At 42.0% G+C, this 72089-nt stretch overlaps 4 protein-coding genes across 6 annotated transcripts in view; 2 read left to right on the forward strand and 2 right to left on the reverse strand.

Moving 5' to 3' along the window:
- LOC308080383 (uncharacterized protein) overlaps positions 1–11186 on the forward strand; it is a 14393-nt gene extending 3207 nt beyond the window's left edge. The window contains exons 3-7 of the mRNA XM_080422221.1: positions 701–796; positions 1160–1246; positions 3450–3584; positions 7376–7537; positions 9204–11186. Coding sequence (XP_080278347.1) covers positions 730–796; positions 1160–1246; positions 3450–3584; positions 7376–7537; positions 9204–9814 — 1062 coding nt within the window. The 5' untranslated portion in view covers positions 701–729 and the 3' untranslated portion in view covers positions 9815–11186. The remainder of the gene's footprint in view (positions 1–700; positions 797–1159; positions 1247–3449; positions 3585–7375; positions 7538–9203) is intronic.
- Positions 11187–24002: 12816 nt separating this feature from the next.
- LOC308080380 (uncharacterized protein) lies at positions 24003–51713 on the reverse strand. 2 transcript variants are annotated; one of them, XM_080422207.1, is made up of 7 exons: positions 51594–51713; positions 49957–50079; positions 49048–49179; positions 48189–48308; positions 46878–46994; positions 40943–41041; positions 24003–24626 (listed from the first exon to the last, which is right to left on the reverse strand). In XM_080422207.1, the coding sequence occupies exons 1-7, from the start codon at positions 51631–51633 to the stop codon at positions 24517–24519; spliced, it is 741 nt and encodes a 246-aa protein (XP_080278333.1). In that variant the 5' UTR covers positions 51634–51713; the 3' UTR covers positions 24003–24516. The 2 variants fall into 2 exon arrangements, with proteins under 2 accessions (XP_080278333.1, XP_080278332.1); XM_080422206.1 differs by lacking the exon at positions 24003–24626 and adding an exon at positions 28530–29816.
- Positions 51714–64579: 12866 nt separating this feature from the next.
- On the reverse strand, positions 64580–67013 carry LOC308080388 (uncharacterized protein). 2 transcript variants are annotated; one of them, XM_080422230.1, is made up of 7 exons: positions 66860–67013; positions 66689–66730; positions 66537–66590; positions 66305–66334; positions 66038–66073; positions 65813–65917; positions 64580–65272 (listed from the first exon to the last, which is right to left on the reverse strand). In XM_080422230.1, the coding sequence occupies exons 3-7, from the start codon at positions 66553–66555 to the stop codon at positions 65175–65177; spliced, it is 288 nt and encodes a 95-aa protein (XP_080278356.1). In that variant the 5' UTR covers positions 66556–66590; positions 66689–66730; positions 66860–67013; the 3' UTR covers positions 64580–65174. The 2 variants fall into 2 exon arrangements, with proteins under 2 accessions (XP_080278356.1, XP_080278355.1); XM_080422229.1 differs by having other exon boundaries at positions 66689–67013.
- Positions 67014–70986: 3973 nt separating this feature from the next.
- LOC308080387 (uncharacterized protein) overlaps positions 70987–72089 on the forward strand; it is a 4516-nt gene continuing 3413 nt past the window's right edge. Inside the window, exons 1-2 of the mRNA XM_080422227.1 lie at positions 70987–71059; positions 71567–71681. Of these exons, the coding sequence (XP_080278353.1) occupies positions 71579–71681 (103 nt within the window). The 5' untranslated portion in view covers positions 70987–71059; positions 71567–71578. The remainder of the gene's footprint in view (positions 71060–71566; positions 71682–72089) is intronic.

Below are 72089 nucleotides of genomic sequence, written 5' to 3' on the forward strand. Positions count from 1 at the left end.
CAAAATGTCTTTACTTAAAGCCAAATCACGTGACACCTAGGCCTGCCACAATTATTACATAATTGCCTAATTACAATTATTTGAGATAATCGCAATTATTTTGCATAATAGTCATAATTGTTTCCATGTTGAGAAAGGTTCATGCATTTTGAAACATTTTCCAAACTAGTGGTAATAGCAGATCTACAAGCTCACAATGCGTCACCATGCGACGCGTTGTGAGCTTGTAGGCTATTTCCACAATTATGTAACACATTTTTTAAATAAATATTAAATATGGCACATTTTGGCCATATTACATTTTTTTAATTTTGATTATTGGTGTTGGTCATTGTCAGTCATTTCTTTGTAGTTTTTGTCATATCTGCCTCGTGCAACTTTTTGGCCTAAAAGCCACACAATTAAATTGTTAATCGCAATTATTATATGACAATTAATCGTCAAGTAAAATGTTATAATCTGGACAGCCCTGGTGACACAGTGAGGTCAGTCCAGTTTAAAGGAATACTACACCAAATTAGAGGTTTGCACTGGCACGCCATTTAATATTTTTACACTCTGATCCCTTGAAACTTTAGCTTGTATTTACGGGCTCTATGCAGTTTTTGAAAAAACACTTCTCTGTTCCCTGTTTTACATTCAACCTTCATCTACATACAACCCGTCGCATCAAAGTCCTTGTTCTATTCCTTCATTCCAGACCAGTCTGTGAACTCCAGCCTGCAGGAGATGAATTCTCCAGAGTCAGACAGGACTGTTCATATTAAACCGGAACCTGAAGATCATCTGGACATCGGTAAGTTTTATATTCTCGGTTCTCGCTCACTTTCCTTCCTTTTTTTAGTTTTTGTTCTTGATCTGTTATTCATCTACTTCTCACTATAGCAGTATCATGGCCAGAATATCATGATAATGAGGTCATATCTGGTGAAATAAATATCAAATGTGCTTTGCTCCAAGCAGAATGTACAAGACCTACTACAGTATATATGGTGTTGCATTGTTTATTGTGCTTTTTGTCTTGCCCCCTGGAAGACCGGAGGTCAGGGGTGAGACTTGGGGAGCGCATTGGGTCTGTGGCGAGAACCAATCAAACCTTGATTCAAGTTTTTCCTCTGTTCCTCTGTTTTACATTCCTTCATCCACAACTCTATTCCAGACCAGTATGTGGGGTCCAGCCTGGGTTCTTCAGCACCGTTCAGGACTGATTCTGTTAAACCAGAAACTGAGAACTACCAGGACCTCAGTAAGTTTCATGTGCTCTTTCTGTCGTATCTATGTTCTCTCATCTTATCAACTTCTAACTATAGAAGTGTTACGGACAAAATATCCTGATAATATCATGGTTCTATGGTTATAAAAAATATAACTCCCAAAACTAATATTTATTGTTTATTGTGCATTAAGTATATTTTTGCCACTTTCAAAAGCAATAATTTCATGCAAATGCAGAACAAAAGGAAAAGTAGCATAACATAACAGGGATTCATTCACAATAGCAGATAATACTAGCTCACAGTGTGACACTTTGTGCTGTGCTGCAAGCTTGTACATCTGCCATTTTTTAAGTGTTTAAGTGTTTGAAAAAGTTTGACATTTAGAATTTTTGAACACAAATCTTCTCTCTGGGGGTCCCTGGCACAAAACATTTTCAGATAAGTAGCGGCCAAATGTATATCAATTCGGGGGTCCTTGGCACAAACGAGCATGAAATCTACTGCTCTAAACTGTCGTTGCGTAGTTTAGGTTTAGGTAGCATTTTAGGTTGGTGCGCACACAACTGGTGTAAAACTGTTCCGGTCCCCTTTTATTTTTATTTTTACGTTATTCATTCAGGGGAGTTTTGCTGAGAGCCTTTTGTTCCGGCTGGAGCGGTGCAGGATTTGCACCATTAACTCATTCAGTGCCACAAGACGTCAAAGACGTCATGAGGCCTGACACCCCGTGTGCCACAAGACGTCAAAGACGTCATGAAAAAAAAAAATCTTTTTTATTTTTTATTTATTATTATTTATTTTTTTGAAAAACATGCTCAGAACCCAAGATAAGATGATTTGAAGATTTGCTGCTCCATTCACTTCTTGTTTAACGTTTTACTGAAAAAGGCTGTATCTCGGCTCCTAAGCCCTTTTTTTTTACAATTAATTTTGGTTGTGGCACTCAGAACCAAAATTCCATAAATAAGCATGGCACTGTTAATGCTGCTATTTTTCACAGAAACGGTGTGTTTTTTAGTTTTTTTTAAAAAGCACCTGCCCACCACAGAGTCTGGGGGTTCGAATGCATCCCGGTGCATCCAGGCTTTGTCGAGCATCTATAAGAACACAATTGGCCCGTGTTCGGGGTAGGGAACCTAGGCGGGGAGGGTGATGCTTGTCACTATACATACTCCTATGGGCTCGGGCGGGACCTGTCAACGGGATGGGAAGTCTTTGCATTGGTACTGCAATAGTGTTACTTTTCTCTAAATTGTTTCCATCCAGTTCAAGCCCCTATATTGAATTTAAATGCCACCAGACTTAGTTGTAGGTGGAGATCTCTGATTCATCTGGCGACAAAAGACTAGCCCAGCCCTAGGGCTGTCACAGTGAGGGAATTGCACCTGCAGTACAGTATGGTGGCCCAACAGCGCAATATATCGCCATGTTAACCCACCAATGCATCCACGGTAATGCCCCCCCTTACCTCAAGGAACTGCTCGAGCCACAGACCTCCACACGCAGCCTCCGCTCTGGAAACACTAACCGCCTCCAAGTTCCCCCCACCAAGTTCCGCACCATGGGCGACCGAGCCTTCTGCTCAGCTGCCCCTCTACAGTGGAACTCACTCCCGGACCCGCTAAGGGTTCCACAGTCTGTCGATGCTTTTAAGAGAGGACTAAAGACTTTCCTTTTTAAATAAAGCATTTGGTTAGCTTTTTAGGTTTTAACCCCTAGGTTTTCTTAGCCCCTTGCTTGTTTTTAAATTGTTTTTTCTAAGGCCCTCCTTTTTTAGATTGTTTTATGCAAATGTTTGTATTCTGGACTGTAGCACTTTGAGGTTTGTTCAAATATAAAGTGCAATACAAATAAAATGTATTTATTGCTGTGGCCAACACCACTCTTTTGTTTTTATTACTTCAATTATCCTGAATTATGCCATATAGAGAATCAATAAACAATACGTACACTACATAAATAAACGTTAATGTTAGGCTAGTGTTGCTTTTTAAATGAGAAAAGAAAATCCCGGCTGAAAATGCTATGGCGCTCTAAAAGTGCTTCCAAACACCTGAGTTGTCAGCTCTCAGCAAGCACATGGAAATGCCACATTGTGAACGCACGAGCGCCAAATAAACGCTCAGCACCTCGCCAATCGGGAGTCTTATATTTTACATTCAACTTTCATCTACAACCGATGTCAAATCAATGTCTGTATTATTAAAGTCTTATTATATTCCTTCATTCCAGACCGGTATGTGGAGTCCAGCCTGCAGGTGAAGATGCGTTTTCCAGCCTCATCAGGCAGGACCGTTGGTCCAGAGCGGCCAGGACGGGGGAAGAGAAAGAGACGGACACCACAGCATTTACAGGACTTTGTGTTGGGTGAGTGTGTTACTGGGGACAATGGGGGAAAACAAATGACGGGGGGGAAATAATAAAATAGTAATAATAATAATAATAATGATGATAAGCAGACAAAATTGAAACTGGAATACTAAAATTGAAGCAGAGTTTGGTGGGGTTCTCTCATTGGATAAAACTGGGGAGACCCCTGCTACTGACAAACATTCTACAGTCATGATTATTATCAGAATAAAGAATAATGAAGGGCTTTAACTTTATAACCAAAAATGTATCACAAACACATCTTTTATGACCGCGGCCAGGCAAGGAGGCCTACTGTAGTAACAAGGGCAAGACCACCAGGTTTATGAACAGCTTCTACCCGGCTACCATTAGACTGTTGAACAAGGCTTGACCACTACCTGTCACCAGGCTGGCCTTGGACTTGCACTGGTTTTACCTGTGAGAGTTAATTGCTCTGATTGAATATGGCAATAGATTAATGACACTACAGAAGGCAGAAATATTTACTTTTGGGCAGAAACTTTGTCTGTCCATATTTATTTATTTAACACATAAGCCGCCAATCGCGCATTAATGCGATCTAATAAATAGCGCGCTTGTCCGCCAAGATCGCATTAATGCGATCTAGTGATTAATTGTGGTTTAATCTGTGATCGCACTATTCTGTTTATTTTTCATCATAGGTTTCGAGTTCCACTTACTTCACCCACACCGGGATCCGGTTTCATGACGCAGATTCCGTTTCCGGTTCTAATTTTTTCCCCCCGGTCATTTTCGGCCAGAATAGGGAAAAGCTAGTTTTTTCACACGGTATAAAAAATGAACCGAGAGCTCCAATTTTCTTCGTCGTCGTGTATCACATCGTACTTTAGTCCGATCGGCAATCTGCGAAAACGTCACATCCGGTATGACGTATTTGACTGTTTGACTCTGTTTGGGGGGGCGAGCGAGTCAGCGAGGTGATCAAGGTGTCTATTTGCTGCTCTCTGCTGGCAGATTTGTCGTATGTGTTTAAAACCGCTTTCAGACAATTTATTTGAATGAAAAATTACAAAATAAATAAATAAAAAAAACAAATCGCTGGCACTGGGGTGAGTACATTATGAATAAACTCTGGCAGGCAATTAAAATAATACTTCATCGCGATGCGACACACCACATTGTGAGCTTGTAGATTGGCTATTTTCACAATTTATTTGCGGAACCAAGTCGAACTAAATGTAATGCCTACAATTTCAAGTGCAAGTCAGGGTGGGGGGTCCCCAGTTCAAATATAATTATTTTGGGGGGGTCGCGTCCTGAAAAGTTTGAGAACCCTTGACATAGGTTCTAATCAAGCCCCCAGGACCGCAGAGGATTATTGAAGCCATAGAATCTGGTATTACAAGACTTTCGCATTTAGAACGCTACTGCACATGCTTCTATCGTTTGAAACACTACTGCGCTCTGCTCTATTGGCTCCAAAGTTGGAGCCAATCAAGGAAGTAGGGGTACTTCCGGGTGCTTCATTCGACACGCTGGTTAAGACCTAGCCGGTTGAGTGTCTAAACCAGGGGTGGGCAACTTTGAGGATGGAGAGGGCCACTATATTTCCACACTCACTCCAGAGGGCCACATTGCATATACTGTCAGGCAGACATTTTTTTTTGCTATTTTCCAATTGGAATCCTGAAAAGTAGCATTTCTATTTAGTTTCAAATGCATTTAGTTATACTTATGTTAACTTTATGAACTTGAATACAAATACATTGGACATAAAAAAGACAATAGAATTGTAATACTAGTCATTAAGCTACTAATATAGACTGAAGTAATTAAAGCGGGTCATGTTTGCATATTTGCAATGGGAACAGCTGAAATTAATAATATATCAGTATTCCGATATTAACCTGCGGGCCGCATTAAGTGACGGTGGGGGCCGCATGTGGCCCCCCGGCCTGCCAGTTGCCCATGTATGTTCTAAATCGGAATTTGGCGGAAATACCGCCCAAAGAAATGACGTTGACGCTTTACAAATCTGTTTACATTCTCCGTGAATGACAAGTGTTTTGATTGGTCGAAAAATTTAGTTTCCGGGGGAAATACGTACAGCGTAAGTCCCGCCCCTAAAGACACTCTGCATTAGGTCTTGACCAGGCTTTTCTCTCCGCAGATGAGTAAAGTCTGACAATTCATGTGTGGTGAGCAACTTTCATTGAAATGAATAGGTGGGGGCGGGTCCGTCCGTTCCCTAGATAAAATATCTATATAATAATATAATATAGTTATAATATTATTATAACTCTATGGCTCTAATGCTGGGGACTCTCTGGTCACTCTCTCACTGACTATCAATAAAAAGCCTCCAAAAAATAGCAGCAGGTGTATAAAATCCCAGTTTCATATGAATGTTTAAAGTGCCATGATTAAATAAATGAAAAAACTGTTGTAAAATCACACCCAATTGCAGCAGGTATAAAATTACAGTTTTGTGTGTATGGTTATGTTATGCAATGATTATCAACAATTTTCATCAGTCCCTCTACCGTATCCAATTGGTCCAAAATGTTGAAGAGGGACCATATTACCCTCATCCTGGCCTCCCGGGCGGTTTAGAATACATTTTAAAACTCTCCTATTTGTTAATGAAGCTCTTAAATGGGCTGGCCCACTGTTACATCGCTGACCTTTTAACCTTTCACCCCACCACCAGACCCCTCAAGTCAGCTGACTTGGGGATGCTAGCCGTCCCGAGACCTAGACAGAAGTTCAGAGGTGGCCGCACCTTTTGCTGTTGCAGCCTTTAAGCTGAAACAGTATTCCCTTCTCCATTAGATCTGCTGACTCTGTTCTACTCACAAGCATGTGAATCCCCCTGATGTGTTGCATTAGCTCTATCTATGGCAGAGTCCTGCAACGGGCCAGGTACTCGCGTTTGACGGGTGAAAACGGGAGAAAAATATACTTTTATAAGTTCACAGGTACGGCGGTACTGAACTAAACGCGGGCGGGTAACATTTTATTGTGAAAATCAGAGGGCACTTTTTCTGTCACTTGTGTAACTAAACACAGCATCCTGTTAAACCTTCAAATTAAAACCATCTGACAATGTAAACAACGACACATGCGTACTGCGTGTATGCAGGTTCTCGCGCGTGGCTATATATGGAAAGCTCGCTCCTCCGTTCTTCACTTGACGTGCAGATTAGCGTTATTGTTGAAGGCATCTTGTGTTAAAAGCATTTCAACACACTTTTAAATTGAGTGACTGTCTGTAGGCTATTTACATTTTACTGCATATAATCACGGGTAAACGGGCGGACAACAGGTCCATTATTTGACGGGCGGGTCTGGTTTGTATTTTGATATAATCACGGGTGACGGGTCGGTCTACGGATCTGATTATTGACGGGCGGGGTGGCGCGGGTTGTCAAAATTGGACCCGTGCAGGACTCTGATCTATGGTCTCTGTTTGATACGTTGTCTGATGATGATGCTTTAGGTTTTACAACTGACTGTATGTTGTTTTATTATTGATTGTTCTTGTTATTGACTGTTCTTGTTATTGACTGTTCCTGTTGCAGATCTACAAGCTCACAGCGCGTCACTTTGTGCTGCGCTAAGAGCTTGTATATCTCCTATTTTTGAACATTTTTTAAAAATCTTGAAACTGTGAGAACTGCTGATTTAGAAGGCATTTGTAGAATCAGCCTCAGGTCTTAATGCGTTAAATGTGCTATACAAATAAACTTGATTTGATTTGTTCCCTCTGTTTTACATTCAACCATTGGTTTTACAACCCAACCCGTGATATTTTTCTATTCCAGATGAGGCTGTGGTTGAAGCTGTGGTGGACTCTGTGGCGGACTCTGTGGAGGACTCTGTGGAGGACTCTGTGGCGGAGTCTGTGGAGGACTCTGTGGCGGAGTCTGTGGTGGAGTCTGTGGAGTCCAGTCTGAAGGTGAAGATGGACCCTGAAGAGGACCGTGGTAAGTGTCTGTCTGTCTACCTCTGTCTGTGATTTTATTCTTTTTTGTTGTAGGGCTATCACTTTATAAATGTTTCAGTAGAGGGAGTGTTGGGTGGGAGGAGTAGGACGAAGACTCTATGTCCTCCCGGACATAGTTAGCTGTATCAAAATGAGTATAGCTAACATTATATGACAATCATATTTGTAAACATGATATTAAAGTTTTTCATATTTAGTTTTACATCTGAGTCATTTGGATATTAAAGTTTTTCATTTTTTGTTTTACATATTCATGTCAGTATCACCAAGATACATATTTTTCACAATTATGTTAACATCGTAATCCGGCTTTGTGAAATACCCTTTTGACCATCTCACTTTGTGTTAGAGAATCCCAAGTGAGCTATCCTACATCCTATAACTCATGTCTTCTATGCCAATTGTTCTATGCCAAAATGTGATTGTTCCCATAACACTTCAATCAATGTTATACATTTTGCTGTATATAGTCATTTCAGGACTAGTTAAGTAATCTGCATTTTAGTTTGACATATTTGAGAGGGATTTTAAATGATATGGACCGTTAATTAGGGAACCCAATTTAATCTACCCAAGTTGAAAATATACATGTTGAATAAAACACTGGCTAGTATTCCAACAGCCTGAAAGCAGGATGTGGACATTTATTCCGACATTAGAAGCTTCTAGCCTTAATAGAGACTGATGCTGTGTTGAGCAGCTCCACAAATCAAAATTGGTCCCTGCATTAATAGGAAATTAATATTTTGGGCCTAGGTGATGTGTTGAGCCTAAGCTGTAATCCTGGGCGCTACTCTCCCTCTGCCAGCCTGGGGAGAGCCCCAAACTGAGCTCAAGCTTCCTTCAACGCATGAGGAGCCAGATTCGTTTTTGAATCAGCTACGTAATGGTTTCAGAGCCAAGCCTTTTGTTCAAAAGCTAAAATGAAACCCACCTGAAGTTTTCATATTGTCGCTGTCGGGACGGAAACTTGTTCGTGACTAAATACCCTACTTTGTCATACTACAAAGTAGTATGACTTAAATAGATTTGGTTTTATATTTAATTGGATACCTGAAAAGTAATAAATGATAATATATTTGGATGCTGCTTATTTTCCATTAATATGACTATAACACAATTCACTGCATTTCAGTTCATTATTCAAGTTTGAGTCATAGTGATTAACTGCACAAAATCACACATTGTAATTAAAATGGTAATTGTTTGATAGCACTAATATTTATGAGTTGTATAATTTTTTAGCGAATTCGTCCAAAACAGATTATATTGTTTAAACCGCTAACCGTCCCATGCCTAATACTTTGGAGGACGCCCCCCCCGGTGGCTGGGTTGTGGGTTTAACTCAAGGCCGGGGGCCTGACGGAGCTACCACCGGACCGTTAAGCCATTTATTTTAGTGCCTAAGCTAAGCTCACGTTTCAGGAGGGCTCGCTCGTTTAGTACCATGGTGACGTCAAAGCATCCCGCTCGCTCCGTCTCACGCCGAGCGAGCCAAAAAACAAGCAATTCTTTCTCGATAATTATTTTTTGTGCATAACAGACTCTCAGTTTGATAAATTAAGCAGTTTGAGATGCCTGTTAATTCAATGTAATTCAATGTTTTTAATGATCCATTTCTTTATCTCCCCCTTTCTCCACCCAAGATGTTTCTCCTGCCAAAACACCAGAGAAGAAGCCAACCTACTGTGAGCCGTGTGGGAAAGACTTCTTAACAAACACAAGACTCCTATTACACCAGAGAATACATACAGGGGAGAAACCCTTCCAGTGTAACGAGTGTGAGAGTACTTTCAGGACATCTGGTACCCTCACTGTTCACAAGAGACTCCATACAGGAGAGAAACCCTACCACTGTATCGTGTGTGGGAAAACGTTCAGCAGAAGCGGTGATCTCACAGTTCACCTGCGAACTCACACTGGAGAGAAACCCTACCGCTGTGACCAGTGTGGGAAAATGTTCAGCCAGAGCAGTCATCTCAGCAGTCACATGTTCATTCATACAGGAGAAAAACCCTTCCATTGTAACCACTGTGAGAAGAGGTTCAACATGAACAGTCATCTCAAAAGTCACCAGAGAGTTCACACGGCAGAGAATTCCCATCCCTACTACCCTTACCAGCAGAAAAGGTTCAGCCATAGAGGCCATCTTGATAGCTACCAGAAATGTCACGGTGGAGAGAAACCCTACAAATGCCCAAAATGTCTAAAGAGTTTTCAGTGGATTCAAACTTTAAAATATCATTGGTGCAAATAAACAGGAGGTGCCTTGCAAATGTGAACCAAGGTTGTTAGTGTTGTCAACGTCAGAAAGTGAGTAGTTAACAAAACATCATGTTAAAATATTCTGGCACAGCAAAAAAAAAGAAGATGGATTTAACATCCAACTAAAATCGGCATATGACTAACATTTTCTTCATGATTTTAGTTGGTCAACTAAATGTTTTGCTAAGCCCCAGTTTTTCTTTTCTTTTTTAACTAGCTTAATTTAATTTCACATCTAGATTTTAGTTACTCTGGCTGAAGGAAGCTCACTCTGGTGGGAGTCTCGAAAGTTGATTGTCGGATATCTGCGATGTCGATCTGTGGAGAGCGTCTTAAGTGAAATCACTTTAGGCTCTGCCTTGTTTAGACGCCCCTCCATCCATATCTGATTGAAATTGGGGTCATCGGATGATGAGTTAATTATTATTTTAGTATTTCTTTTATAAAATAGGCCCATCGTACAAACCCTTCCCAGAATAATATAGACAAATCGAATGTAATATGAAAAATGTACATGATGCATGTTTATTGAATGCCTCCATACTGTCTGGAGGAGTAGTAGCAAACTGTTTTGAAGAAATGCAAAATGGTAGAAAATCTAGTTTGGCGGAAATGGGGAGTTGTGTCATGATCCAAGGAGTGATTGTATATAGTTCACGAGTTATAGGTCAAAATGTAAAGTGGGCTGGTGTAGTGCCACCATGATGCATGCACAAAAGAAGAAGAAAAAATAATACACTGATCGTTCCAGTGTTTTCTTTTTGGGAGATTAACGGATAATATGTAGTGATTTGTTTGAGTTTTGGAGCAGTAATACCAAAAGGTTTGATGTAAAAAAAATAGAAAAGAAGAAAGAAATCCTAAATATCGGAAAATCTAGGTTAGTGGAAATGGCCGTGGCCTTGTGTATGGGGGTTTGTGTCATGATCCAAGTAATCCAAGGAGGAAAAAAAAACTATGATTCAGGAGTTAATAGGCCAAACTGTAAAGTGGGCTGGTATAGTGCCACCATGATGCCAATTTGAGAAATGCAGGGTGAAGTGCCTTCCATTGCCTGCTAGAGATGATTAGTATTCGGTGGTTGTCAAACATTTAAATTGTAAAAGTTATATGAAATATCTGGTTTAATATGCAGTTGCTTAAGATTTATTCTGTGTGTATAAAATGTGTTACAATATATAGTTTGACTTGTCTTGGGCTACTAAAATGTGTTACAAAATATAGTTTGACTTGCTGTTTAGTCTCTGGGTCTAAAATACACCAAATCAGACTTATTTTTCCTTTTTCAGCTTGTATCGTTAATACTGTGTTCTATTTTATTCTTGTATTGTTATATGCCATGTTGATTTACTTGTAAGTGAAAACATAAGGGACATTGGTTCTGATTAAACTGTAACATGAAATTCAAAGACTGAAGTAAACCTTTTCCCTTTTTTAATCTCTATTGGCTATACGTAGTTGACTTGAGTCCCCTAGGGCTCTATACCAGGCCCCCTCCTTTTTCTTCTTCTCTTCAGCTACACCAAAAATAGCTAATGTACAAGCTCACAATGCTACACAAGCTTGTGCATTACTATTGTCACCCCAGAATGTGACAAACAAATGACCCTATTTGTTAAAAACAGAAGAAGGAAGTGCTGCCTGGGTTCAGTCACAGTGGCGTTTGCAAACCGGTGCTCTTCAGTGAACAGGTAGGTACTAGGTAGGTATGCATGGAAGCAAAACGAAAATTGAGGTTCTGCTTGTGGTGAGGCAGACTGTAGGGAAAAAGGTACTGAGGCAGTCCGTATATTTCTTTGAGCACTGCAACAGAGGATGACCTACACGTTTCGACACTCGGGTCTTATTCAGGACCCTGTTGAAGTCATCCTCTGTTGCCTTGCTCAAATAAATATATATTTTTTCCCCTTAAGACTGAGTGCCTCAGTACTTTTTCCCCCCTATACAGTCTGCCTCACCACAAGCTTTTGCTTCTATTTTAACCCTATTTGGGTTCATTTAAAAAAATGTTTAATGAAATTCTCCACCCTCTGATTTACAAGAAAGCTTACTTTGATTTGTTTAGCTTTTCTACTTTTACCCCAAAGGTTACAGAGGAGAGAAAGCAGTCATGGTAATTGGGTCCAGGTGTTGAATTGACTAGTATCCTAGCTCTGGGTCTGATTGTAAGTCATTATACTAACTAAATGAGAGGAAGTGATCTAAATGCTCCAAGCTGGTGGGTGAAAGTAAGGAGGTCAGTAATCTATCTGGTAGAAGTGAGACATCCCATTATTCCGTCTGTTAGGTTAGTGTGAGGTTAGGTATAGGCAGTGGTGGAAAAAGTACTCAAATGTTTTACTTAAGTAAAAGTATCAATACTGCAATGTAGAAGTACTCTGTTACAAGTAAAAGTCTGAAATTCTAAATTTACTTGAGTAAAAGTACAAAAGTATTGGTATCAAAATGTACTTAAAGTACCAAAAGTAAAAGTACTATAATGTTTGAAAATAGCAGATCTACAAGCTCACAACGCGTGGCAATGTGACGCGTTGTGAGCTTGTAGATCGTCTATTTTCAAATAGCCTAGGTATAAAATAGGGCTAAAGTGGTTAATGTATGTTTTATAATGTATATCTGCAAAGTAATTAGTAACTAAAGTTTTCAATTAATTGTAGTGGAGTAAAAGTACAATATTTGCCTCTGAGGTGTAGTGGAGTAGAAGTAAAAGTATAGACAATTGGAAATACTCCAGTAAAGTAAAAGTACCACAAAATTGTACTTAAGTACAGTACTTGAGTAAATGTATTTAGTTACTTTACACCAATGGGTATAGGGATAGTTATAATGGGGCCAGTCGGGGTTGGAATAATGTCATGGCACCATCAAAAGACGTGAGTCTATGAAAGACAACCAAAGAGCAGCTAAAGAGGTAGAGAAGGGAAGCTTCTGGTTGTCTCTGGAGGAGGTAGAAACATCGGGGACCTGGAACAACTGCAGAGTGGCTGGGGAGACATCCCTGTCATCACCATTTTAACATAACTATTAATATATATACTATATACTAAAATGGATTGCAATATTTGCTACTGTAACCAAAGTTATTCTTGGCAATTGGAAGTACATTGACCAAGATAAGGGCAACTTGCTGCCTTTCACTATTTTCTCATGTTTGCTTCTTTTGTCCACTAGAGGTCTGTCTTGCTTTTAAAATCAGAGTTTTTAGCATACTGAAGTCACTATTTTCCCCACCATTACCTTATAGTATAGCTGTTTGGCACTAACAATTGTGCACTTTTTGATAGAAGGCTGAAACTTTCAGCATAGTTAGTAAATACCATAATATAAATTTTCAGACGGGGAGGGAAGTCAGATTTGACCTCTGAGAGGTCAAATCCAAGATGGCCGCCAGTCTACTGGGTATAAATGTCTAAATACTTCATTCTTTCCAACTAAGTTGGGGTTGCCCATTCATTTGATGATATGTTGGAGATTGCCAGAACCCAAGAACATACATTAAATCAAGGTCAAGGTCAAATTACATAGTAATAAGTATATTTAAGCTTTGACACTGGGTACTGCAATATAGTGAAACTGTTTTGTGACAATGGGAATAATACAAAACAAATGAACAGATTAAACCTATGGTGGTAATCTATTTTAATACTAAATTCATAGTAAATCACAATAATCGAGGTTCAAGGCTTCTTTATTGTCACATCTTGCATACAGGAAAGAGAAAAACAAGACCAAAAATAAGTTGTGATAATAATGATAATGATAATAATCAAAATTCAACAGTCTCCACAACAGAGGCACAGTGCAGTACATTTGAGAGCAGCTTTGGCACACTTGCATCGTCCAGTACACCCTTTCGTGCAGCGACAGCGGATTAATTCATGGCACGATTTGGATGCTTCAGAGAGAGTGGTCCAAAATGGTTGCCACCCAGTTGTTTCCTTTGTCCAGCTCCATTCAGATGGCTCTGGCATCTCTGGTTCCAGTACCAATGCCTGTTTCCAACAGTTTGCCTGGTAGCAAGTGCGCTTGATGTGTTGCTTGAGTGCTGCCTGGGTTGGAGGAATGCTCTCTAGTGTTCTTGACTTCTTCGTGAAGAGCTGTTTCCTGGCATCATTCACTTCCATGCACTCACTGGTTCGGTCATACATGAGCACCACAAATCGCTCTAGCAGGAACATTGATCCTTCACTGACCTCACTTGGCAACTGTAGGAGTTCACTGAAAGCCTCATTCACCTCTGGGAATGACTTCCAAGTTTCCCAGGCAGTCTTCTTTCCTCTGCCAGCAAACGCAGATACAGTGTCACACCCGGTGAAAGCGTGAAAGACTGGGAGAGTCAGACACTGTGTTGGAGTCATTGTGGCAACCATTTCATGAACAGCTATGTACCGAAAGCTTGATTCAACACCAAAGGCAACCCACAGCTCATCAGGACCTGTCTTGATGAATGAAGCCACAGCCAGTACTACCACATCAGTATCAATGTGGTATGGTATGGTCACTTTCTTACACCCCTTTTGCACAGCATCTGCATCTCTTGCAAATATGGGGCAAGGCAGGCCAAGTTTGAATCAGCAGGAGAACTGAGGACTCCACTCCCATTGGTTGCATGAAGTTCCTTGCCCTCTACTAGAGGAATGTTAATAAATTAATTGTCTGAACCACATCAGGTGTGTCATTGTTGGTGTTGCCTATATATGAGACCATTGATTGTTACACTGCCATTTGTTGATTCTGAGGAAATCACTGCATTTTTTGGGGCACATTTTTACCTTGACCTCGACCTAATTGCATTTCCTTGAAATCTGGTGATCTCGATAGTATTACCACATGAAAAGGCATCCCCTATTTAGTTGGAAATGATACTTTAAACGTTTTTCTACTGTGTTTGGTTCCAAACTTAAGTTGGACTAGCGGCCATTTTGGATTTGACCTCTCACGGTCCTCAGAGGTCAAATCTGACTTCCCTCCCCGTCTGAAAATGAACATTATGGCATATACTAACTATGCTGAAAGTTTCACGCTTCTATCAAAAAGTGCACGATTTGCTCAAAAACAGCTATACTATTACCTTACCCTGAAACTCAAGGCAAATTTATTTCATATACAAGTGAAACTAGTTGTGAGCTTGTAGATCTGCTATTTTCAGATTTTTTTTCCCCTTAAGATTTATGTAATAATAATTAAAAAAAAAATTAGATTTTTTTTTTTTATTGTTGAAAATCTTTTGAAATAATAAACGGAAAAGAGGGCAAATGTATTTGTGACCCATAAAAATTGGTCTGTGACCCGCAAGTGGGCCTTACCCACTGTTTGGGAAACACTGGTCTGGATCATACTCTTTAATTAGAAACAAAGTTTATCACTCGTTTCATTTGATCTTCTCAACCGTGTTGCTGTCATCTATTTTTCTCTCCTCTGCTCTCTGTTTCACTCTCACATTCCTCCCCGGTGAGTGAATCCACGGTATGAGTCTGGCCAAGCCAGGCTAGAGATCTTCTACTTCAGCAATAAGGGTGCCAATATGGTCCAATAGTGGTTGCCATCCGCCAAGGGAGAACCTTATTCTTTCAAGTTTAATACAATACAAGATTTCATGGATCCACCTATCATGGGTGGGAGGGGACGGATGTATCCATTTAAGGAGAATCAACCTCCTGGCCAGCTAGGTTGTAAATGCAATAACTCGCCATATGGATGCTGGTTTGTTAGGAGTAAAGGGGGAGAGTCCAAAAAGGGCAGTAAGAGGATCAGGTCAATTGGCTCAACCAAAGCACGCCCCAAGGTATCAAAGACTGCAGCCCAAAACCTTGACAGCCTGGGACAAGACCAAAACATGTGCATGTAGTCAGCAGGAGTTTGTTTACTCCTATTACATGCATCAGATCTCTCAGGATATATCCTGGCTAGTTTTGCGTTTGTAAAATGGACTCGATGCACTGCAACAATCTGTGCCTAGCACATGATGTGTGCACCAGATCCAGTATCTGTTCCCATTGCTCGTCTGACATAGTAATCCTGAGGTCCTGGTCCCATGCAGCTCTTAAGGAGTCTAGCCGAGTAGGACACAAAGGAGACTCTTTGTGTCTCCTACCGGAACCGCTGCCAGTCATCAAAGGATTTAAGGAATGCAACAAAATCTAAAAAATATCCTTGAATTCAAGTCTCCATGAGGTGACGAATCGACAGGAAAAAAAAGTGGGGGTGAAAATCCCTTTAAAATTATAAAATGTACCTGAAGAATCATCTATCAGTGTATGACCAAAAATAATAAATTCCATGCTACACTATGTGGTCCAATGTTTTGTCTTTTAGTCCTGTCTATATGCTGGCCACTGTGCCTATATGGTAAGCACCATAGACAACAAAGCACCATAGACAACAGGCAAGCACCATAGACAACAGGCAAGCGCCATAGATAACAGGTAAGCACCATAGATAACAGATAAGCACCACCATAGACAACAGGTAACCACCATAGATAACAGGTAAGCACCATAGACAACAGGTAAGCACCACCATAGAAAATAGTATGGTGCTTCCTTGTCATCTATGCTGCATCATACGGCGCTTAGTGCTTACTAAGGTGCTTACTATGAAGCTTACCTGTCATCTAGGGTGCTTACTATGGTGGTTACCTGCCTTCTATGGTGCTTCCCTGTCATCTGTTGTGCTTACCATGGTGCTTACCTGTTTTCTATGGTGCTTACTATGGCATTAAATGCCCTAAAACGGCACAATAAATTCAAAATGGTTGACTTCCTGTCGGGTTTACGCCATGGCTCCAAGGCTCCTTTTTTGTAAGCCGGGACATGATACAGGTGCGTACCAATTTTTATACATGTAGATGAAACTATATTGTGGGGCTTCAACTTGGGGCAATATTGAGCCATTAGTCCACTACCCTTTTTGAGACCAATAAAAGATGTAATGTTTTGCCACTTGTGATGTGTGTGCAAAGTTGGTTTTTGAGCACGTTTGGGCCCTCATAAACACGATTAATTTGTGCAAAGAATAATACCTTTTTTTTTTGCATTTCAATAGGGCTTTGCCTGCAGCGCTCGGGCCCTAAACATAATTTATATTGACATAGAAATGACATCACTGTTTTTTTATCCACATTTGGTTCCATACATATAATCTGTCACTGAACAGTTAACACATTGACTGCAAAGGACGTAATATTACGTCTTCTCAAATCCAACCCTTCACTGCCACAGACGTAATATTAACGTCATCATGGTGTTTTGAGTGATTTACGCTAGAGGGCGCTCTTCCCCAACCTATGAATGCTGCTTTGACTTCCATAGAAAATGTCGTAATTTAAAAAAAGAAATCACCTGGTCCACTGTAATGTTATTAGATTTATAAATATACATCTTACATAAATCTCTCTTTTTTTTGGGTGAAAACAACCTATATTCAACTGCCAATAACTACAGAACGGACAATCGCGGTTACAATGTTTTTTTTTCCAGTGGAAAAAAATATTCCGTGGATCGTCAAAAAAGACTCAAAATAAGGTAAATCCGCTGGAAGTGGCGGATGAATTAATTAATTAATACCTGCCAATAAATGTGTTAAAACAAAACAAAAATATAACAATACTTCAAATGCTAAAATTATGTTTATACACATCACCAAGGGGTATGAATTTAAGTTCATGTTTTAATGCAATACAAATATACTGCAAGACTAAGGCCAGTCATGGACGTCACATTTGTTGGTAATGTTTTGTCATTTGTTTTGTCATTGTTGATGGACATTATGTGGTATGGATTTAAATTCATCTTTTAATGTAACAAAATTAACATATCGTCAGTGTCCAGCCGGGACCAGCTAACTCCATTTTCAGTTTTTTTTTTTTTTTTTTTTCATAAATCAACGCTATTGAACCCCTCTACATCTGTGTAATTTTTTTTAAAATAATAACATATGAAAAGTATTAAAAAGCGCCTCTGACGAAAACTCCTAACTCCATTGGACCCTCAAACTGTCCGTCAAAAACAAACAACTCCTCCCTCCTCTCAGGCTCTCGAGAAGCTCTGCTCTGTATGAGGCAGACAGGGAGAAGATTTTTCAATGCTTTTGGGAGAACATAAACTGGGAAGAGAAGAGAATGTATGTGCAAGGTTTGATAGATGTCACCCCAGTAATGAGGAGAAGGGTGTCTTCACAAAGGTCATCTGCTCGTGTTTTCTTTTTAAATGTCAATGGACAGAGAATGAGTGTGTGCAGGAGTTTGTTTCAAACATCTCCAAGAGCTCAAGGAGATCATGCCAAAAGACTTTCACAGCTTTTATGACAATCTAAAGCACTAAGAAACACCCACCACACACACGCAACACACAACACACAACAGTGTGATAATAAAATGTTGATAGGTATATGATAGGTAAATTCAACTGTGGTTGTTATTGTTAGTGCAGTAGGCTACAGATTTGACAGATTCTATTTTTCATGAATGTATTTTGTATTTATATGCCATTTATTTATTGTTGGTGTGCCATGATCGCTTTTGTTAAATACATGATTGAGTATTGAGGCAGAATTGTTTGTTGCACTCAACTGTAGAAGAACAACAGTGGTAACAGTTAGATCCATGGTTGTTTACAATGCATGTTAAAATAAAAGTTGTTTAAGTACAGAATTCAGCTTGATCTATAGTATATGAGGATGGCGCTCACCATAAATAGCTGATCTCCAAGCTCACAATGCGTTGTGATGTGTTGTGAGCTTTGAGATCCATTGCCAGCTGTTCTTATCAATGATGGACAAAACCTCCTAACTCCACTTGCACTGGATTTGGGTAAAGTGGTGATAATATAATGACACATGCAAGTATCTGATAATATATAAAGTCACAATACCAAGTTTGATGCGGCAGTATTGCTTTGTTTTAAAAATATAAGGTTTTCTTCATTTCCTGAACAATTACCATTTTGGATTTAGCTGGTTCCGGCCGAACAGCAGAGATATGACATTAACAGGAGCACTAAAGACAGTCGTGGACATGATCTGCTCGGTCATGTTTTGTTATAGTCACTGATGCCAATGTTTCAGAACTAGTATGATTTTACCGAAAGTGTTCATGTCAGCAACCGCTGTTGCCTACTCAACTTAATGCAAGGTTTTATAGGTAAGCATTTCCAATGTTGTTTGCATTTGTAAGGTTTCTCTCTAGTGAATATTCTCTTGTTGTAACTGTATGGACATAAAGATGACAATTCTGATTCAGACTACAGCTTATGCTGAACTTTTTTCAAAATTATGTTCACCTCCTCCACAAGACTAATGAATCGATTCGGCTGTCACTAATGCTCTCTGTCTCGTGCTGAGAGCCCATACTTCCCAGTTAGAAACTTTCACTGTGCTCTTTACCTCAATAAAATTATATAGGGTGCACATTGCAATCAATACTTGTGGGTTATTTCGAAGCCTGTTTATTTATTCATTTATTTGTTTACTTAAATTGCCCATTTCAAATAGACCCAACTGCTACTTTGGGGCACAAGTAGCAGGAACAATGTGATTGTTATTTTAAGGCTAAAAGACAGTTGTCTTATGTTGACCGTAGATATTGCATCATTACATACTTGTAAATGAGACTTTGGAGAACTTCATGTAAAAATGAAAGTAAAAAGTGTATTTCATTCTTTTAATTACAAGTTACAGTTTAATCAGAATCAATATCAATCTTGTTTTCATATACATTGAACGTGGACATAATATAATAAGAATAGTGTTAGAAATCTAAGTTGAGTGGGGTGAAAGGGCCTTTCTGTGTGGAGTTTGCATGTTCTCCCCGTGTCTCCTAGGATAGGTACCCTCACAAAAACATGCAGTAATCCTGGTCACTATACTGCCTCCCCCTGGCCAGCTGGGGCGCCTGATGGAGGGGAAAGGAACTGGTTGGAATAACGTGTTCCTTCCACGCGCTACATCCAACCAGGGAAACTCTCCCGTCAGGTGATAAGAAGGTCAGTTGGCTCTCATGCATTGAAGGAGGCATGAGCTCGGCCCTGGCCTCCCTAGGTTGGCAGAGGGAAGGTAGTGCCCAGGATTACATAGACAATTGGCACTGGGTGTAAAAAAATAGGGGTTACAAAATCGTGGGATACAAATTTATAAAAAAGAAACAAAAGAAATATAAGTTGAAATACTTGAAAAGTCTGAAGAGGTGCATTTAGTCAAAGATACTAAACAGTTATATGTTTGGTCTAGTAGCAAGAGGATAGAAGAAGATTTACATTCACACATTAAGGCTGAGCAAAGCCATGTCTAACTATATTTTACAACGCATTTCATACACTGGGAACAAATCATAAGCAACATGAACAAATATGAAGACAAAACAATGCTAGGGGGAGTCCTGAGGGAAGTGGGGTCTCTGACCAAACTCTGAAATAAAACGTTGACTCAATCATGCTTCACCCTGAGAGTGACTGTACAGAAATATTCCATTACACTAAGCATTGATATATGTGATATGGAATAAGATAATTCATATAATGGGCTATACATTTGTGGAACCACAACGTGTGTGTGCGTGTGTGAGTGAGTGTGTGTATGTGTGCGCACACACATGCGTGTGTGTATGTATGCGTGCGTATTGCATCTTGTATCAGCATATTGCCCAAACTATCTCACAGTATGGTGTTGTTTGAGGTGAGGAGAGAGGTGACAGAGAACCTTACACAGAGTTCACAGTTTTTAAGGTCCTGTGTTCAGTTGCACAGGTGAGTCCTTAATGCATAACTCCATCTAAAATGTTTTCCACATTGGTCACAGTGGTAGGGTTTCTCTCCTGTGTGAATTCTCTGGTGATCTTTGAGATTACCACTTACACTGAAACGTTTCTCACACTGGTCACAGTGGTAGGGTTTCTCTCCTGTATGCGTTCTCTGGTGTCTGTTGAGATCACTGTGTTTGCTGAACCTTTTCCCACACTGGTCACAGTGGTAAGGTTTCTCTCCTGTATGTATTATCTGGTGAATGTTGAGATCACTGCGTCTGTAGTACCTTTTCCCACGCTGGTCACAGTGGTAGTGTTTTTTCACTGGTAATTTGTCAGGAAAGACATCTGGGATGGAAAATGAGAGGAGAAAAATGTACTGTTGATAAACATGAACATATTTAGACAGAGCATGCAAGCTACCGTTTTTCTCCAAATATTAGCCTGGCAGCTAATTGGGGGTTGACCCTATTTTGCGTATTACACGCTGGTCCAAGTAAACGCTGGGACAACTATTTACATTTTCTTAAGCTTAATTTATACTTAGTTGCATGATGGTGCCGCACGTCAAAAATAGCAGATCTACAAGCTCACAACAAGATGCGGGCGTGACACTTTTTCTGCGAAGTTGCTGGCACAGTGACAAAGACCGCCCTCCCCACCAGGCTTCCCTCCCCTGAACACAGAGAAATTCTGTTCGTATAGATGTTCGGCCAAGCCAGATGCACAAAAATTATAAAATTATATAGGGTGCACATTGCAATCAATACTTGTGGGTTATTTTTAAGCCACATGTTTATTTATTCATTTATTTGTTTACTTAAATTGCCCATTTCAAATAGACCCAACCACTACTTTGGGGCACAAGTAGCAGGAACAATGTGATTGTTCTTTTAAGGCTAAAAGACACAGTTGTCTTATGTTGACCATAGATACTGCATCAAAGTGTACTTGAATGTAAAAATAAAAGTAAAAAGTGTATTTCATTTTTTTAATAACAAGTTACAGTTTAATCAGAATCAATATCACAGTTTAATAAGAATCAATATCAATCTTGTTTTCATATGCATTGAACTTGGACATAATAGAATAATTGAATAAGAATAGTGTTGGACATAATAGAATAATTGAATAAGAATAGTGTTAGAAATCTAAGCTGAAATACTTGAAAAGTCTGATGAGGTGTATTTAGTCAAAGATACTAAACAGTTATATGTTTGATTTAGTAGCAAGAGGATAGAAGATTTACATTCACACATTAAGGCTGAGCAAAGCCATGTCTAACTATATTTTACAGCGCATTTCATACACTGGGAACAAATCATAAGCAACATAATGAACAAATATGAAGAAAAACAATGCTAGAGGGAGTCCTGAGGGAAGCGGGGTCTCTGACCAAACTCTGAAATAAAACTTTTACATCATGCTTCACCCTGAGAGTGACTGTACAGAAATATTCCATTACACTAAGCATTGATATATGGGGTATGGAATAAGATAATTAATACAAATATTTTTGGAAATCTCTATGGGAAAAATTAATGGGATATATATTTGTGTGTGTGTGTGTGTGTGTGTGTGTGTGTGTGTGTGTGTGTGTATGTGTCGTGTATCAGCATATTGCCCAAGCTATCTCACAGTATGGTGTTGTTTGAGGTGAGGCATTACAGAGAACATTTCCACAGAGCTCACAGTTTGTAAGGTCTTGTTCAGTTGCACAGGTGAGCCCTTAATGCATAACTCCATCTAAAATGTTTTCCACATTGGTCACAGTGGTAGGGTTTCTCTCCTGTATGAGTTCTCTGGTGAAGTTTGAGGTCACTGCTTCTACCATACCTTTTCTCACACAGAGCACAATGGTAGGGTTTCTCTCCTGTATGAGTTCTCTGGTGAATTTTGAGATTGCTCCTGAAGCTGTACCTTTTCCCACACTGGTCACAGTAGTATGGTTTCTCTCCTGCATGACTACTCATGTGACTAATGAGCTGAAAGTTCTGGCTGAAACCTTTCCCACACTGCTCACAGTTGTAGGGTTTCTCTCCTGTATGAATTCCCTGGTGACGTTTGAGATCACTGCTTGTGCTGAACCTTTTACCACACTGGTCACAGCGGTGGAGTTTCTCTCCTGTATGAATTATCTGGTGACGTTTGAGATGACTGGTTCTGCTGAACCTTTCCCCACACTGTTCACACTGGTAGGGTTTCTCTCCTGTATGAATTCTCTGGTGACATACAAGATGACTTCTTTTGCCAAATCCTTTCCCACACTGGTCACAGTAGAACTGTGTCTTCATTGGTAGTTGGACAGGAAAGACATCTGGGATGGAGGATGAAGGGAGATATAGAAATAATTCGTGAAAAAACTAAATGTTTTTAAATAAAATACAAGCTGTTTTCTATTAAAAATGTCTAAACATTTCATATTACCTATTTATTCAAATTGATTGAATCTAGGCCTGGTGTCTGTTTAATACATTTACGTTACACATGGTGGCAAAAACAACTGCCAGGCTAGGACTGGCCAGAGATTCACATCAACTTAACTCAACTTAACATTTACTGTCACATCAAAGGTATACACACTACAAGGTATACACACTACTATACAGAAAGTCATACAATCAGTTTACAGGTTACTGGTATGAAAAGTGAAACATATGTACAAGAGAAGAATAGTTTGGGGAGGGGGGGTTGGGGGGGTAGGTTAAGACTTTGACTTTGTCAATATGGCATTGTGGGGAAAAATACATTACGTGCATGATATGTACATGGCGTGTGGTATAAGGTATTGATATATATTATATATACATGGTGTGTGGTTATAAGAACCATGGTGTGTGGGAGGAGGCAGTTCAAAAGCAGCAGTTATAATGGCAGTGGCAGTTCAAAAAGCAGCAGATGTAATAACAGCAACCGTGACGGAGTACATCAGGGTTCCCCAATTTCTTTTTTCAAATGGCCAAATTATGTCAAGGACACCAAGCCGAGGGCAGCGGCATTCGGGTGGGGTGCTCCAGTTAAAGTTTTGTTGTCGTATTGTCAGACAGTGTCAGACTATTAGCATCATTATCAGCGGTGGTAGTACTAATAATTTAGGCCTGGCATTCTCAAATTCTGTGTTGAGGGTCACACAAGAAAAAAAATCCACTCTTGAAACAAAAGTCCAGAACCAAACATTTAATTACAATTTACAATTTAGGCATTTAGCCCACGCTCTTAATCCAGAGCGATTTACAGTAAGCAAGGAAAACACAATGTAATACATCAAATGCATAGAAATAGTAATCTAGGATCATAGGTAAACCAAGAACCTATCAGTCTAAACAGTATAATATCAAAACAACTTATAATATGTATATTGAAACTATACACACTATATGCCAGGTCTACAAATGACCTGGCATCCGTCTACATAACATGCTATCTAAATTACATTTTAGCCTTTGCATAAGCCTGCAAGGTCGTCAAGGCTAGGGCAAGTGCTATAGGCTACGTTGGAGGCTGAAGATTGGGGGTGAGTCTGCAGTTCTAACAAACTGTGAGTTCGTTCCACAGTTTGGGAGCCAGAAGGGAGAAGAGTCTGGGATGCGTGGAGCGTTGTCCCGGATGTTTTAGGGAAGGTTCTGACAGCTTCCCTGTGTTAGCTGATTTGAGATGTTTTAGGGTTGGATCAGGCTTTGAAGATAGGGGGGTGCCATACCTTTTGTTGCTTTGGCGTAACAGCCAACATCAGTGTTTAGTACTCTGTGCGGGCTGTAACTGGGAGCCAATAGAGGGAGCGGAGAAGGGGGGAGACATGTGAATATTTTGGCTGATTGAAGACCAAGCGTGCTGCGGCATTCTGGATCATTTGGAGGTTGATACAGTCTGCTTGAGTAGGAATGTGGACGCGCGCACACACACACACACACACACACTCTCACACACGCTCGCAGTCCATTGTGTCCGATGATGACCCTCTATTTGTGAGTCCTTTGGTGGCTCAATAGTCCGAGCGATGAGTGACAGTTGCGGTAGCAGACCGGGCATGTAAAATAGTCTGTGAGCCAGTGGGGTTGGTCGGTAGCATCTGATGGGGAATACACACACACACACACGCACACACACACAATGTTTTTCAATTGATTGATCCTGGTACCTGTTGAGAATACACTGAAAATCTAGGAAAATATACATTCCAGAAAAGGCGTAATTGTCAAGATGGCGTCTAGGAGCCTAAAATGGCTATATCATTATATAAATAGTTTGACTAACACCAGTTTGGCCTTCACACCTACACCGCACCGACCAATATGTCTGAGTCATAGTGGCACTGTCTGTGTCCCTTTTATGCTCATATATTGAGATCTCTGCATCACTATGATAATTATTCCCCCCCAGATGGTACCAATGGTCCAAATTTGGGGTCCTGGCTCACTCAATGAAGAGGGGTTGATCGGGCATCCCTTTAGTGTGGTCTTCAATTAGTCTTTGCTAAGAAGCTACTTCTTCTGCCCACCAGCACTGCATTGACCAATGTCCAGCCGACCGTAGAGGACGTTGCGCGTAGAGGAAGTCTATGGCTGGACATACGATTGACAGGCCCCTAAGGCTAACGTTATGTCCTTACAGGATTTGTTTTATTTGCAAAAAGGCAGTACTATGGAATAAAGATGAAAAAAAGTTTGCTGAGCAGTAGACAAATTGAGCTCACTAATGATCAGCTTGGTCACTTCTATCACACAATACAGTGTCTCACTCTCTTGATTGATACCACTGGAGCCTAATGCGCACCAATACAGCAGGTCTATACATTTTTGGATGGACAGCCACTGTATGATTATGGCACTCAGCCTTAGTAATATCAATTCAATTATCATTTTGCCACCTCTTTTTCAGTAAATCATCACAACCTTGAATGGACAAGTTTGGGCAGAAAGCTCCATCCTGCACCCCTGAGCAAGCAGCTGTGGTGACAGACAGCATTTTAAACATGATTGCCACAGACATGCACCTGCTGAGAATGGTACACATAGTACAGATGGATAGAAACAATGGATAACTACTAAATATAATACGCATTTAAGAAATAAAAAAGTAGATACAATAGGAACAAACTGGTTGTTCATTATTAAGTGACCTGTCTTAATTTCTCTTGTATGTTTAGAATTGCTCTTTAATTAAGCAAACCACTTTTTATCCACTTACTGGATTAATCACTGGAATATTCAGTAGAATACTCTATTAAAAAAATATTCTAATCATCACCCGAATCATCAACAGTATCCGTAATAAAACATTACATACACTGTCATACAGTAACATAATAGAAGTTGTAATAGTTTAAGCAGATCGAAAAGGTAGAAGCTAATAGCTTACCTATCCTTCATGCATGTCATTTGATTGACAAAAGGCAGTTGTAATGACACTACTGAGAGATGCAGTTAAACTAATAACATTGATACTTGTAGTGACACTACTAAGAAATGTAGTTAAACTAAAAACACTCGGACTGAGATGCAAATGCACAGATATTTTCATCATTTGTGGGTTTGGGGGCAGGGTTTCTGCTAGGCATTTTCTGTCCGGCCAACGTGACTGACAAGATTCTATTTCACCGGCCAATGTGACTGATCTTGGTTGAGACTGGGTTTTCCTGTAAAATGTGTTAATCCCACACTCACAATCCTGAAATACTAGTCTATCATTTGTCTAAAAGTCGGATCTTAAATCAGAATGTAAATATGAAAATAATGCACAAATAGCAACTTAGGCTGGTCCTCCATTCGCTATCAAGAATCCACTTCTTTATGTATTTTTTGGATATTACAGCCAATCGCTGTAATATCCATATTCCATACTTTAGCGCTACAATATCATTACCATGAATTGTGTATCATGACCATCAAAAACTATATATATTAACCACAAAATCACGAGAATAGTCCTGTGGGACAGATTAGGGTGAATGACTGTATCTCAACCCTAAAAGGGGTTCTTGGGTCAATCTAAATATTCACCATGTTATTTCATTAACAATGATTCTCTAATTGCATATTCTCTAATTGCATATCAAAGAAAATCTAAAATTCTAAAACTTTTGAATATCCCAGTGTTCGTCAAAATTGGTCACAAATGTCAAATTGATCGTCCATAATGTAATTCATGTCATGTGTTTGCAGATAGCTGAACACTACACCTCATTACTTTAGGTCCAATACTTTATCTCAGATGCACTGCGCTGTTCCTGTGTTTAACCATAGCATGATGGATATCAAGCTATCTTATCTACTCCATCATGCAGGTGTCACTTGCCAAAAAGAACATAGCCAGGACGGACACAAGATATGTGTCCCAGCACAGCTGTGAGACATAAGCGGGGTAAAAGTACAAAAATGTTTTACTTAAGTAAAAGTATCAATACTGCAATGTAGAAATACTCTGTTACAAGTAAAAGTCCGGAATTCAAATATTACTTGAGTAAAAGTATAAAAGTATTGGTATCGAAATGCATTTTAAGTACCAAAAGTAGAAAGCACTCATTATGCAGAATGTCCTTTTTTTCACAACTTTTCAAATGTATAAAAATAGCAGATCTACAAGCTTAGCATCACGACACATTGTGAGCTTAGACTGCCTATTTTTAAAAGGCCGTAGTGTATGTAGGGCTGAAGTGGGTAATGTATGTTACGTAATAATAATCAAAATCTACAGAGTAACTTAAAGGGACATTTCGCCGATTTTGCATCAAACCCCTATTTTTATGAAGTCTAGGACCCATAAACATGATCCTGGTGTTTTTTGTGTTTTATCTGTATTTTTAGATTTTTATCCATGTCACAGGCAACTCTGCGTCAAATGACGCAGAGATGCTTTATCTCACCTTATTTCCGCACTACATGACTGCAGGTGACATAGCTCAAAGGACCGGCCCCGAAGGTGTCTCCCTAACATTTTGTTAAACCTTCTTTCCCCACTCGGCCACTCCCATTAGCTGCGGCCGCTGCTGCTGCTCATGCAGCCAGCGGGCAGCCCCCCGCCACCCCCCCCGCGCGTGCGCGCGCCGCCGCGGCCGCCGCTGGGGATTTTAGACAGAACAGAACACAGAAAACAGCACACACTGCTATTTTCGCGGAGCGGCATGCTTTGGTTTGGATCTGGGGGGGGGGGGGGGGGGTCGCTCATCATTCGAATACCAAAACTCAGAAGACAGTTGACTGGCAGTCAATGACTGGCTGGTGGCTGCTATTTATGTTATCAAATCTCTACATAATGTTATATCATTGCCCTAAATGGCGAGATATTAACAAGGAAAGGATGATGAAAAAATCATTATGTCTGTATTAGCCTTGATGTCTGTATAAGAAATGACTTTGTACAGGTGAAAAACTTTAGTTAAACTTGCAGAGTGACGCATTACTTTACCTGAGTTACATCTTCTGATAGTTGTGTAATGTAGGATACTAATTTAGCTGGTTGGGAAGTGGTGACCACTGGTGCATGGGTAAGAATGCAGAGAGGCTTCTTCTCATCTTCGATGGTATTTATTATAACCTTGGTTACAGATGGTATTGGAACGCAGTCCCATGTTGCAAATAATAAACAGTAAAGTATCTTCGGTGATATAGTCCAAACACAATCAAAACTAGGGATAATATATCAAGCATAGAAAATAGCTCTTCATTATAAACAGGACATTCTGCATAATGAGTACTTTTACTTTTGGTACTTAAAGTACATTTTGATGCAAGTAACTCAAGTAAATTTAGAATTCCGGACTTTTCCTGTGTGGCCCTTTGGATTTCTATTATACTTCATGTCAAATTTCGGTGTCATAAATACACAGTGCAAAGGTACCATTTGCCAAGAATGATGGAAGTCATCTTTCCCTCACTTTTGTGAGGGAAAGAAAGAAAAATAGAATATAAAAATAAAGCAATTGATATTTTGAACCTTTTTTTTTCTCTTTGTAATTCACATTTTTATTTGGGAATTGGCAGAACAGACAAATGCGTTTCACATTACAGTGCTTTGCTTTTCTATGCAGTCCACATCTTTATGCAGTCTCTGTGTGGAAGTCCTTCTTCGTCCCTCTGGTCCATTCTTTTCTGCATGTTTTTCAATGTTCCCTTAATTTTTCTGTGAGCAAAAACAACATGCACCAACCTATGAATGATGCCTTGACTTCGAGAGAAGGATCCACCCGGAAATGACGCCATCTAAAACATTTTCACCCCGTCCGCTACAGTGTAATCAGATTCATAAAAATACATTTTCCAAGATCGCATTTTTGGTGTAAACAAGCTATATTCAACTGCCGATAACTATAGAATGAACATTCGCGGTTACAATGTTTGTTTACATCCGGGTTTAAAAAAATAAATCTGTGGATCGTCAAAAAGAATAAGGTAAAACCGCTGGCAGTGGCGGATGAATTAATTACTTAATTAATACCTGGCAATGAATGTGTTAAGAAGGTGGTTTTGCCATTCATTATCTGACAAGTTTCCAGCCATGTAGGAGGAGCAGGTGTTACACGGGTCCTTCTTTTGATGGTAAAGACCCAGGTTCTGCCTCTTAAATTCTTCTGAGAACACCTGCCTTGATAATGGCCTCAGCATCTTCTCCTCAGCCGCACGACGGTACACTTTATGTAGGCTCCTCATTGATTGAAAGACCAGGTAAGACTCCAGGTACTGTTTTGATGTTAACGACCTACAGTAGTGGGGCACCTCAGGGAGATCCTGCAGAAAACTCCTCATGAACTCATGAGCCTCACCTCTGTCATGTAATGGTGCATTCTTCTGTGCATTTTCTGTGTATGTGGTCGGCCAGCTAAAGGCCGACCATGCCTTTATTCCAAGCGTTGACAACAAAAAACTCCTGCACACCCTCCTTCTCTCTCCATTAACATTCAAAAAGAAAACACGAGCACATGACCTTTGCGAAGACCCCCTTCTCCTCTTTACTGGGGCGACATCTATCAAACCTTGCACATACATTCTCTTCTCTTCCCAGTTCATGATCTCCCAAAAGCCTTTAAAAATCTGCTCCCTGTCTGCCTCTCCGATGTCACTGCAGTGATACTTGGAGGACTTGACACACGCAGCAGACTGGCATCTTGGTCCCATCACCCGAGGCTCATAGTGAACCTCTTCTCCCTTGCTCCTGCCAATGTAGGACTGTCCCATCATTCTTCTTCTTTGCTGAACAATCGTATTTCTTTGTTTCTTGCGCTTTCTTCCTCCAGCTGTGTCTCCCTCGGCCCCATCAAGGGAATCTAAAAAACAAAACAAAACTAAAAAACATTACTGTGTGTGTGTACATCTATTCACTCAACACTCATTGTGAGGTCTATAGCAGTGGTGGAAAAAGTACTCAGATATTTTACTTAAGTAAAAGTATCAATACTGCAATACAGAAATACTCTGTTACAAGTAAAAGACCGGAATTAAAAATGTACTAGAGTGAAAGCACAAAAGTATTGGTATCAAAATGTACTCAAAGTACCAAAAGTAAAGATACTAAAATGTACTAAAAATAGCTGATCTACAAGCTTACAACGCGTCACGATGCGACGCGTTGTGAGCTTGTACTGTAGATCGGCTATTTTCAAATAGCCTAGCTATAAAATAGTTAGTGTTAGTGGTGAATGTATGTTTCATAATATCATAATTCATATCTTAAAAGTAACTAGTAACTAAAGTTGTTCTTTTCGTTTCTACATAAGAAACTTACTTATGGGATATCATCGCCCTCTGGCGATTGCACAGAGCACAACACATGAGCTCCCGGAAACAATCTTCGATTGGACAGGGTTCTGTGACGCAAACCGGAAACCGGTTGGGTTATAAAGCCCCCAGCGTCACCAGGTTCGTCCTCTTCCTTCACTCTGCTAGCAGCGAATGCGCACGAGTCCTGAAGACAACACTACTAGCAACCGCGATAAACTTCGACGAATCCCAACAAAACCCATAGCGAGGGCACCCAGTGTCGCTCTACGGGCGTTTTCGTTATCTAATCAGTTTATCGTTGTTAGATTAAAACGCTCCCACGTTACTTTTCCTGTCCTCTCATTTCTTTCCACGAGCTAAGAAGTTAGCTAACGCCGCTAGCCAGACTACAGGCCGCGTTAAGCTAATAGGCGGAAGCTAGGCTGGATTAGCCTAGCTGCGTTTACCTGCCTCGTGGTGACGGAGGAAAAGAAGATGGAGGCGCCTCGAGTCTGCGGTCTGACGGGCTGCGGCCTACCAGTAGCAGCGGACGACCGCCATCGGCTGTGCATCCTGTGCCTGGGGCCCAACCATGCATGGCTCGCCCTGCACCACGCAGGCGACGAAGACGCATGCAGACCTTGTGACGACTTCATGGTCCACCAGTTGGAGTGCCGCCTCAGGAGGGCCCAGGGCCTGGCGGCCTCCAGCGGTAGTGCTAACACCGACGCTGGCCTCGCCATGGGCCACACGGCGTCGGTGGGAAGCACAGGCCTCGAGATAGGCCTACTGCAGGATGCGCCACGATCCAGCGGAGCCAGCAGGAAAGTCCGGGGAGAGGCTTCTTCGTCGCCTACGCCGGACCACGCAGCTCCAGCCGAGGCCAGTGGGCCACCAACCGGGGACTGCGTGCCTCCCTCCTCCCCCTCCTTCTCCATCCTCGCCTGGGGCGACACTCCGACGCCTGAGGGGGGCTCGGATGGGGAGGAATTCGGGATGGGAGAGGCTTCACAGAACGGGGTGGAAGCCGGACCCTCCCCCCGTCGGGCAGAGGAGGCCCCAAGGTCCAGTCCGGGGCCTCTTCTGCCTACGTCAGCGCGAGAGGAGGCAGCACCGTGGGTGATGGCTCCTAGCCTGGTGAGGGAGCCTCTCGAGCCCGTGTCGGCGGTGCTAAGACGGGCTATATCCAGGTGCGGCCTGGAGCAGTCGATGGAGGCGGCGAGGGCTTCAGTCGGGGCCCCCATCCCAGGATTCCAGGGCCTGACGCCTCCTCTCCGGGGCGGACCTGGGGGTCGTAGGCCTTCACCCCATGGACGTTGCTCTAGCCACGAGAATCGAAAGGACGAGGAGAGGCTCGGTGGGAATCGGCCCGGGACATCGGCCCATCTTCGCCGAGCATGCCAGGCAAGATCGCACCGCGGCCCTCAACGCTCTCTACAAGGCCTCGGGCTCGGCTGCGGAGGCGCTCAACGTGGTGTCGTTGCTGCAGGGGTCGTCCGCCGTCAGGCTTAAAGAGCTGGTGGCCAAACCCCTGGTGGACGGGATGCCTGCGGCAGCGGTCCACAGAGAGTGGGTGGAGGATGCAACGGAGCTGGACAGGCTGGTGCAGATAGCCATCCTCTGCACCTGCCAGAGCCTGATGTGGACAGGTCGAGCCATGGCCCTCACCGCGGACTTGGAGAGGGCCCAGTGGTTGGACCTGGCCACAACTCCGGGGGCGGATGTGTCTACAGGACTTCTCGCCCTTCCCCTCCAGGCCCACAACCTCTTCGACAGCAGCACGGACCTGATCGGGAGGACAAAGGCGGAGGAGCAGCAGAGGCGAGGGGCGACCGCAGGTCTCCTCGCCACCGCCGTTGCTGGACACAGGCGAGGAGCGTCCAGGTCGTCCTCCGCCAGAACCAACTCCTGGGAGCGTCCCTGCAGCTCCCTCGGCGTGGGGGACGTGAGGAAGCGCAAGGACTCCGAAACCCCCCCTCCGGTAAAACCCCCCCGAAAGGACCTCAGGGCTGGTCGCAAAGGGAGGGGTAAGTGACGGTCTATGGCTGATCCCGTCACGGCCACTTGGCTGGAATTATGCGGGGTCAGCTCCCCACTTGGGGACCGGCACTGGCGCTCTTCTTGCCCCGACGGACAGGGCCACGGGCGGCTCCGCGGGAACACAGAGACTATAAGAGACGTAAAAAAAGACAATTTAATTGCCATGCTGTCTTTTCAGTCAAATGTGTGTAATGTGCTTTGTGTGTGTGGAGTAAACCTGTTGCCGAAACCACAAATGCTCATTCCTTCTCATACTAATGTTAGAGGCGGATCGCACCCCGGTGGGGTGCCCTGTCCTCGAAGTTATGCTATGAGCCGCATTCCGAACACTGCAGGGACAACTCCTGTGCGTGCCATGACCATGATGAATCAATCGCAGGTAGTACCTCTTTCTGTTATGAATCAAATGTCTATAGAGTGTTGTTTTCACAATGTGAAACAGGGGCTTTCTGTGAGTAAAACATTTCCAACTGCGACATTGCAGTTCCCTCTTCCGTCCGGCAGATGGCTGCAAAGTTCATCTGTAGGACGGTCGAGAGCCAAAATGGCGGCCTCCCTCAACTGCCCTAAAATGGCGGACGAGGGAGGGCGGAAATGCGTTTTTCAGTCAGCCCCGGTGTTGCACCGTCAAAACTTCCCGAGGGGGACGGAAGGTTTGTTCCGTGTAGCAACAACGTCTCCGCACAAGAGGCCCGCCCCAGTTGACCTCCCTAAGATGGCGGTTGTCAAGAGGCGGAAGTTGACGGACCGACGGAACCCGGTGTTACCCCTTCAACTCTCCCCGAGAGGACGCCTCCGGTGCCTCCGGTTCCCATGGAAACGGGCTCGTCCTCCGAAGCGGTGAGTTCTTCGCGTCCGTTGAGACACGGACGGAGGCGGCTGCTGCTGCCCCCCGTGGACGCCCTCCCACTGGTTACTCCAGTCGGGCCGGCAGTTTCACCGGTTACCTTGGTAACAAGGCAGCGCTCTTCGGAGCTGATGACGTCATTGACCCCCTCCGGCCCCACGAACCCTCTGGCTCCTTGCCTGGCGCAGTGGGAAGCTTGCAGACCGAATCCTTGGGTATTACGTACCATTACGAGAGGATATAGGTTGCAATTTTCCTGTAGACCTCCCCTGACGGACGAGGTTATTTTCTCCCGAGCGTCAGGCCAGGCGGCTGTGACGCTACGGGAGGAAGTTGTGTCTCTGCTGAGCAAGGGTGCTATCAGAGAATTATCTCCGAATCAGAGCCGGCTAGGTTTCTATTCGGAATATTTCCTGGTGAAAAAGAAAGGGGGGGGGCGTGAGACCTATTCTGAACCTAAAAGGTTTAAATAGGTTTCTGACGACCTTCAAATTTCGACGGCCAAGTTGTTGCGATCGATACGTCAGGGGGATTGGTGGACGAGTATAGATCTGAAAGATGCCTATTTTCACGTCCCCATCTACCCCGCGCACCGGAAGTTCCTACGTTTTGGCTTTGAAGGCAAAATATACGAATACACGGTGCTCCCGTTCGGCATGTCACTGAGCCCTCGGGTCTTCGTGAAGTGCACGGACGCGGCTATCGCCCCGCTACGCCAGCAGGGTCTCCGCCTGGCGATGTACATAGATGACTGGCTGCTGGTGGCGGGGTCGAGGGAGGAGGTGGCGCGGCACACAAAGGTAGCCATTGCGCACCTGACGTCCCTGGGGTTTACGATCAATACTCAAAAGAGTGTTCTGATTCCATCCCAGCAGACCACCTTTGTGGGGATTTCCTTGGACTCATCCACGATGGTGGCGCGCCTGTCTTGGTTGGCCGGTTTCCTGGCATGTGTGCGCTCTTTCCGTGTGGGGCGCAGAGTCGCGTACAGGACATGCATGCAGGTTGCAGGTCTCATGGCCTCGGCCATACACCTGATCCGGCTGGGCAGATTCCACATGAGACCTTTTCAAAGGTGGATGCGGAGGCTTAGGATACCGCACACCATGAAGTCTCGTAAAGTGGTGATATCTCCCCGGTGCGTTTGACGACGTTGCAAACGTGGTCACAGGCGTCCTTCCGGTCCGGTGGAGTCAGGATGGGCGAGGTGGTGTCACGAAAGGTGATTACCACAGACGCTAGCCTCTCAGGTTGGGGAGCTGTCCACGACGGTTACTCAGCCAGCAAGGGGTGTGGACTTCTGCTCAGAAGGTATACCACATCAACTATTTGGAGTTGTTGGCGGTCTTCCTCGCCCTCCGACGGTTCGAGGACCGCATTGTGGGATGTCATGTTCTGGTTAGAATGGATAACACCACAACGATGTGCTATGTCAATAAACAAGGGGGCCTGGGCTCTGTTGTTTTGGACAATTTGGCACGTGAACTGACGCTATGGAGCACATTGCGTCTAGTCTCGTTATGCGCCTCCCATGTGCCGGGTCTCCTCAACAGCGGAGCGGACCTGCTGTCTAGAGGCGAACTTCGGTACGGGGAGTGGTCTCTCAACCTGCAGGTGGCGGGCCTGATCTGGCTCCGGTTCGGTCGGGCTCGGATTGACCTGTTTGCGTCCGGGGGAAACGCAAAGTGTCCACGATTCTTTTCTTTGAATCACAAGGATTCCTCCTTGGGAGTGGACGCGTTGGCACACGTCTGGCCGGACGTTCTGCTGTATGCTTTCCCACCTTTGGAACTGATCCTGTCCGTTCTGGAGCGGGTCAGGGTCCAAGGCAGGACGGTCCTGCTGGTGGCCCCAGCATGGGGAGTGTGGAGGTCGGAGATCGCTCCTCTCCTCTACGCTGAACCCTGGCCTCTCCCGCTTTTCAGAGATCTTCTGAGGCAAGGCGGGGATGAGGTGTTTCACGAGTTCCCCGGGGATTTGGACCTGTGGGTCTGGCCCGTGAGGGGTCGGTGAACGACCGGAGGTGGTTGGACCGGTGATACATGTCCCTTGGGGACACAGTTATTGCCGCTGGCCGTCCGGCGTGGAGTATTGACAGAGGGTTTTACCTCTGTGGCCCTGGCTCGACCGTGATGGCACCTGGGGTGTCATTCGTGGTCGAGATGGGGTGGGACTATGGTCAGGGGAGACCGGCACTGGCTTTGGCTGGTTTCTCTTCCCTTGACCAGTGGTCTCCTTTCTGTTTCCCTGGGGCCGGCTGGGCCAGGCCTGGGGGACAGGAGTCTGACTCTCTTTCAGGGAGAGGTCAGGTTCATCTGATGGGCTCCTGTCTCGTATCCCTTCCTTATGACCTTTTGGGTCATGCGTCTGGGGGTCGGGGTCCTGCCTGGACTGGAGGCATGACCTTTTGACCTTGGGGCGTACAGGTTGGATAGGGTTGCTCCTGGGACTCCCCAGGGGGGTCTGTGTGTCCCATAAGTAAGTTTCTTATGTAGAAACGAAAAGAACTAGGGGTTACGTAGGTAACCCCAGTTTTCTTAGTTTCGTAGTAAGAAACTTATCGGAAACCCCTTCTGTGCGCTTCGACTAGCGTGCAGAGTGAAGGGTATCAGAGGACGAACCTGGTGACGCTGGGGGCTTTATAACCCAACCGGTTTCCGGTTTGCGTCACAGAACCCTGTCCAATCGAAGATTGTTTCCGGGAGCTCATGTGTTGTGCTCTGTGCAATCGCCAGAGGGCGATGATATCCCATAAGTAAGTTTCTTACTACGAAACTAAGAAAACTGGGGTTACCTACGTAACCCCTAGTTTTCAAATAATTGTAGTGGAGGAAAAGTACAGAAAATGGGAAATACTCCAGTAAAGTAGAAATTCCTCAAAAGTGTACTTAAGTACAGTACTTGAGTAAATGCACTTAGTTACTTTCCACCACTGGTCTATAGTATAGTATAGTCTATAGCAGCGTTTCCCAACCGGGGTGCTCAGCGTTCACTGAGATGGCTTGGTGTGGCGTCTAAAATTTAGAACGAAAAAAGAATGAATGTTGTCTGGTAAGCAACTGCGCATGCGTCCGCAACAATGTGATCAGGATCAGTTAACTTTACAGGTAGCAAATCCGGTTTAGACCGCATACGGCTACGGCATTTATGCGTGCCTATTTGTGCGTTCAAATGACCAGATACAGTAGGCGGGCTCTACACAGATAATAGACCCCCATCACAACAAACCAAACGACACACTCTTGACATGAGGAGCACAAGCAGAGAAATTAAATTCCACCAACATTCTAAAATGTTTTGTCGTTGGCCCAGGCGGACACATTATTAGGATAGTTAGTTTAGTTATGAGTTATAGTTATGTTTAATTTAAGGCCAGGTGATATTAAAGTGAAATTAACACATCTGTGGTACATACACAATTAGCTTTTTTTTCTATCTATCTATATCTATATCATTGCTGTGCAATGAATGGAGGAGTCTGATTATTATTTGTACAAGCTCTTGTTTTATTGGATCTTGTTTATTTGATACAGTTATTGGTTTTAGGTCTTGCTGATTTGATTTTCCTATTTGTCTCATCTGTTTAAGAAAGTACCTAGCTGATATATTGCACTTTTACCTTAGCGCTAGGTATACTCTTAGTTGCTTGTTTAAGAAGAGAAGGCACTTAAGACTTCTGGTGATTAGTAGTTTTCCTGCCTACCTATGTTGACTGCACTTATTGTAAGTTGCTTTGGATAAAAGTGTCTGCTACAATGACTGTAATGTAATGTAATGTCTGATTTCACCTAACCAGAGTAAAACTTATTTGGTACTAAACCCAATATACTTTTAAAACACAATATCCAAACACTTATGACAGCACCCACCAAATAACTTTAAAAAGAAAAAAAAGGACTGAGACAGATAACAGTTTCACCGATTTATTTTTGGAAACTTACAACTTGTTTTGTTTTGATGTAATCATAAAGAAACCTTGAACATACAAAATAGCACACACAAATTCAATTTGGCCTACAAATATATAAACTAATATTAAATTTACCTTTTATTTTTTCTTCTGTCTTAGTCTTAGTGTGAAACTTGAGCACTTTTTTTGGGCGGTGTAGCCGCCCCTATAAGTGGGGTTGGGACACCTCATTAGCTGTATTGTGATTGGCTCATTAGTACACCCCTAGCTGTACTGTGATTGGCTGACTCTATTGGCTGACTCTATGCAGCACTGTGATTGGCTAGCGAGACACATGATGACATTAATAACCTATAAATAGGATTATGCACTTTAAAAAATCCATATTTTTTTTTAAGTGAGCTTCCATCACTATGATGACCACTGTGATGACCACACCGCCCACTTCACACTGGGCGTGATTTTTTTAATTTAAAAAATAAAAAGACAGAGCTACTGGTCAAATGCTCTCAGTCTCTCTCTGTGTTTATTTTTGCCGGACCCAGGGGGTCTGGCTTACATGAGGCTTTGTACCTGTTTTCTCCATACATGGGCATGGTCACTTTGTCACTTAGCCATAAAAGCCATAAAAGTCTGTCCCCCTTTCGTCCATACATGGGCATGTTTTGTACCTGTTTTCTCCATACATGGGCAAAACAATTGTTTTGGTCACTTTGTCCTTAGGCCCCAGCCATAAAAGTCTGTCCCCCTTTCGTCCATACATGGGCATGTTTTGTACCTGTTTTCTCCATACATGGGCAAAAACAGGTTTTGGTCACTTTGTCCTTAGGCCCCAGCCATAAAAGTCTGTCCCCCTTTCGTCCATACATGGGCATAGACACAGGCTGACACGTCATGTGAAGTCTGGGTCTGGCAGAACCAGGTCTCCTGGTCTTGTTTATGTAAGTCAGGCTTGAAAAGCTGAGCTCACAGAGGTAGGTTGTAGAAAAGGGGAGCAACACTGCCATTGCACTGTCTGTGATGGCTGGATATTCTTTTGCAAAAGTCAACCAAAACCTGTCCAAGCTTAGATCGCTGAATTTCATTTTCAAACCACGGTCCTCCCTTATTTCCAATAGCTGCTCTTGCTCCTGCAATGAGCTGTTCACGTTTGCAGAAGACGAGTTGAATGGGTCATGGACCAAGTCGAAGTCTTTGATGGAAGCTTAGGTGAAATAAAAGGCAAATTTCTCCTCGAGAGTTTTCAAATGCTGAGAAATTAGTAAATTATCCCACACAAAGCAGGAGTGCTTGGGTGTCCAATGTTGCTGAGGGGAAACATCTCAAGCTTGCCCTTATCCACATGCTGCCGCCAGAGGGCGAGTTTGGACCAAAATCTGTCCAGTTTATCTGTGCTTGTGAGAATATTCCATATATGCTAGTCTTACACACCAGCACTCATCTGCAAACAGTTCTGTATATTTGGATTGCTCAGCAGACAGAAAGCTTTGTAATTCCTCCCTCAGTTCATAAACACGCGACAAAACTTTCCCTCTGGAGAGCCACCAGACTTCTGTGGTCAACAGCAACGTTTTATGATCCGCCCCCATGTCCTCGCACAGGGTGGCGAACAGCCGGTTTTTCAATGGCCATGCTTTTATAAAGTTAACGATGCTTACCGCATCATCCAACACAGCTGACAGGACTTTTGATAAAGTCTTTGCAACCAGAGCCTCACGGTGTAAAAAGCAGTGTAACCATGACGTCAGGATTCTTCTCTTTCACTCTGCTTACAAATCCCTTCCCATCAGTGCACACACTGACACAGTTCTCCCAGCATAAGTTCCATTGCTCCAAATACTCCGATGTCACCCAAAGCCATACATTTGGGCGAGGGTCGCTTCACTGAATGGACTCGGTGGTGATTGGCTGTGTGTCCGTGACGGACGATGAGACATTTTTGTTGGGACATTTTACACGGCACAGCCAGTCATCTCAGACGGCACACTAAAGTGCTGCGGGACACTGAAAAAACACTGGTCTATACAACTCATCAATCATGAACACATTATTCAGTATTGTACCTGGGACCACTTCAAGTTCCTCTCTCTCTACACTTCTCCATGCCCTCCCATAGAACACCCGGACCGCACAGCCACACATTTCATCCAGCAGGGACATACTGTAAACAAATGTACAAACTGCTGATGAACAACTTATTGAATGATAGGCAATAACAGTCTGCTAAGTTATTGTTATATAGCTGGTTAACTAAGACTCCTCAGTAAGCTAACAGCTATATTACTATTGCAAGAATGGTCAGCATGTGCATGAATTAATGCCCTCATACTTCATGACACTGCATATACAGGCATACAATAATAAGCAGGACTTTAAATATTACATTAACTTCTGCAAAGAGGGGGTCACGGAGTTGCAGTTTCATTAGAATTTGTGAGAGAAATGCTATATGAACAAATTTCTTGTCACATTGCTCTCCTCAGAAAACACTAGATAGATTTTATAACATTAGCGTTAGTGCTAAGTTTGATAAACAGGTACACTGCATAGTTACTTTTAACAGACTTATTTATAAACATTGAGCTTACCTTTACAAATTCAGACGGGGAAAAAACCCTGCCTCGTTAAAGTGTGTTTTCTTCCGCTCTGAGTCTGCAGCTGCTCTGTGTGCCACGCAGGGGAGAGGGGGTGGAGTTAGCTGGTTTGGTCGACAGTTTGAGGATCCAATGGAGTTAGGAGGTTTTGTCAGAAGCGCTTTTTTCCTTTTTAATTACATTTTTATCCCACGATTTTGTAACCCCATTTTTTACACCCAGTGCCAATTGTCTATGTAATCCTGGGCACTACTTTCCCTCTGCCAACCTAGGGAGGCCAGGGCCGAGCTCATGCCTCCTTCAATGCATGAGAGCCAACTGACCTTCTTATCACCTGACAGGGGAGAGTTTCCCTAGTTGGACGTAGCGCGTGGAAGGAACACGTTATTCCAACCAGTTCCTTTCCCCTCCATCAGGCACCAGGATTACTGCATGCTTTTGTGAGGGTACCTAAAATGGTAAATGGTGCATTTATATAGCGCTTCTATCCGAAGCGCTTTACATTGATTGTGCCATTAACCCATTCACACACACATTCATACACCGATGGCGGAGGAAACCATGCAAGGCACCAACCTGCTCATCGGGAGCAATTAGGGGTTCAGCGTCTTGCTCAAGGACACTTCGACACTAACTCTAGGGGAGCGCCCCAGCCCGGGATCGAACTGGGAACCTTGCGGTTTTCCAGTTCACTCTACCCGGCCACTCTACCCCTGAGCCACTGCCGCCCCTGAGCCACTGCCGTACCCAAGGGAACACGGGGAGAACATGCAAACTCCACACAGAGAGGCCCTTTCGCCAACCCCACCTAGGGTATGGGCACTGATGACGCAGAGGAGAGAACACGCCCCCAGGCCAGGGCCCACAGCGTCCACTGCGGGAATCGAACCCAGGACCTTCTAGCTGTGAGGCGACAGCGCTACCAACGGCGCCACCGTGCCCCTGAAGCGCTTTTTAATACTTTCCATTGGTTCAATATTTTTTTAACCACCACACAGACATAAAGGGTGTTCAATAGGGTTGATTTATGAAAAAATACATAAAAAAGCTGAAAAATTGAGTTAGCTGGTTTCTGCCCGACAATATGCAAAAAGTAAGATGTACTTTGAAGTGGCAATTACATGAAGAAAGCACAACAAACAATGAAAAAGAAAAGGAAGAAAGAACAAGACAGAGAGAGAGAGAAAGAGAGAGAGAGAGAGAGAGAGAGAGAGCGAGAGAGAGGACCCCAACAGAAACAAGCCCACAAATTTCAATCAATCAATCAAAGAGAGAGAGAGAGAGAGCGTGTATGAAACGTACCTATGTGGTCTTCCACTTCAACTTCAACTTCAGCTTCAACTGTGGCACTCTCTGGCTCTGGAGAACTCATCTCCTCCAGGCTGGACTCCGCAGACTGATCTGGAATGAAGGAATAGAATAAGGACTTTGATTTGACATGGGATTTGACATTGTACGAGCTCTTTTTTTATTGTTTTATTGGATCTTGTTTATTCGATACACTTGTTTGTTTTAGTTCTTGTTCATTTGATTTTCCTACTTGTCTCATCTGTTTAAGAAAGTAGGTACTGTAGCTGATATATTGCACTTTTACCTTAGCGCTAGGTATACTCTTAGTTGCTTGTTTTAGAAGAGAATGCACTTAAGACTTCTCATGATTAGTAGTTTCGCTCCCTACCTATGTTGAATGCACTTATTGTAAGTCGCTTTGGACAAAAGCGTCTGCTAAATGACTGTAATGTAATGGATGTGGATGAAGGTTGAATGTAAAACAGAGGTTGCTGTTGTTTTCAAAGACTGGACATTGACCTGTCATGGACTTTCCTATTAAAACACGACTCAGATTCAAATAAAAGCACAGACACTGATCGACTTTAAGGATCCATAACGGTTATTATTGATCAATATACTATTATTACATTACATTACATTACAGTCATTTAGCAGACGCTTTTATCCAAAGCGACTTACAATAAGTGCATTCAACATAGGTAGGGAACGAAAACTACTAATCACCAGAAGTCCTTAGTGCATTATCTGCAAAAACAAGCAACCAAGAGTATACCTAGCGCTAAGGTAAAAGTGCAATATATCAGCTACCTATTTCCTTAAACAGATGAGACAAAATAGCTAAATCAAATGAGCATGAGCTAAAACAAATAAGTGAATCGACTAAACAAGATCCAATAAACAATCCAATAATCCAATAAACAATACAGCAATAGAAAACAAGCGTTCGTACAACTAGTTAACAACAAGTAGGTCAGGCAGAGAGGAAGGGTAGTGTTTCCTGAAGAGGTGAGTTTTCAGCCTGCGGCGAAATATGGGCAGTGACTCTGCTGTCCTAACATCAGTGGGAAGTTCATTCCACCACTGTGGGGCCAGAACAGAAAAGAGTCGTGACCGTGTGGATCGGCCAGAAGGACCCTTGAGTGACGAGGCAATCAGTCGCCCCGAGGTGGCAGACCGAAGTGGTCGGGCAGGGGTGTAGGCATCGACCATAGCCCGGAGGTAGGAAGGAGCTGTTCCTTTCACTGCCCTATAGGCTAGCACCAGGGTTTTGAACTGGATGCGAGCCGCTACGGGGAGCCAGTGTAGAGAGCGGAGAAGGATGGTTGTGTGGGAGAACTTGGGGCGGTTGAACACCAGACGAGCCGCAGCTTTCTGAACAAGCTCCAGGGGTTTGATGGCAGATGCCGGAGCACCAGCAAGGAGGGAGTTGCAGTAGTCCAGGCGGGAGATGACGAGAGCCTGGATGAGCACCTGGGCTGCCTTCTCCGTGAGGAAGGGGCGAATCCTCCTGATGTTGTAGAGCAGGAATCTGCAGGACCTCGTCACTGATGCGATGTTTGCCGAGAGCGTCAGTTGATCGTTATTATGGGAAAATATGAATAACCAAACAGGATGAAGCGTTGACAATGTATTGACGAATATTCAAGCATAAAAAAAACAAGCATTACAGCAGCGTAGCCCCAGGCCAGGATGGCTGGGCCCCACACCCCTCTAGCCCCCAGCGGGGCAAGAGCACACAGAGCACCAATCTCATAACCTTCTTATAGTTGTCCACTGTTGTGCGCAGCCTACGCTACCGGGGGTGTGAGGACAACGGCTGGAAAAACATAGAGTTAAGGAGAACTTCTTCTAACTCTATGGACCAGAGCTAGAGGCGGTTAAATGCGTCAAATATTTTAATTAATTTCAAAACTTAATTACCGCCGTTAAAGTGATCCTTTTGACAGCATTTCCTACTACGCACAGAGCCATGGCTTTGGGTAAACATTGGTGTGTCAAAGACTGTGACAATGTCCATAGTTTTTCTTAGGGATGCACCGATATGGAAATTCTTGGCCGATGCCGATACCGATGTTTAAAATGATAATTTAGCCGATAGCCGATACCGATACCAATGTTTGTTTATTTTGTTTTTGTTGTTATTCATTCACCCTTTTGTGCCTGGAAAATAAATAATTTAAAAAGCACAATTCTAAATCATTTCAGCCCTTTATCACTTATCACTTTTAATGAGCACAAATTCAATAAGATTTATGAAACAATCTCTTTATTAATATGTAACTCTTACAGAAGATTCCAGACAGATTGCTTCACATCCAGCTAAATAGCCTTTTTTTAAACTTTCAGTCACCACAGTCTGATTGATTGATTGACATTTTTATTAGGCAAAAGAATGTAAAACAACACAGTTACATTTATAATGCTTTTGTCTAAAAGGTCCGGCCAAAAAAGTCCTTGCGGACTTGTTTCCGTTGGGGTCCTTGAATTAATTTCATAGACATATATAGTAGCAACCAAACAGTTCAAAAATCAACATGAAAATACAGATAATACAGAAAAAATACCACTATGTACAAAAAAAGAAGCATGAAAAAATAAAATAAAAAATAAATGTACAAAAAAGGGGGGGGGAGCGTGTAAAAATGATATACAAAAAAAGCATGAGGAAATACAAAATATGTACAAAAAAGAGGAGGGGGGGGGTCGTCTGTCTACAGGGAAACTGGTACTAGCTCCTCTTTCGGCCTCCAGAAAGATGAGTTTTTAGGGCTGTTTTGAATGAGCCCAGCGAACTGCATTTTTTGAGGGATGGGGTTAGACTATTCCATTCCTTGGTGGCTGTGCTATAGAAGGAGAATTTGCCCATGTTTGTTTTATGGGTGGGTGGTACAGTCTCTCTGTTGCAAACGGACAGTGGTGGAAAAAGTACTCACATTTTCTACTTAAGTAAAAGTATCAATACTGCAATGTAGAAGTACTCTGATACAAGTAAAAGGCCTAAAGTACAAAAGTATTGGCATCAAAATATACTTAAAGTACCAAAGTAAAAGTACTAAAATGTTTGAAAATAGCAGATCTACAAGCTCACAACGCGTCGCGATGGGTTGTGAAAATAGCAGATCTACAAGCTCACAACGCGTTGGCAGGGGTTGACACTAAGGTCTCAGAGGCACTTGCCCGTCGGGCAAGTGCAGGTCATGTTCTACTTGCCCACAGGTCTTGCCCACTTGCCCGAAAAGTAAATCGTCCTTTATAAAATGATGGTAAAATTAGAATTACCGTTCAATTTAACACATTTTTTACTTTCTACTTGTGAATTATGGGGCTGCACGATAAAAAATGTCATACCTCAATATTTATGCCAAGTATCTAAATAGCTATGAATATGACTATGGGTTAACACTTGTTATTTTATATTTTTAAGTGTAGCAACAGTGAAAACAGCACATTATAGGCCAACAGTGCTCTTATTTTACATTCCACAGACCATTTTGAAGTCCATACAAATAAACATAAATAATGTTTTGATGGATAAATGCAAATGATGAAATCATATATTGTCGTTGTCGGGCAGAAACCTTGTATTTCCATATTTCAATGGTTTTGTAATATGGAAAAATATGTTTGTTCATAAATGCCCTACTTCATCATTCAAGAGTGTCACACTATAAGAGTAAAATAGCAGATCTACAAGCTCCCAACGTGTCGAGATACAATGCATTGTGAGCTTGTAGATCAGCTATTTGTCACTATTTTAATTTTTGTTCTTTTTTTTAAGGATATACAAGGTTTCCACCTGAGAGCAACGTTATATAGCCTATATATGGTTCTGTATCAGTATATCAGTCAGTTTTAGCAGATTTCATTACAATTGGCTGCCTATGAATTTCACAGGCCTGGTTAGACAACCTGGCCTGGCGGGGATCTGCGCACCAAGCACAGCAGCTGCACACAATTAACTTAATGAGGGAGCTTGCGACTAGTTTTGCACACCAAAAACTGCTCAAACAATGTCAAACTGTCATGATTCTGGCTGTTGAAACCTTCCTCTTTGGATTATCGTTTAAAAAAGGAACAGAACATGGCTGTTTTTAAAGGATTATATTTATTTCTTGTCCGTCAGAGCGGTGAGGGCACAGCTTCCTTCTTACTTGAATGATAGCATAAACTTTTAAGTTGTTTCCAGTAATTAATTTCTATTGCTGGCTGGATCTCTCATAAGTTTGGGATTTGACTGTATTTCGTCACATTTATTAATCTATATGCGGCAGTTGATAAAACGTCGGGTTGTTTAGCCTACCGTTTGATATGCACAGATGCGCTGGCATTGACAATCCATGAGATGGCTGCTAAGCAGTTCACTTGTGTTATACCTCTACTGGTTAGTTCTAGTAGAATGGCAGTTCCAACGTTCTAAAAGACAAGTGTAGGGGAAATGAATGATGATAAAAAAATCATCATCGGGCCACATCGGTGAAATAATGGCCGATGTTGCGGTTTGGCTCTACTCATAAGAGCCACTGCACGTAAAGTGTGTGTGTGTGTGTGTGTGTGTGTGTGTGTGTGTGTGTGTGTGTGTGTGTTACACAAAGTGTGTGTGCGTGGGAGGGAAGGACAGAGAGGGAAGACAAGAGGGCGGGGGGCAGAGTGCTCTGGCCACGTTCATGTGTTTTTAGACAGATATCTCATGTTGTGTTTATAGTGAACAAAAGATGGTTGCGTCCCCACTGCCACTCAAGCGCGCACTTGCCCTGTAGGGCAGGCTGAAAGCTAACTCCACCTGCCCGCAAGTTTTATTTACCTGCCCCGGGCAGTCGGGCAGGCGTTAGTGTCAATCCCTGCGTTGGGATGCGTTGTGAAAATAGTGTCTACTTTTCAAATGACCCTTCAGATTTGTGGTGTTGAAATCCTTGCTGGTATTATCCCCTCTTGAAATCTCATTGGAACATGTCTTGCAAACTGCTAAACGGCGATCTTTCTCTGAGACAGTGAAGAAATCCCACACAGCCGATGTTGTCTCTTTTATTGTTTGTATGTAAACATGACGCGCGTGGTACATGTGCAGTTGTTCTTTGGTGTGTGAGTGTAGTATTATACCACCACCTAGGGATCTAATCTGGAACTGCAGATTGGTAGGCTGCAGAAAACACATACTGTAGCAAGCACAGTCAGTGAACATCGGCCACTGCCATCAGTGAAAGTCAAGTTATTCACCGATACGCCGATGGCAGTCAACAAGGCTAAAATCGGCCGATGCCGATGTAAGGCCGATACATCGGTGCATCCCTAGTTTTTCTGCCATGTTATGAATGTGGAATGTATATGTTTTAGCCATAGAGTTATAATATGGGTTTTAGCTCGTTAAATAGACGAGAGGCGTGCACGCGCCGCTCAACGGCGAGAGCCATGTGTCTGTGTGCAATACAAGAACGCTCGCCCCAAAACACACTCTGCCCTATTTTACTGAGGTTACGTTTAGGAATAACTAGTGGCGACCGTTTCGAGGTCGTCACTTGTCGATTTGATCCGGGGCGCACGTGTTTTGGGGTGAGTGTTCTTGTATTTCATACAGAAACGGAGCTCTCGGAAACATCGCTGTCGTTCACAAGTCGTTCTGGATAAGAGTGTCTGCTAATTGGCTAAATTGTCATTTTAATTGTTTAGGAGGGAAACAAAGTCATAAAAGATATTTTACAGTACAACCTATACGTTTTGTGCTGCCAAAAAATAAGATTTGCTTTTGGTAGTAGCAAAAAGAAACAAAGCACAGTAAACTTTGTTAAAGATACATTTTGAGTGATACATATTTTTAATGATGACAATAGAGTAGATAAAATATCATTGATCAAAATAAATATTTCATAATAATCATGTACTCATTCAATGATATCGCTACAAGAGAACAGAATCAAAGGAAGAAAGACAAAAAGAGCAGGGAACTTACAGAGGTCCAGCTGGTCTTCAATTTCAACTTCAGCTTCAGGTTCCTGTTTAATAGAAACAGTGCTGCCTGGTGCTGGAGGACTCATCTCCACATGCAGGCTGGACTCCACAGACTGGGCTGGAATGAAGGAATAGAATAAAGACTTTGATTTAACATGGGTTGTAGATGAAGGATAAAAGTAAAACAAAGGGAACATAAAGGTGCAATTTAAATGTGATCCCCAAGCTTCAAGACATGTTGAACTTTGGTAGAGCTTTGGTAGTATAGATTGCAGGCGCAGAGGCCTGAAGAGAAACTCCAGCACCACGGACTAGGGCATGTCATTATGATGTGAAAAAAAGAAGACAACCTCACACACACACACACACACACACACGCACACGCACACGCACACGCACACACACGTGCGTTCGGGAAATGAAAGGTTGACTCCCACTTCCTATGCCAGAAATTTCAACAGCTTGGTCCAGGCTTTCTTTTTGAGCAAAACGCGAAGGAAAATAAAAGCTTGGAGATCGAGGCTAGTGACTGACTGACTGACTGACTGACTGACTGTCATTCCTAAAATTATATAGGAAGATATTGTCGACTCCTGCATGGTTACTATCTACAACAAGCTACTAAAGATTGCTATAAAGCAAATGTTCATTATTAGATTATTATCAAAATAACTGTATAATAATTATTATAACTAACTACTATAATTATGTACAATTTCGTAAGGGTGAAATATCTTGACTTATTTGCTTGCCTGTCATTGGAGGTAGACATATCATTTTAGGCACAGGCTACTGTAATGTTAGCCCTGCATTGGGCTTTATGCTGGCATAAATACAGCATAGATAGACATGTGTCATGCTGCAGCTAATCAGTTATACAGATTAGGCTTATTTAGAGACTGAAGTGTAGGCTATGACAATAAGTTCAATAAACAATAATTAATTGCTGTGGTACATCGGTTAAAATGCAGATCTATGGCCCGGACGGTTGGCTTAACCGTCTGGGTACCTAGGCTGGTAATTCTGACGGCCTTTGCTGCATGTCACTCCCCATCTCTCTCCCGATTGCCTGTCAGCCTACTGTCCTATCAATAAAGGCATAAAAGTCCCCAAAAAAGTCATACTTCTTCATACAACGTTGTATGACGAAGTATACAACAGTGCCACAAGAAAACGCAATACATAATTTACAAAAATAAAGGTTTGAGTGATACATTTTTTTATGAAGACATACAATTTTGCCATGATAATTATATACTTACATTGATAAGTTGACAGCCTTAAGTAAAGAAAGACAGAGCATGAAACTTACTGAAGTCCAGGTCTTCAATTTTAACTTCAACTTCAGCTTCAGGTTCCTGTTTAATAGAAACAGTGCTCGCTGCCTCTGGAGAACTCATCTCCACCTGCAGGCTGGACTCTACAGACTGGTCTGGAATAGAATAAGGACTTTGATGTGACATTTGATGTGACAGGTTGATTGTTAAACAGAGAGAACAGAGGGTGAAGTGTTTCTCAAAGACAGGGTGACGTGAACGTGAATGGTTCTGCATCGATGCAGTAACATAACTTAATTATACTACTAAAGTTTATTGTTAATTTTCCAATTGATTCTGGGAGAAACATTGCATTGAACTGTGCATAAACATTACTGGACAACATGCCATTACAGGACATACTGCCTTTACTGGACTACATGCCAAAATAGGAGATATGACTTAGGCTAGGCTTGCTTCCTCGGGGGAACATTAAAAAGGTTTTTTTCACTTGACATGCAAATATCTAGTTATTTTCTCAATATTCTCATATATTGTTATATCTTGTAATATTCTGCTAATATAGTCAAAAGTAAAAAGTGGTGCACATCCAAACCAAAGGAGAGGTGGATCTGTCCCCACACAGCAAGTGTTACAGCCACTGGAGATCACTCTGTCAGTATTAGAGCAGTACTAAAGGGTTAGCATGGATAGCGATGTTGAGAAATGCAATTAACATACTATGCCACTGAGTTTTCCGCTCCATTACCTTTCTGGAGGTTATTTGAAACTGTAACCAGTGATAGCACTTCACTTGGCTGTTACAAGCCCGGCACGGCAAGGCTTGTAACAAAACCAAGCTTCGGTCCCTCACCTAGGAAAAGTAATATTGTTCCCTAAACAGTCCCCACTCACCCAATTCAAAGTCCTGGAAGTGCTGGGGTAAGCGTCTCTGTCTCTTGCCCCTTCCTGGGCACTCTGGAAAAACGGTCGTGGCTGGTGCTGGAAAACTCATCTTCACCTGCAGGCTGGACTCCATAGACTGGTCTGGAATAAAATAATAGAATTAGGACTTTACTAACACAAAATTCAGTGTAACGATAGTTCATGTAGACACGGAAGGCAGACTGTTTATATACTTCATTAACTTTCCCCGGACCCCCCCCCCCCCATTCGAACAAGCTAATACAGTCGTACTCCTTTAAGTCAGTGCGTTCAACCTCTTGTCATTCTCATTCGCTACAAGCCAACTCACTCACGGCCTCATACCCACAGTGCAACTCTGGCGGTCCATTTAAGCAGCCTCTGTTCTCTGTTCATTCTACATGCTTAGCTGTCATTGCCGGTTGTACAACTGTCAAGTGTAAACATTCCTCTACCTCCCCGGCCTCCTCCCTGTGGCATTCTGTTCTTGTTGGTGGGATGGTTCTGTGGATGGTGTGTATGTGATTATGTAAGGGTTCAATGTTGTGTTTATGTAATAACTGTATTATACTCTGCTCGGGGGGTTTGTGATTGAAGATCCGTGACATGTTTGCACAGGGAATCTGTAATATCACATGAGCAGAGTCACACCGCCAAACTGAATGCAATATCATTGCAATATATGGTAAATGGCCCTAAACGTTCTGAACGTTTAGGGCTTGTTGAGGCTATTAGATGCAAAAAATAATAATAAACACATTTGAAAGATACATGCTCATTATGGTCATTATGTTGATGTTTTTACCATGATAATCATATACTGAAACGTTTATAAGGTGATAGCGGCACAGAACAACAAAAGAGAGGGAGAGAGAGCGGGCGAGAGAGTATGAAACGTACTGGTATCCAGGTGGTCTTCAGGTTCCTGTTTAAGAGTGTCTTCAAGTTCCTGTTTAATAGAAGCGGTGCTGGCTGGAGCTGGAGAACTCATCTTCTCCTGCAGGCTGGACTCCACAGACTGGTCTGGAATGAAGGAATACAATAATGAAATTTTTCATGCGTCGTAGATTAATAATGTAAAACAGAGGGAAAGGGGGTGTAAAGAAGTGTTTTTCAAAGGTTGGGTAGTAACCTAATATACAGTACATGGCCAAGCTTCAGTGATGCGAGTGTTTAGGGCTTGAGCTAGAGCTTATGTTTGTTTTCTCTTGTTGAGTCTAGCAAAATGTGGCTTTTGCTAAAAACATGTACAATGTAAATGTATAAATAAAAGTTCACCATACAGGAATATGGCTTCTTATAAATAAACAAAATATCAATGGTATTGAATTAAAGCTAATGAAAGGAAATCAAATAACTCTAAACAAAAAGGTACATAGTTTGACTGCTGTCGAGTGGCATATTGGCAGCAATATGACATCTCTCCCCAGCTACCCACAAACCCTCCCTCAACGGCCAGGCCACACCAATGCAACTAGTCGCAACTCCTTGCAACAGAACCGTTTTAAGGCCAGTCCACACCAATGCAACTCCTTGCAACTGCCATTGGGGATAACGATTGCAAGTAGTTGCATGTTGCAAGGAGTTTCAAGGAGTTGCATTGGTGTGGACTGGCCTTTAAGGGACAATGGTGAATTGTGTCCCAAGTCATTAGCCTGGTTCCAGACGAATATGCCATTGCAAAAAAAATGCCCTCGGCAGATTAGGTCTGGCCCCTCTCAATAGAGATTGTATTTCTCTCCCTCCGAAGTTGTGAGGGACCACAACATTAACATTCATTCACACACACACACACACACACACACACACACACACACACACACACACACACACACACACACACACACACACACACACACACACACACACACACACACACACACGACATGATGTAACATTAGCTGTTTGATGTTCATCCTGAACCAAGAAACCTAGCTAGCCATGCAGCTAGCACTTAGCAACCTAGCTAAACTTAAGTTAGCATTTATTAGCCATGGTTCACATGACGCTCGTCTGTCAATTTACAACCCGTACATCTATATAAACGTTCAGATTTCAAATATAAAGTGCTGACCCGCCGACCACAGATGTAACAAGTTAAAACGCCTGGGTTTAAGTAACCGAATCTTCCATATTGTTCAATAAAATGCTTTTTAATCCGATCGCCGGCTATTTTCTATTTAAAATAATAATGTATCAGGGTGCGATACACCTTCCAACCGATAGGGGCGCGTGGTTGAAAGCATATGGAGAAAATTTGGAGAAAATGGCCGGCGATCGGATTAAAAAGTTTTTTATTGAACAATACGGAAGATACGGGTACGTAGACCCGTGCGTTTTAACTTGTTACATCCGCGGCCGCGGGGTCAGCACTTTATATTTGACATCTGAACGTTCATGTAGATGTACGGGTTGTAAATGTAAAATAAAAAAAAAACAGGAAGTAGCGCCATGACTGACAGTCATGTTTCAGGGCTACGTTATCATTAGCTAAACAGACACACAAACAATGTACAATGATAGTGTTGTCTTCATACGTTCGTCCACTCGGTTCCCATTGACTAAGATGTATTCCATCAAACTGCCTGCGCTGTGGCTGTAATGACACGATTACAGTACTAACTACTGTACTACTCGAGACGTTGTTGTTGTTGCCAGTGTTGCCAGATTGTGTGAGAGAAATAAGCAACCAGGGGCCTGTTTCACGAAATCTAGATTGGGGACAGTGGCAGAAAAAGTACTCACATTTCTTACTTGAGTAAAAGTATCAATACTAACTGCAATGTAGAAATACTCGGTTACAAGTAAAAGTCCGGAACTCAAAATGTACTTGAGTAAAAGTACAAAAGTATTGGTATCAAAATGTACTTAAAGTACCCAAAGTAGAAAGTAAGTGTATTTGTACTTTAATGTACTGTTGTTCTCATGTCTTACTAAATAAAGTACATCAATCAATCAGTCAATCTGTCAGTAGGCAGAAAACAATTATTTTCTTTATTTGTTTTGACTATTATTTTGTGTTTTTGTGTTTTGATGTGGTTGATATTTTTTGCAGTGTTATTTTTGTGCATGGGTTCTTTTCTAAATTTGTTTTCTATATTTAGAGTTTGTAATTGTTTTGCCTTAAGTCAATTTTAGTTTCTGCCACGGCACCCTAACAGACAGACAGCAGCCGTGCGATATAGGATCATGTGGAGCTCTAGTCCCGGCCAATCGGGAGCCGAGTAGGCAGAGGGGAGGTTCCCCCGAGAGACTGTGGACCTGAAAGACTGGTGATGCGAGGTTACTGTGGACCAGGTTTAAAATGTTTGTAGCGACACGACAAGAGGAGAGGGAACAGAGTCGGCGGACGAAGCGGTGAGAGAGATGGCGTCCTCAGGAGGGAGGGACATGGAGTCGGAGACGGACCGCGAAATACAAAACGAAGAAGATAAGAGAGGTTTTGAGAACAAAAAAAGGAGAAGGGCAACATCTAGCTCGAGAAATGAAGATAAGCAAGAGAAAGAGAAATATGTGGTTGGCATGAAAGCAGTATCTAGAAATAACGGCATGTTCAGTGATCCACATAAAGTGGGAAAGATCATTGTAGGAAAAGTTGGGGAAATAAGGTCAGTGAGGATAACACGTAGCGGAATGGTCATCATAGAATGTAAGACAAAGAAACAAATGAAAGAGGTCTTGAGAATTGAAGAGTGGGATGATAATTCGACTGTGGAGTGTTTTACACTAGGAACAAGTGCAAAGAAGAGAGGAGTGATCAGTGGCGTGCCACATACAATATATGATTACAGCTTTATGGACGTTGAAGGTGTTTATAAAGTTCAGAGGATGTGGAGGAATAGAGACGGGATGAGGGAAGAAAGTGAGACAATGTGCTTGACGTTTGAAGGAGAGTTGCCAGAGAGAATATATCATGACTATGTGTGTTATCGAGTCAGGCCATTTGAAGTAGCACCGCTCAGGTGCTACTGCTGCCAAGAATATGGACATGTTGCTGCAGTGTACAGAGCGCAACACAGATGTGGTAGCTGTGGAAAGACAGATTGTGAAGAGAGGAAGTGTGAAGAAGAGCAAAGTAAACCCAAGTGTCTACATTGTGAAGGAGAACATCATGCAGGATCGGCAAAATGTGCTAAAAGAATCAAGGAAGTGAAGGTGAACCAGATGAGGAAGCAGGGGAGAATGTCATATGCGGACGCTGTCAAGAAAGTGGAGGGGAAAGAAAGTGTGGTAGAGCAAAAAGAAGTAGAGGAAAGGGGGAATGGAGCTGATCAGAACATCTGCTTGGACAAAAAACGGTTTCTGGCATGTATTGCCATGGTCATAAACTGTGCAGTGGAAATACCGCGAAAGTCGGAACGAATTAAAATGGTGCTGGATGCAGCCAGGATGTTCTTGAATGTTATAGAGGTTACTGGAGAAGATGACATGAAGCGGATGACATGCTGAGAGAGGGCTTTGCTCCAACTCAGGCATAGAGCGGACAGTATCATGATCATGAATGGAAAATTTACAGTGCTGGATTTAATCGCCGTTACAGGCAACAAATATAGGGTGAAAAATGAGTATTGTTATACTCCCGAACTGTGGAGGGCAGCATTACACGCGATAGTGTACAGCCTGCCGGAAACCAAAAGAAGAAGAAGAAGAAGAAGAAGACAAGAGGAGAGCAGTCAGAGCCAGGTTACGGACACGACACAGAGACAACAGACCAGCCAGACCAGACGAGGACACGGACAGGCAGAACGAGGCGATATAAGACGGCGACCACCCCCAGATGACACACGGACCATATCGTGCCTGTGCAGGACCGAGAGAAGGAGGACGCGACCCGAGTATTGAGTTTGACGTGCAACAACCGCAACGGCCGAGCATAGCTCTGCCTCGCCGGTAAGTCTTTGATCAGACAAACAGTACTCGTGGTCCCCAGAGAGTTAAGCTAAACAGAACTGTGAAAATACCGTGAATCTGTGACTGGCGTCCCTCCTTGTCCTTCACAGGGAACCGGAGTTGCTGACGTGTGTGGTGGTGTCGTAGATGCTGCTGCCCCCCCCCTTCTCCTCTATAACTGGCTGGTTTCTCCGTTTTATTGTTTTATTCTATTTTAGTTAGTGGGCCCTTTTTAGTTTGTTTTTAGATTTTTTTGTGTTGGCTGTGTTAGATGCCACTGTAAACAGGGTAATTTACAATAAAAGTCATTTGTTCACTTTGCACTTTTGGCTCAGTTTTAAGTTTTTGCCTTTTAATCTCAAAGTTGTCGACAAACCTGTGTTGCCTTTTTAAAGTTTTAACTGAGGACCAGACCTCTCAAAAGGTGGCGTAGTCGGTCCTTTTTTAGCTTTAAGCACCCTGCACTTTTACAAAACTTTACACTTGTGAGAGGTGAGATGGCAGTCGAGCGGAACGGTCGCATCTTCGTTCGCTCCCTAGCACAAAAGAAACAACGTCTACTTCGTCTGGAAAGGATCCTAAAGGCCAGCGACTTTTTCTTGCTGTGCTACGCGGCAATACTACAGGGATTAATTCTCATCGAGTCAAATGAGGTGCTATTGCCAAGGAATACAAACTCTAACGGAGCCTTACAGAACGACGCTAAAACGTTGTTTTTCAAAGCACTGAGCACACGGAAAGCGGCATGTTCACGGAGGAAACAACCAACCCAGATCGACGGAGCGACGGTAAGGAAGATCATCTGTCTGAGTTTGTTGCTATCCGGTGGTATTCACCCAAATCCAGGGCCTACCACTGTGAGTTCAACGTTAACGGGAGCTTCGTATAGTACAAGCTTCTATAGCGATGGTCGCAACACAGCGTGCAGCACACGCTTCGGCGGAAAACAACAACATCAAACTGAACCCTCCAGTTGATCATCACACAACGGCGTTTTGTCTCAGACCCACTCACCAGACAAGGAAGTGCCCCAGTCGAAGACTGCTGAAACGAGAATGGATTATTTTATTATTATTATTATTATTATTATCCGGCTAGCGACGGAGATGAATGCATGGTTCCCTGGATACACACTCGCACGCGCGAGTCTATAATTAATTAAATGTAAAAAATGTGCACGCGCGCTAGCCTCAAAAACCCCACAAAGATGTCTGAACTAAGATCCATGTTTGGAAATGGCAAGGTAGGGGTTCTCTCTTTTTCAGAGACAAAACTGGATGACACAGTAGACGATTCTGAAATTGAGATTATAGGCTACAATGTCATTAGGAAAGACAGAACTCTTTGTGGAGGAGGGGTATGCATTTATGTGAGATCTGACATCATTTTCAATGTGTACCCAAAATTGGAGAACAACTCCACGGAATCGGTCTGGATAAAAATCACCTATCCTCACGCTAAACCCCTGATAATTGGCGCAATCTACAGGCCCCCAGGTCAAAATGAGTTTTATGATTTATTAGAGGAGCACATGGCAATCATTGGAAATTCGGAATTGATTTTGATTGGCGACTACAATACGGATGTACTCCGGAAAGACGCCGCCATATTTAAATCTTTCAGTAAATTCTGTGACATGCATAGCCTCACCCAAATGATAAAAAATATCACGAGGGTAGGCCCCACTTCTCAGCCCATCATTGTCATTTTGACATCAGACCATTCAAGGATTCCTTTAAGTGGGGTCATTGAGTGCAGTCTAAGCGACCATAACATCATTTTCTGCACGCGTAGGCTTCACAGATCTGTAGTTGATTGTCATAGCACGGTCAGCTGCAGAGCTATGAAAACTTACTCATCAGAAGCTCTCACAACAGCTCTTGAGAAAGTGGATTGGTCAAATGTACTCAGTGGCTCCTCGGCTGTGGAGTCTTGGACTGGTTTCAAAACTGCTTTTGTGTCTGTTATTGATAGCCTAGCGCCCAAGAAGGTGGTGAGAGTCAGAGCCCGTATACAACCCTGGATGAATGGAGACATCCTAAATGCCATCAAACTCAGAAACAAAATGTACTCTGAGTTCAGGAAATGCAAAGATGTGCAACTACTTGAAAGATGCAGAAATCAACTAAATGTAGTAAACAAATTGGTCAAAACTGCCAAAAAGAATTTCTTAAATGAAAGCATTGAGGCAAACAAAAGCCACCCACAAAAGCTGTGGGAAGCGCTACAGAAATTGGGCTGCAACAACAAAATTCAAACCAAAACTACAAACATCTGCATTATTTCAAGTGGCGTGCTCATTACCGACAAGCAAGCGGTAGTGAACTGTTTTAACAGCTTTTTTACCACCATTGCAACCCAGTTGGTAAGCAAACTTCCTCAGCATTCAGGTTTGTACGGCTATGACCACATCCATGCTCACTATGTTAAACTAGGGGCTAAAAAATACTCCTTTTCATTCAAACCAGTAAATGCTGATGATGTGCAGAAAAAAACTACTCGCCCTCCAGCCAAACAAGGCCACCGGCCTTGAAAATATCCCCACCAGATTCCTCAGAGATGCAGCTACTGCTATTGCCCCCATAGTAGCCCAAATCACAAACCTATCCATCAGCCAGTGTCACGTCCCACAGGATTTCAAGTTGGCAAGAGTAATCCCTCTGCATAAAAAAAGGAAGCAAATTAGAACCTGGCAACTATAGGCCTGTTTCCATCCTTTGTTCCATCTCAAAGGTTGTAGAGCGATTAATTCAAGAACAAATCAACAGCTACCTCAGCGAGCATAAACTGTTGTTTGAATTCCAATCGGGCTTCAGAACCTCCCATTCCACTGACACATGCCTACTGTATCTGACCGACTACATCAAACGTGAGGTAGACGCGGGCAAATACTGCGACATGGTCATGTTGGACCTCCAAAAAGCGTTCGACACTGTAAACCATTCAATTTTACTTGATAAGCTGAGGGCGATTGGATTTGACTGCACATCACTAAACTGGATGAGATCTTACCTGGAGGGAAGAGAACAAGTGGTTGACATCAACGGAACCATGTCCTCATCCCTCCCGGTGAGCTGTGGGGTTCCTCAGGGCAGCATTCTAGGGCCGTTACTGTTTCTTCTATACATTAACGACATGAGTGCTGCCTGTAACTGCAAATTGTTCCTGTTCGCTGATGACTCGGCACTCCTGATCTCGGGAGAGGACAAGTTGCAAGTTGAGGAGGCGCTCAGCTCCGAACTCTCAAAAATCCGTACTTGGCTTACCGATAACAAACTGTCACTACACCTTGGGAAAACTGAATCCATTCTCTTTGGGACCAAACATTCCCTCAGACAGATGGATGTAAATGATTTCAAGGTCAAAGTCGATGACACAATTATCTCTAGAAAAGAAGAGATTACCTATTTGGGTTGTGTTCTTGACAAATACCTGACAGGTGAAAGCATGGCTACAAAGGTGGTCAAAAGAGTAAACCAGAGAACCAAATTTATGGGCAGAGTTTCCTCTTTTGTCAACCCTCAGGCCCTCAGGACCCTCTCTGGGGCCCTGATTCAACCACTTTTTGACTATGCTTGCACCTCCTGGTACTCCAACACCTCAGTGTCACTGAAGACTAAGCTTCAAACCTCCCAAAACAAACTGATTCGGCTACTCCTCGGATTGGGGCCCATGACCCACCTTTCTCCCACCCATTTTGCCAGGCTGGCTCAGGGTGGAAGACAGGGTTAAACAACTAAAAATGGGACTGGCCTTCAAAATTGTAAATGCAAATTTGCCCGATATGCCCCCTATTACCGCATATCTGAGTAAATACCTCCAAAAGGTTAGCGACACCCACAGTCACAATACCAGAGGGAGCGTTAACAACAATTTGGTACCACCCACCCATAAAACAAACATGGGCAAATTCTCCTTCTACAGCACTGCCACCCAGGATTGGAATAGTCTAACTCCATCCCTCAAAAAATGCAGTTCGCTGGGCTCATTTAAAAGAGCCTTAAAAAAATCACCTTTCAGGAGGCCAAATGAGGAGTACCATTTTCCCGTTAGACAGCAGACCCTCCCCCCCCTGTTCTTGTACATATTTTTTCCCCCTCTTTTTTATTTTCTTTGTTGTACATAGTGTTGTTGTTGTTTTTTTTTGCTGTTTATTTTGTAATGATATTTGAACTGTGGTGCCACTATATATGCCTATGAATTGAATACCAAGGCCCTCATTGGAAACAAGTCCGCAAGGACTTTTATGAACGGACCTGTTAGACAAAGTATTTTAAATGTAACTGTGCTGTTTTACATTTTTTTGCCTAATAAAATATTCAATCAATCAATCAATCTTGTATTTTATTGTTTAATTTATAAGTATCTTATTTAAGTGTCTGGGTGTTTTTAGCGGTGCCACAAATCAAACTCATTATGCAGAATAATTTCACAAAGTTTTCAAATGATTAAAATGTCAAAAATTCTTTTGAAAATAGCAGATCTACAAGCTCACAATGTGTCTACTGCTATTTTCAAATGCCTGAAATATATATAGGGCTGAAGTGGTTAATGTATGTTTTGTAATAATAATCTAAATCTTCAAAGTAATTGTCAAATAATTGTAGTGGAGTAAAAGTATAATATTTGCCTCTGAGATGTAGTGGAGTAGATGTAAAAGTATTGAAAATGGGAAAGAATTCCTCAAAAGTGCAGTACTTAAGTAAATGTACTTAGTCACTTTACACCACAGATTGGGAATTATTAAGCCAGGATTTAACAGCTATATTAATTTATCTTGGATCAACCATGAATCGGTTTCACCAGATTAATTTAGCTAGTTTAACCTGCATATGTTATTTATCCATGACTCGGTTTGATGAAAGCAATGCCACATTAGTTACCATGAAAATGTAGCTGTGAACAGCCATGTCTAACCATAGAGATGTATCCCAACCAGTGTTGCCAGGTATATGAAAACAAGCCCAAAATAAGCGACTATAGGGCAGTTCTAGCCTGGGATCAATACCATCTTCGGGTTTCTGATCCGGTCGAAGCGGAAATAACCAATGACCGGAACCGAACCATGACAGCAAAGACAAAATTTAAGGACAATTTAATGCCATTTTAATACCTCAAAAAGGAAAAGGAAAAAGAGCATTACTAGGAGCATAACAAACTACACTATAAAAACTGGTCAAACATTGGCCACATTGTCAAATACTAAGAGAAAGAGAAAATAGCCTTGCGTTGCGAGGCGTTGTGAGCATGTAGATCTGCTATTTTCACAATATTTATTTGTGGAACCAGAGTCAAACTAAATGTAATGCCTCATTCCTACAATTCCAAGTATGCCTACTTGTCAGGGTGGGGGGTCCCCAGTTCAAATATGATCATTTGTAGGGGTCATGGCCTGAAAAGGTTGATAACCTGATTGATTGATTGAATACTTTATTAGCAGTTTGCAGAAAAAAGCACATGAAAGTACAGTTCAATACATGGTCAGCTAAGAGGATTTAAAACCCAAGAAAGCCTATGGCTTGTTTCCATTGGGGTCCTTTGTACTCCATTCATAGAGACATAATGACAGACAGATATGCAATACTATGCAAAACATCAGAACAACTGTAAAAAATAAAATAAAATTACAAAGGGGGGGACTAGGCTTTGACTTTTACAGGGGCCAGTTTCGAATTGCAGCCACCTGTAGGTCTCTTACAAGGCCTCTTTTAGGGCAGTTTTGAAGGGGGGTTTTACACTCCTTCACGGCTTTTGGTAGGGTATTCCACATTTAGTGGCATAGCAGGAGAACGAATTCAACCCCTTGTTTGTGCCAAATCTGGGTTGGACGTGATCAGTGGAGCTTCCTCGGGTGTTGTGACTGTGGACTTCATTGACTTTTTTCGAGTACTTTGACAGGTACTGTACATGGGTGTCTTTTCGTTGTGGTGTATCTTGTAGACCAGGCCCATGGCAAGTTACTGTGTTACTGTACCCTGAGCCATCCAACCCTAGCAAAGTTATTTTTAATATTATTTATGAAGGATATGGGATGTTGGGCGGCAGGACATTTATACTTGCTCTGGGTTGTTAGTTTTTTTTTAAAACAACATCCTAATTCTAAACACCTTGAATCAACATCTGTCTCACTGTTTTCCAACTCATCTACAACCTCAACAACCCACATCAAGTCCGCCTGGGAGGCCGATATTGGTGTGGAGCTGATGGAGGAGATGGAGTGACGGTCTGAAGAGGGGTTCAGTCAATGTCAAGCTGCAGCTTATTCAGTATTACTCTAAAGTTAAGAAGGAAAAAAATAAGAATCCTACTGTATCTGATATTTGCGATAGATCCCAAATGGCACGTTTGGTCACACTTTCTGGTTTTGTCAGAAAATGTGTCCATTTTGGCAGAACATTTTTGCTTGGTTTAGTAGACTCAAGTATAGTAAGGCAGGAAATTGATACCATAGTGCACTTGGTGATACAAGCGCGAAATTTGGTACAGATGACCTTCATATGACCCTAATTGATAATCAACCTCTGGCCACGCAGAATTCCTAAGATTTCAAGATGGCCACCACCAGTTTTCAAAATGGCTGCAACTGGGCCAATGTTTTGGACTATATCACTTTGCTGGGGCTTATTTTAATATATGAGAATATGTTCTGGAGGTATTTCTACCAAGTACGATAAAAAATAACATTAGGTTCCAATATGGCGGCATGTTTTCCAATATGGCTGCCGATAAATTGCAGAAATGTGCATCTGCTTATGGTTTATCCACATGAGCTTGTAGTACATGTATTTGTATTAATTACCATACACAGAATCCATTTATGGAACATTTGAAAGTGATGTATTAGCTTGGTAAATAGCAAAAAAAAAATCAGCAGAGCTCACTTAACCTACTGAAACTCTTGTCACACTGTTTACAGATGTGGGTTTTCTTTCCTGTCAGTGCATTTACTTCTCCTGGTGGTGTTACTAAGGCTGTAAACTGTTGACTGAAAGATCTTGGTTCATCTGTGTCTCCTTGTTTCTGATTGGTTAAAGAGCTGGGTATTTGATGACAGGCTAATGAGGGAATTTGCCCGTTCCTCAGCATTTGGTAGTAGCGGTTATTGTGGCTCGTCTTCATGTGTTTATTGAGAAAGACCTGAGTCTTTCTCAATAAAGACAAAAATCTGAATACTGGGGCTCTCTCTACCTCTATCTCTCCTTCTCTATACGTTTCTATATTCCATTGTCTATCTTTGTTTCTATGGATGAAGTGGACGTGTAAAGACATATTCACACTTTATATAGGCTGTTAAAAGTTCTGGTCTTACATCACACAGCAGTGGTTCTTTAGGTCACATAACGGAACCAAAGTCTTGTCAATCTGTTTACAGTGGAAAAGTTTTTGTCCTGTGTAGACTTGCTGGTGTTTCTTCAGGTGACCTGAACAAAACTCTTGTCACGCTGTTTCATCAAATATGGATACGCAGGTGTGTCTTCAAATTATGCAATTGACTGAAACTCTTGTCACACCATATACAGTGGAAAGTTTTTCTCCAGTGTGGATATGCTGGTGTGTCTTCACGCTACTGAAGAGACTGAAACTCTTGTCACACAGTTTACAGTGGAATGGTTTTTCCCCCAGTGTGGATACAGTGGTGGTTCTTCAGCAGAGCTCACTGAAACTCTTGTCACACTGTTTACAGATGTGGGTTTTCTTTCCTGTCAGTTGATGTGCATTTACTTCTCCTGGTGGTGTTACTAAGGCTGTAAACTGTTGACTGAAAGATCTTGGTTCATCTGTGTCTCCTTGTTTCTGATTGGTTAAAGAGCTGGGTATTTGATGACAGGCTAATGAGGGAATTTGCCCGTTCCTCAGCATTTGGCATGCATTTACTCAAAAGAAAAAACAAGAACAAATGCAAAACAAAGATGTACAACATTCGCAGGAGTAACTCTGTGGAACAGTCTTGATAGTGATCTGAAATTGTGTAGCGCCTTAAAAATATTCAAAAGATTACTTAAAAATAAGATGATAGATACTTATAAAAAAACCTAAATGGCATGTGCCTTCTGTATGATTTTATTTATCATAGCATTGCATAGCATACTTGTACAGTACAGCAAACACGTACATGTTCAGAAAAGTGTCTTGTCCTTGTACCTTGTTTCTTGTTTCTTGTTTTTAGTTTTTTTATCTCTCCATTTTGACTTTCATTTTTCTTTGTTTTATAAAAGGGTAGGCGTAATAAGCAATGCTTCAGCCTATACCTTTTTGGTCAGAAATGTGGGTATCTTTTCTTGATAAACTTTTTTATTTTAATTTATTACCTACTGTAATGTCACCACAAATTGACTGACTGAAATAAACTAAACTAAACTAAACTTGTCAAATTGTTTACAATAGAAAGGTCTTTCTCCAGTGTGGATACGGTGGTGGTTCTTCAGGTTACCTAACTGACTGAAACTCTTTTCACAAAGTTTACATTGGAAAGGTTTTTCCCCAGTGTGGATAAGCTGGTGTTTCTGTAGACTACCTACTGTAACTCATTGAAACTCTTGTTACACTGTTTACAGTGGAAAGGTTTTTCTCTAGTGTGGATACGCTGGTGTGTCTTCATGTTACTTAACTGACTGAAACTCTTGTCACATTGTTTACAGATGTGTTTTTTCTTGTGTATTTACTTCTCCTGGTGGTGTTACCAAGGCTGTAGACTGTTGATTGAAATATCTTGGTTCATATGCGTCTCCTTGTTTCTGATTGGTTAAAGAGTTTGGTATTTCGTGACAGGCTACTGAGGGAATTTGTCCGTTCCTCAGCATTTGGCAGTAGCGGTCATTGTGACTGATGTGTTTAATGAGAAAGACCTGAGTTTCAGAATACTGAGGCCCTCTCTCCATACCTCTGTCTCTGTCTCTCATTCTGTCTATGTTTCTATATTCCATTGTCTCTCTATGGTTCTATAATCCAGGGATGAAGTGGATGTGTAAAGACATCTTCAGACTTTATATAGGTTCTGGACTTACATCACACACAACACAAACTGTTGCCATGCGTGCCTAGCAATGACGGCGGTGGGTGAGCCTGACGTTTGGGAAGGCTAATGTTTGACCAACTACAGCGCCAGGATGAAACTACCGACCATGAAATATAACTAACAATGCAATAGTCTCAGAAAGGATAAATAACACACAACAAAACCTAAGTTTCAAAATCAAAGAGGAGGACATTTGATTTATCAAGACCACTTTGAATGTAAGTTATGAAATAGGCTGTTGTTATATGTGCAAATCAGCAGTGGGCGGCGCTGGGGTGAGAATGGAGGGGGGGGGGGTAATGGAATGAATTTATAACATAAAGTGTACTGTCTAGTGACTGTCTGTCAAGCTCCCTGCCGTTTACTATTTTTTTGTTTTTGTTTTGTTAGTTTTTTGCTTACAGATGCTGTTACGGATAAGAGCGTCAGTGTAGAGGATCTGTTGTCTGTGTTGTGTTATGTGTGCGTGCGCCCGTCTTCGTCCTCGTCTTCCCTTTGATGTTATGCAGATCCTGGGTGCGACTCAGTCTCCAGGATTGGTGGGGAGCTCTTCACTTCAAGCTCAGCACTCCGCACCCCTCCAATCACCGTTCTGTCCGTCCCTTTAAAGCCGACCTGAATCCTTCATTCACGGCCGCTGTCAGTTGTGATCTGTCTGAGTCTAGAGTAGGCTAGTGGCAGCGCGCCCACCGGAGCAGTCAGAGTTTCCAAATGTGCCTTATCATTCCCTTCTCTTTGTACAGGTTGCTACTTATATTAACGTGCTAAATGGGTTATGCAGGGCAAGTATTGTAACTACTATTACATTCCTTCTTTAATGTGTTAAGACCTCAGAGGGCAGGTTCCAGTACCTTGTATTTTTGTGTTGGCCCAGTTCAGACTAGAGTAGTCAGGTAGGGTAAGTTTTCTTTATTTCTTTCTTAGGAGTATTATGTAGATAGCCAGCGTTGCCCACATGGAAAGAACCTATATGCGTCATATATGTTTGTAATATAGGACCGCATATATGTTCGCATACATAAAATTGGCACCTTTCCTATATGTATATGTACATATATGTGATATATGTGCATATATGTACATATATGTGCATATACATATATGTACATATATGTGCATATATGTGCATATACATATAGGAAAGGTGCCAATTTTATGTATGTAACATATAGGTACATATGACCTGTATGTAACATATAGGTACATATATGACCTGTATGTACCTATATCTACATATATGCAATGAAACATAATTATATGATACCTATATCACCTATAAAATAGGTGATAAGTTTGTACACATTAATCAAATCCAATAGAAACCCCAATGTAGAACTTTAACACTTTATTTAAACAAGTTATAATATGAAAACATGAAACATTATGGCTTTTAAAGTGTCAAACAGCTGGATAAAAAAAAAAGATATAAAATTAAATTAAATTAAGCTCCGGGACACTCCTTTTCCCCTGCCAGGCTTTTGGAAATGCCAAAACCCTGAAGAATGACAACTCAAGTCGCTTTGGGAAGTACATGGACATCCAGTTTGACCACCAGGTTAAATTAAATTACTCCAGTTTGTAATTATACCTGTACAATTTCAACATGACTTCTGTTATGGCTGGGCCACCTACAGTATATGAATAGAGCATCATTCCCCCACAGGTGGGAGCTGTTAGAGGCTACATCCTAAGTTACCTGCTGGTTATCTGGTAGCAACGTTTGGATTGCTCAGGAAGGACACAGACCCAAGAGAATAGACAGAAGAAGTTACTCATCATTGATGTTTTATTAATGAATCCCTAATCTTAGTTACAATTAAATGTGAATCCCTAACCAATAACAGAAGTTATAAGACCAATATGAATTACCAATGTTTCAGCAGCAAGCAGAGCGCTCCGGACACCGAATATTGTTGAGAGTGAATACTAATGTTCATGTTGTGATTAATATACCGTAGTGCATCAGCACGTCCGCTTGGTCCATCAGTTCGTCGAACGATGGGGAGGTGCTCTGGGCCTCCTCCCATCTTGCCTTCAGGTCAGGTCGGGGCTCGCTGACCACTAGGATGTCTGTCGCCATCGAACGACACTCTCCATGGTAGTGGACATTCGTCATGCTTGGTGTTTGTGTTGGGTGACTGGAGGAGTGCAGGGGATGGGGTGCACGCGGATACGTGATCGCCAGCTCCGTTCAGATGAATGGTGGGAGCCATCAGAACAGCAGGCCGTGGCACAGGTCATCGTGCCATGACGCAGCCACTTCTGCAGTGCATTCCTGTATAGCAATTCGGTCAAATTGACGAGCAGCCGCTGGGGAAAAAAGTAAAAAAAACTTGTTATAAAGATAAATAAGACAGCTGGCAGGTGGCTTTAGGAGCACTTCACCCATTTTCAACCCCATAGTCATATAATTGATCCACACTAATGCTCGTAAAACATGCCACCATTCATGTCTACTCTGTTCAGGAGGGCAGTGGACAGCTCAGAAACCTGCCTACCAGTGACATGACAGGTCATCATTTTCAATGTCCATTAGCTTGAAATGATGTCACTGGTAGGCAGGTTTCTGAACTGTCCACAGGCAAAGACCACCTCTGAGACAGAAATGGTGCCATCTTATTGTGAGCATTACAGAGGACCACTTATATGAACTTAAGGTTGGAAATGGGTGAAGTGCTTCTTTAAGAGTGGATGCATTTTCCATCAGGCTCATTCCATGGTGAGGAAAATGCATCTGTTCTTATTTACTTGAGATAAAAGTTAAAATACTTAATTAAATTAAATATCCATCATAAAAATTGCCAAATCCACTGTAGTAAACCTAGTATTTTGAGGTGCAGATTGACTCACCAAACATGCAGTCCTGCATCAGCGTGTCCTTGAAGGCCCTCTTCTTATTCCTTGTTTTCTCTGATGGCACAGTGTGGTAGGGGCTGGAGTTATACATTGGCATTCCTAGAGAAAGACAGACAGAACAAAATAAGGCAAATAAGCACCATCAAAGTAGTTATCAATGAGCACCATATACACTAGCAAGTGTACCTAGTGCATGTCTGGTGGTAAAAAAAAACTCACCTTTATAGCCTTGGGGGTGATGATTGCCAGCGAAGTCTAAAAAGAGGACAATTAAAATATTTAAAAAAGCTTGTATGCAATTTATCAAGACTGTATGTTTTAATGTTTAGAGTAGCAGGAGCTATAAGTTCAAATATGTCAGTCTTTAATAAGTTACAGTATGTCATGGCACAATAGCCAAGGCACAGCAACTGTTTAGTAATGGCTAATAAAATAATCACAAATGTATAAAAAAGGCTCTTGTTGACACAGGGACAACAGACATACCATTCCATGCTTGTCCAGTGTGGTTCCCTCCTGAAATGGATTAAAATAGCCCTAATTGGTCACTGTAAAATACAAGTTCTCATATAATATCGTGCCAACATTAACAGATCCTTGCAAAATAAGTAAGGTCTCCAGTAAGGCACGACTAGAAATCCAACCACCACCTATTGAAACAGACTGGAGACACACTAAGAGTGGCTGAGAGAATCATCTAGCCTATTAGTCTACTTACCATGATTGCAGGGGTCCATTGACTCCAACTCTGCCAAGAAGCTTCCACCAAAGCCTAAAATGAGAGAACACAAAACATGAACTATGAATTCTATCTAAAGCACATTTACAATCTGTCCACCCTGAGGTAGTAGTGTGAAGTGGTTCACTTACCATTATTAGGCTGGTTATCCTCCGAGCAGCTTCCTCCAGAGGCTAAAAGAAGGGAACACAAGACATGAATAGTGGACGCTGTAACCTTTGAACACATAACCTGAACTAAATGCTTGTAAAGCTTTCATGCAATTACATTTGGTTTTGCCATGTTAGTAATTAATGACATACCACTGCTTGCATTTGGTGTTGGTACAGAAGGGTACTGGCTGGATTCTGGCAGCACTGGAATTATACATGGCAATACTTAAAGTAGGTGTAGCAGTTAGTGTCATAACTGACAGTGTCACCACTGTACCTGGAAAATTAGGTGGCTTGAAAAAAAAAATCGCTTCACACTGCTGTTTTCTGGCTCATCTGACTTAGGCCAATTCTAAAAACACCTCCTAAAACCTAACCTAAGTTTTCTGAAAACGTTCAAATTTTTACTAAAAAAATTAATAATATATACACACACACACACACACACACATGTATGTATGTATATATATATATATATATATATATAAATTATTATAAAACTTACATTAACCACTTTAGCCCTATTTTATACATAGGACATTTGAAAATAGCAGATCTACAAGCTCACCACATGTTGCATCGTGACGCGTTGTGAGCTTGTAGATCTGCTATTTTCAAACATTTTACTTTTGGTACTTTAAGTATATTTTGATGCCAATACTTTTGTACTTTAACTCGAGTAACATTTTGAACACAAGGCCTTTTACTTTTAACAGAGTATTTTTATATTATGGTATTGCTACTTTTACTTAAGTAAAATATCTGATTACTTCTTCCACCACAGCCTTTTCCATGAGCTAACCTGGTTTCTATTATGCTCTAGATCCCGCCTCCTATATCCGGTAAATTTTCACATACACACATGCAACCACGGATGTAGTTTCCGTATCCGGTCTAGACCGGAAGTGCTTCCGGCAAAGTGAATTGGTACCCGTTGGTTTAACATTAGTAGCTAGCTAGTGAGTTAGCACCATACATTCTGCCTTGTTAGTTCACCACTATTAAATGAACGAACTGCTTCACAGTAGTGCTGGTTACAACAATGATTATACAACTGTTAAAAACGCTAATAATCTGTTATTGTATACACACAGATAAACAAATGAAAGTACATTTTAATCACGAAACATGCTAACAAAACGACGGGCTAACGTTAGCTAGCATGCTAGCTGCTTTAATAACATGCATTGCTATTTACTAACACAAGCTACAAACCCCGGACAGCATAAAGATAACATTTAGTCAAACGATGAGAGTCGGGTGACGGTATCTGAACGGGATAGTACATTCTATTCCCATAAGAACTCACCAGTCAACTATTATTTGCTAGCTAACAAGCTCAGGTCTGCACTGTAGTTGCCACGGTAATAATTCACAAGTTAACATTTAGTCAAACGATGACAGCCAGATGATGGTATATGAATTGCATAATACATTATATTGTAAAGGACTTACCAGTTTGTCTTACTAGAGTAGTATTTGTGAAGTTGTCAACAAGCCTCAATTCGCGCCAATGTTTCCTTTGAAAAACTCAAATCCCATGAGATTTAGCTGGTCTCGCGAGTTGTGACGACTACCCTCTCGCAGGGGAGGGGGTGCGAGGGGAGGGGAGGGGAGGGGAGGGGAGGGGGAGGGGGGGGTGTGCAATATCAGCACTACACGTTGAAACAATGTCAATTCATTGTTGGGCATTTCAACATTGAAAAACCATCATCTATACTAAATTGATTCAATGACATTTTTTTAAATGTTGAAATCGTATCTGTATTTAAACATTGAATCAACATAGCTTTTTCAACCTCAACCAAAAATAACCAATCTGACCAAAATCCAACATTGAATTAATATCTTTTGCTATCTGGGAGGTGATGATTCAGTGGCCTCCACGTGTGGATATGCAGGGTTTGATGAGGACAGTGTTGTTATATTCATGAATGGATTTCCAGGTGATGATAGTCTTGATTTGTAAATTAATTATATCTTGGCCATATATGGACATTGCCAAATATCGGCTTAATATTGATGACATCATATGATTTAGTCAGAATATGCTTTCTTGGTCAGATATAGAGTACGGTCCGCAATGTAATGTTAGATTTGTTACGGAATGGACCGAACTGACTGACAGGATCTGCAGGCTTTCATAAACTGTGACCTGTTGTATAATAAAAAATTAATAACTGATAATCACCTACAAATTAGAATTCACTGCTGACCCACAAGTGAAATCATTTTGAGTTCATAAGTTTAATATGCTTTATCTTAATGAAGTATATAATTATATTTCTCCCAACTAGTGATCAGATAGACATGCTGAGACTCTTTGAAAGAGATGTTAGTGAGATTATCCCAAGAACTCAAACAGTGATCACTGAAAGACAGAGATGAGACTCTTTGAAAGAGATCCCTGCTGAAAAAACCAGCACAGACCAGCTTATGGTGGTTGCTGGTTTTAGCTGGTTTTAGCTGGTCTTAGCTGGTCTTAAGCTGGTTTAGATGGCATACCAGGCTGGACAAGCTGGTCAGGCTGGTCAGGCTGGTTTGCCAGTGTAGTTGGTTAGCTGGTCACTAAGCTGGATTCTGCTGGTCTTTGCTGGTCAGCCAGCTGGCTGGCTGGACTGACCAGCAAAGCCAAGCTGGTAGCTGGTCTTTGCTGGTCAAATGGGTGGACTTCCCAGCAAAGACCAGCTTACCAGCTAGACTTAGCTGGTCAGATGGCTGGACACTGGACAGACCAGCAAAGACCAGCTTAGCAGCTGGTCAAGTTTGGTTAGATCCCGATCCAACATGTGGATCGGGACTCCCAGGGGGGTCCCCACGTCATTTGGGGGTGGTCCCAGTCCCCAGATGACAGTGAAGTGATAATTTAAGGACCTTTAAGACCTTTTTAGTACCTAAAAAAAACCCACCATTACTGCATCAAAAGTAATCAACAAACTATACTATAAAAAAAATGTCAAACATTGGCCAAATTGTCTAACAATAATAATAATATAAGAAAACATTTTGAAAATAGCAGATCTACAAGCTCACAACACCTTCCTTGCGAGGCGTTGTGAGCTTGAAGATCTGCTATTTTCACAATAGAGTCAAACTAAACATAATGCATCAACTCCTACATTCCAAGTGCTTTAAGGGTGGGGGGTCCCCAGTTCAAATATGATTATTTTGGGACGTCGCGGCCTGAAAGGGTTGAGGACCACTGGGTTAGATCACGTGTGTGTTTCCCAAAACAGTGGGTCGGGGCCCATTTGTGGGTCATGTACACATCACGAGGAAAGATCCCTTTTTTTGTTTCTTACAAAAATATATTACTATATTATTTCAAAACATTTCCCACCCAAAAATCTAAAATCTTCATCAATAAAAAAACAAATAAATACAAAATCTAAGAAATTCCATCAATTAATAAAAAAAAGCATGCAGTGAAAATAGCAGATCTACAAGCGTTGTGAGCTTGCAGATCTGCTATTTTAACTAGTTTGGATCCCGGGGAGACATCATACCTGCCATTAGACTGTGAAGATTTTCTTCTGTTACAATTGCCCCCCCCCCCAGTATATACAGTATATTTTATTGTATTGTATTGTATTGTATTGTATTGTATTGTATTGTATTGTATTGCATTGTATTTTACTTTACATTTCTTGTCCTTTTCTTGTGATGTGACATAAATATTATATTTAATAATAATAATAATAATAATAATAATAATGTATTATTATTATCATGACAACATTCATCCAAACTTATTTACTTAATTTCGCAATTGGCAAATAATATGCTAGTTTGATTCTAAATAACACTTTCTTTTGCTATGGTTACCAAAATGAACAGATCTACAGATCTACATCTTGTCGCAATTTGACGTGTTGTGAGCTTGTACATCTGTTTTTACAGAGAAGCGGGCCCTTTATGGGCCCTGAGCAGTGTTGCCATATCTGCTTATTATAAGTGACTTTGGGCTTGTTTTTCTGTAAAGTTGCTTGTAAATATTAGTGTTATATTATTTTTGAAAATAGCAGATCTACAAGCTCACAATGTGTTGCAAATGCGACGCACTGTGAGCTTGTAGATCGGCTATTTTCAAATAGGTTTAAATGTCGCTTCTTTTGGGCTTAATTTTTTTTCACAGACCTGGCTGCTTATTTCTCTCACAAAATCTGGCAACACTGTCTCAGCAGGCTCGTGACCCTTGAACTACCGCTCGCGATACGCGGGGAGAATGAATGCTATCTGAGTCGAGCTGCAGCTCTCACTTCAGTAGAAAGTTTATCGATTCATCAAAAATAATTATAAACCGGCTTCAGAGAAGATAAAAGAAAGAAGAAGAAGCGGCGGACATTTTAGGTGAGTGTTGACACACAGAAATACTATTTATGTAGGCGTTTTAGCCTACTATTACTGTATTGATAATTAAGTGCGTAGGCTGCTGTGTTCGAAGTCAATCACAAGTGACTCATGTCATGACCCAACTCTACACATTGTTTAGTTATTTAATTTGTCTTGATAAAGGGATTATGACAATAATTACAATAAATTATAGTGGGAATATACAATATAATTTATACTATAGGCCACTACTGCTTGCCTGTGTGCCGCTCAAAACTAAATTCAGAATATGACGTCTGTGTGTGTGTGTGTGTGTGTGTGTGTGTGTGTGTGTGTGTGTGTGTGTGGACACACGCTTTCAGTGATGAAGCTACAGAGTGTTTTAATATCCCGTGAACTCTGAACATTAATGATTCCCTTGTCTGTCTGTCTGTCTGTCTGTCTGTCTGTCTGTCTGTCTGTCTGTCTGTCTGTCTGTCTGTCTGTCTGTCTGTGTGTTATTATTACACATTTCTTTGGCTCCAGTGGCCAAAATGAATGGTTTGCAGCCCTACTAAAAGAGAAAAAGGAACCCAGAGAGAACCATTATGTGTTATGCCCCCCCCCCCCCCTCCCACAAAGAGAAGAAAACAGTTTGAAGGTAAAGTGATATTGTTTTGTTAAATGTTAAAGTAATCATTGCTTGTTCAGTAACAGGGGTCTCCCAGACTCTCCACCTCTTTAGTAAGCCGAAAATGCATTTCCAGGAATACCAAATTTAACCAATCAGAACTCATACAGGATACAGGATAAATAAGTTACAATTGGAAGTGATGACACAAAGAAGTGGGCATACAAAATTTGAACCCATTTAGACCAGGAACGCATCTGTGTAATTGTTTTGATTTCTTTGGCTAGACCTTTGGCTTCAAAAATAGCAGATCTACAAGCTCATAGCGCGACACCGAGTGGCGCGCTATGAGCATGTAGATCTGCTATTTTTGAAAATCTTTGAATATATATGTTTTAAAGTGAACATTTGTACCTCAAATCTTTTTCCTTTTATGTT

The sequence above is a fragment of the Gymnoscopelus braueri genome (assembly GCF_963280865.1).
Source record: "Gymnoscopelus braueri genome assembly, chromosome: 24".
Taxonomy (NCBI): domain Eukaryota; kingdom Metazoa; phylum Chordata; class Actinopteri; order Myctophiformes; family Myctophidae; genus Gymnoscopelus; species Gymnoscopelus braueri.

What these genes read in the sequence shown, in the direction of transcription:
- LOC308080380 (XM_080422206.1), bottom strand. Translation starts at nt 51,633, where the DNA reads ATGGAATACATCTTAGTCAATGGGAACCGAGTGGACGAAC. An exon ending in TGGGAACCGAGTGGACGAAC is followed by an intron (nt 50,080 to 51,593) that starts GTATGAAGACAA and finishes CCTTCATTCCAG; the next exon opens with ACCAGTCTGTGGAGTCCAGC. An exon ending in CTTCCAGGACTTTGAATTGG is followed by an intron (nt 48,309 to 49,047) that starts GTGAGTGGGGAC and finishes ATTCTATTCCAG; the next exon opens with ACCAGTCTGTAGAGTCCAGC.
- LOC308080388 (XM_080422229.1), bottom strand. Translation starts at nt 66,785, where the DNA reads ATGTGTTCAAAGGTTACAGCGTCCACTATTCATGTCTTGTGTTCCCTT. An exon ending in GGATAACCAGCCTAATAATG is followed by an intron (nt 66,591 to 66,688) that starts GTAAGTGAACCA and finishes CTCTCATTTTAG; the next exon opens with GCTTTGGTGGAAGCTTCTTG. An exon ending in GATGCAGGACTGCATGTTTG is followed by an intron (nt 65,273 to 65,812) that starts GTGAGTCAATCT and finishes TTTTTTCCCCAG; the next exon opens with CGGCTGCTCGTCAATTTGAC.